This window comes from Lytechinus variegatus, chromosome 13, assembly GCF_018143015.1.
Source record: "Lytechinus variegatus isolate NC3 chromosome 13, Lvar_3.0, whole genome shotgun sequence".
Classification (NCBI taxonomy): Eukaryota; Metazoa; Echinodermata; class Echinoidea; order Temnopleuroida; family Toxopneustidae; genus Lytechinus; species Lytechinus variegatus.
This window is the reverse complement of record NC_054752.1, coordinates 8,010,660-8,077,733: the sequence shown is the minus strand read 5'-3', so window position 1 is coordinate 8,077,733 and position 67,074 is coordinate 8,010,660. Positions and strand designations below refer to the sequence as shown.

At 36.9% G+C, this 67,074-nt stretch overlaps 5 protein-coding genes across 5 annotated transcripts in view; 3 read left to right on the top strand and 2 right to left on the bottom strand.

Annotated features, from left to right (window-relative positions):
- Positions 1-3,330: 3,330 nt before the first annotated feature.
- On the bottom strand, positions 3,331-5,242 carry LOC121426618. The gene is made up of 2 exons (XM_041622976.1): positions 5,051-5,242; positions 3,331-3,855 (listed from the first exon to the last, which is right to left on the bottom strand). Exons 1-2 carry the CDS (start codon positions 5,240-5,242, stop codon positions 3,331-3,333), a joined length of 717 nt encoding a protein of 238 aa, XP_041478910.1.
- A 5,066-nt stretch (positions 5,243-10,308) lies between these two features.
- Positions 10,309-24,139, bottom strand: LOC121426545 (3-oxoacyl-[acyl-carrier-protein] reductase FabG-like). Its single transcript, XM_041622890.1, has 9 exons — positions 23,798-24,139; positions 21,035-21,174; positions 20,114-20,206; positions 19,503-19,644; positions 15,298-15,338; positions 14,063-14,132; positions 13,188-13,224; positions 12,503-12,566; positions 10,309-11,301 (listed from the first exon to the last, which is right to left on the bottom strand). The coding sequence occupies exons 1-9, from the start codon at positions 23,832-23,834 to the stop codon at positions 11,152-11,154; spliced, it is 774 nt and encodes a 257-aa protein (XP_041478824.1). The 5' UTR covers positions 23,835-24,139; the 3' UTR covers positions 10,309-11,151.
- Positions 24,140-25,936: 1,797 nt separating this feature from the next.
- On the top strand, positions 25,937-33,723 carry LOC121426962 (3-oxoacyl-[acyl-carrier-protein] reductase FabG-like). Its single transcript, XM_041623378.1, has 9 exons — positions 25,937-26,280; positions 26,940-27,079; positions 27,835-27,927; positions 28,704-28,845; positions 29,605-29,645; positions 30,518-30,587; positions 31,032-31,068; positions 31,767-31,830; positions 33,546-33,723. Exons 1-9 carry the CDS (start codon positions 26,244-26,246, stop codon positions 33,693-33,695), a joined length of 774 nt encoding a protein of 257 aa, XP_041479312.1. The 5' UTR covers positions 25,937-26,243; the 3' UTR covers positions 33,696-33,723.
- Positions 33,724-43,568: 9,845 nt separating this feature from the next.
- LOC121426598 (3-oxoacyl-[acyl-carrier-protein] reductase FabG-like) lies at positions 43,569-63,028 on the top strand. Its single transcript, XM_041622954.1, has 9 exons — positions 43,569-43,726; positions 49,366-49,505; positions 52,215-52,307; positions 53,067-53,208; positions 56,883-56,923; positions 58,849-58,918; positions 59,797-59,833; positions 60,942-61,005; positions 62,794-63,028. The coding sequence occupies exons 1-9, from the start codon at positions 43,690-43,692 to the stop codon at positions 62,941-62,943; spliced, it is 774 nt and encodes a 257-aa protein (XP_041478888.1). The 5' UTR covers positions 43,569-43,689; the 3' UTR covers positions 62,944-63,028.
- Positions 63,029-66,576: 3,548 nt separating this feature from the next.
- The window catches only part of LOC121426134 (coenzyme Q-binding protein COQ10 homolog B, mitochondrial-like), a 9,982-nt gene continuing 9,484 nt past the window's right edge, over positions 66,577-67,074 (top strand). The window contains exon 1 of the mRNA XM_041622302.1: positions 66,577-67,064. Within this exon, the coding sequence (XP_041478236.1) occupies positions 66,973-67,064 (92 nt within the window). The 5' untranslated portion in view covers positions 66,577-66,972. The remainder of the gene's footprint in view (positions 67,065-67,074) is intronic.

The following is a 67,074-nucleotide window of genomic DNA, read 5'->3' as shown; positions in this document are numbered from 1 at the left end:
GATTCATGAAACTTGGACATAATAATAATCAAGTATCACTGAACATCCTGTGCAAGTTTCAGGTCACATGATCAAGGTCAAAGGTCATCTAGGGTCAATGAACTTTGGCCAAAGTGGGGGTATTTGTTGAATTACCATCATAACTTTGAAAGTATATTGGTCTAGTTTATAAAACTTGGACATAATAATAATCAAGTATCACTGAACATCCTGTGCGAGTTTCAGGTCACATGATCAAGGGTCTTGTAAGGTCAATGAACTTTGGCCACATTGGAGGTATTTGTTGATTTGTCGTATCTCTGTAAGTGTATTGGTCTAGTTCATAAAACATGGACATAAGAGTAAAGTATCACTGAACATCTTGTACGAGTTATTGTAGTTTTCAAAGTCAGCACTGCTGCTATATTGAATCGCATGATGCAGGTGAGACTGCCAGAGGCATTCCACTTGTTTTTTTAAGCACTGTATATGTTGGAAATCCTTAACTGCCAATATTTGGAAACCCAAAATCTGGACAACCACCGGCCGGGGGTCCAGGGTGCCGCCTAGGCCCCGGGCGGAGTTCCAGGGGCAGTGCCCCCTGAAGCTGTTAGATTTTAGCAACTTTAAAGGCCAAGGGAACACAATTTTCATACTTGAAATGAATGTATTGAAGGTTGCAAAATCTTTTGAAATACACTGTGGTGTAATCAAAGTGGGCTTGTACATTTCACAAGAACTGGATAAAGCTTCACTGCATCCATGTCCGTACTACCGTCCATTGCGAGGCTAAATGGTTGTGATTTCATTCGACTCGCTAGATGTTTGCTGTCTTCCTCCGCTAATGCTCTCACTATGTGTGATGTCTTCGTCCTCACACACGATTACTGTCTGGCAATGTTTGAATCAGGAAACATTTTTCTAAATAATTTTCCAGAATGGTCGGCGGCGGCTTTTGGTATGTTGTGTTCAACAAGATAATCTGTGAAGGCAACCTCTGCCTGAATTACTGGCACATTCAAGTCATCTTTCTTTATAAAGGATGTAATTTTCTGAGACATACTCACTGCCTTGTCCTCTGCTGTTGCATTTCTACGATGTTTTTCTGTTTGTATGTGCCGTTTGATATCAGTTTCTCCTCCATGTCCTAAATTTACATCAGTTCTACAAACCTTGCAATAGGCAAAACTTTCACCACTTGTAGATACAGCGAGGCATGGAAAGCTGGTTTTATGATCTTCGGTGAACTTCACCAATCGCCTCGCCATTTTCCTACTGATATTGACAAATGATTGATGTTGCAGATGTGTCAGTGACATTGGATTCTGCTAGGAATCTGTGATTAGAAACAGCAAAAAGAAAAGTAGTGATTAGACCAAGGCACAGCATAAACATTTCTTAACATTTTGCAGTTTAAATCCGAGTAGTTCTCACTCCAGCCGCTCATAAAGTTACCTTGTAGATTCATTAGATTTAGTAGATTTCTTCTGTCTCTTTCTGAATTGCTGATATTTTGTCTGCAGTCGAGATACCTGTGTTGGGGTTCAAGCTCTTCCCCCTCTTCATTGCTGGTGCAGTTGACATCTGAGCTCTCATGATGGAGCACATCTGCTACCTCACCACCTTCATTGATCTTCATCTCTGCATGTATAGACACAAGACAAAACATGGAAGAACTTTACAGATTATTATTTAGTAGAACATCTTTTCCATGATTCTTTTATCAGTTATAGTTACACAAGATATATGTGAGATAAATCCCAAGGTAAAGGTATGTGAATGATTTATACCAGGAATAAAAAAAATTCAACATGCCTTTCAATTTCTTTTTCAATTCATTGGCGAAGGATGCAGACTTGCCATTCAGAGGCACATCTACGTCAACCCAAGTAAAGCCATGTTGCGGGTCAAGTACTGCAGCATCAAGCTGGATCTTATCTCCAAATGGCTCATCATTGATGTCAGGTGCCCCTGATTTTTTCCCTGTTGCGGTGTAAATCCCTCAGAAATAGTGAGACAGCCCATCCTGCAGTGCCGTTTTTATTTTTCTAGTATATCTACATGTAGCTCTGTTTTTCATCTTTTTGAGATGGGAAGATAAATCTAAGATGGTTGACACTACCGAGCTGATTGTGTCTGCGAATGTACCTGTACAGTTAAACAAAGAATAAAATCCATGCGACCCTGTCACAAAAAGTAAACCTGAAATCCATATTTGAAACATGTATTAATGATGCCAAATTTTTTTATTTTTTTATAGGACTATTCATCTATTACAATGCTCATCTTTTGTAAAAAAAATTCTTATATCTTGTTTTATATCCAATTTTCCTGGCATCTTATTGTTGCATTTTTGGTGGCTGATTATCATTGCTTTTAGTGTTATATAAATTTGTAGTTTATTTATAAGGGAATTAATGAAAATGGTAAATTTTGAAGAATGTTCACCTTGTGTGGCACCAGTGGCTTCAGACAATGGCTCAAGCACTTGACTAACTCGTTCAGCTGGCCCCATTCAGGAACTGGAAATGCGATGGAGCTAAATTCTGCCCCACAAACATCTTTAATGAGTGTCTTAAAGTCATACGCCTTGATCGTCTTCAACAAATGAAAGGTACTATTCCACCTAGTAGCATTAGCTGTTGGAAGGGATCTATGAATTGTGATTGCATCTTTAAAAGGGTCCTTAATTTTTCTTCGATAATTTTCCTTCATCATGTATTGCTTTCAACAATTCTGCCTGTATAATGCAATTAAAGTGATTGATTTAGGACTTATTGTCAAATATTTCTTACCACAGCCAATGAGCTGCCATATATAAATTATTGCCATTCAAAGTTATAAGCAAAATATGGGAAAGATCAGCAGAAGAAAGAGCGCCGGGAATATCCTAGGTCGAAATATTGAGGAGGCCAGACCTGACTTTTTTAGCATGTCCTCACTCCAAGGCGCTTCAAGAAGTCGTCCGGACCGTTGACAATACGTTTCTTGTGAGGATCGCTCTTCAGAGTGCAGTGCACCTTACCATCAATCGTCCATACCTTTTCAGTGGACTCATCTTGCTTCACAGCCTGAAGCAGCTTGGCTCGTCCGGTTGACAGATGCTCCATTATCATGATGTCCTTGTGATGAATCGAGTCTTTTAACTTTCGCTTATTGCAAAGATGCCGAGTGCGGAGGTCACAACATACAAAACATGCAACAATAGGCCTTGTTTTATTGGGCTGAGGCCTCCTCACACGATGTTTCTTGCTGATGTCTGCCTCAGAAATGGCAACCCCTGCACTGGCAGCAACATTAATGACAATGGTATTTGTAGTTTTGCCATCATTTCTGGGACTCCCTGCATGATTACATGAAGGGGGCCACAAACCCAAGTGGGTCATAAAGTGAACTTGTGGCTGAAAGAATGGCTCGACTTGTGTGAGGTTCGTCCTTTGTCGAAACCGTTAATTGGAGTGCATCAGTCTCTACATCCCACAGGACTCCCAGTGTCCTCTCTGTAGGCACGTGGTCATGATCTAAACCTAGATCTTCAATAGATGCAACACATTCTGATGGAGGCAAGCCTGACAAGACGTCCATGTTGTTACTGATCCATTTAGTCAGCCTGAAGCCACCACGCTGCAAAAGCTCTCTCAACTGAGATACATGTACCACTCTTGTGCCATCGTCTTTGGAAGCAGCAGACTTGAGACAGTCATCGACATAGAAGTTGTCTCTGACTGTCCGACAAACATCAGGATTGAAGGAATCTTTGTTGTAGTCAGCTGTCCTACTGAGGGCAAATGTTGCACAGCTAGGAGAGGACGTGGCACTAAACAAATGCACCAGCATTTGATATTCCTTTGGTTTCTTGGATAAATCACCATCTGGCTACCAAAGAAACCTAAGGGCATCAACATCCGAGGGTGTCACCTTGAACTGACGGAACATGCACTCGATGTCAGCAACCAGTGCTATCTTCTGGTGGAATCTCATGAGCACACCTATTAACTTGTTTGTGAGGTCTGGACAACTTAGCAACTGATTATTCAAGAAGTTTCTTTGAAACTTTTCTTCACAATCAAACACAACCCTCACTTTTTCAGGTTTCATAGGGTGTGTCACATGATGGTGTGGCAGATAACAAGTTGAAGTTTTGCTCAGAGTTGTTCCTAATAACTTGATTAGCCATCAGGGGTATTGACTAGTACTAACACTTAAATGAATTACAACATATAGGCTGTAGGTATACTCTGTAAGGCCAATGAAACTCAATGTCTAGTTTCCCATCCCATTTTTTTTTGAGGAACCGATTTCATTAATCAGTCTTTCCAGAATACTTTTATTTGTTAATTTGGACATTTTCGGCAATACACTCAATAAATATGTAATATCTCAACATATACACTGTTTATATCTTCATTTGAGTTATGTTTGAAATGGCCTGTTTCATAATTTGCATTCTCATTTACATGATCTAAGTTTTCCTTTGCGAGGATCCCCCTAACATCGAGTTTCAACAGCCTAAAATACTTCTACCTGCAAAGGCTTAGTCTATATCAACTATACCTGGTCTTAAGACTACACTTTCGCAATGTGGCTATAATTCACACTCATTAACTCAAAAGCTGTGTGCAACTAGACTATGAATTCCTGTGCAACATGCACTCCAATATCATACAAAATTACAGGCTGCTGTAACTCTAGGGCTAGACCAATGTTACAGTGGTATTTGGTCCTAGGCTTCCGCACTAACGTTAGTGATCAATGCACGTTCCTTGTACCTATTGATCACTCAATTTATTAAACAGGTCCTCGTAATATTGGACTACTAGTAAATTCTTTTAGTTCTTGGTCCTAGCATGCTGAGGCCATGGAGCTTGCAGGTTTGGTGTCACCGAATATTCCTAACAGCGGCTTGTGGTCTGTGACAATTGTAAATCGTCTTCCGTACAGGTACTTGTGAAATTTCTTTACACCAAAAATGACAGAGTCCTTCTTTTTCATATTGGGCGTAATTTGCTTCACTTCTGGTGAGCATACGCGATGCAAATGAAATTGGCTGCTCTAGACCGTCTGTTCCTACATGGCTGAGGACTACACCTAGACCATAGGGACTTGCATCACATTGCAACAACAAAGGCTTACGTGGGTCGCAGTGTGTCAACACTGTGTCACTCTGAACCAGTTCCTTTGACTTCTGGAAGGCTCTTTCTTGGTCTCCTCCCCACTTCAGATTTGGATCTGTTTTGTTCCGGTCTCCCTGCTTCTTTGGCATTGAAGCATACTCTGCCTTCAATAGTGTTATAAGTGGGGCGATCTCTTTGGTCAAATTTGGTATGAACTTCCGATAATCGCCCAGAAATCCTAGGTATGCCTGCAGCCGACTCTGGTTCTGTAGTCTTGGAGTCTTCTTTATGGCTTCTATCTTGTCTTGGAGTGGGCTCCATGCTGCTCCAGCTTGTGGCCAAGGAACTCCATCGAGTCCATCATGAACTCACACTTTTCCCTTTTCAGTCGAAGTCCATTACTCTCTAGGCAATGCAGTACAGCTTGCAAGTTGGCAATGTGTTCTTCATCTGTCTTCCCACTAAGTATAATATCATCTAGGTACTGGTGATACATTGGTATGTCAGCTAAGAGTGACTCCATTGCTCTTTGGAAGAGCGCAGGGGTTGTGTTGAAACCAAAGGGTAGGCCTAGCCATCGAAATTCGGGAACAAACTGACAGTTAATGTAGGCATGAGTTCAAAACTCACTCGTCGCCAGAGTAAAGATGCAAGACATCTTAATAAATGATACTTTAGTCCATGTTTACCGAGTCACGTTGTTCCTTTATTCGTGTCTAAAACGTACAGTGAGTCTAGCTGATCACTCTCTGCATAATCACATAGCATAGACTATGGTGTCTTCGAATCACAACATTACAGTTGCCAAATTTTGCTATGTTTTCGGGTTCATCCAGCCGAAAAATAACAAAATCAAAGTCAACTTTTGCTCAACTTAATATGTATGTTGACTTTATTGCTCCTTCATTGTAAAGTCACTGTGTCTTGTGCAATGTCCTCTTACTTATGCATGTATTGACATACACTGCATGCTTCATCATAATCCAGTTTCATACATGTTGCTAGTCTGTACATGCAGACCTTATGACACATTTGTTATTTTTTCTTACAAACCTTCACATATAACAGTCTCCAAAAACAAAATCCTGAAGTTGTAGCCAGACTACACCTTGTTGAAGTCCAAAAACTGCCCTGTGATATCTATGACTATTATTAAAACATTTGACATATATAAAACGTACAATCGCAGGACAAATTAAATCACAACATGGAGAGCCAAGTGAAGCTTACATACAAAACGTAATCAACATTGAAGTCGTAACCAAGGTTACCATCATAACTTAAAAGTTTATGGACCTAGTTCATGAACTTGGACATTAGGGTAATAGTGTATCACTGAACATTTTGCCTTTGTTTCAGGTCACATGACCAAGGTCAAAGGTCATTTAATGTCAACAAAGTTTGGCCAGTTGGGGTACTTGAATTTCCCTAACTTTGAATGTTTATAGATCTTGTTCATGAAACTTGGATACAAGAGTAATCAATTATCGAACATCTAGCACAAATTTCAGGTCACATGATTAAGATTAAAGGTCATATTTAGTGTAAATCAACATGTTGGGTTAGTTGTTGATATGCCATAACTTCAAAAGTGTATGGATCTAGTTCATGAAACTTCGACAAGAGTGATCAAGTATCGCTGAACATCCAGTGTAAGTTTTGGGTCACACGACCAAGGTCAAAACTCATATTTAGGGTCAACAAACTTTGGTCATGTTGGAGGTATTTTTTTAATTTCCATCAAATTTGAAAGTATATGGATCTAGTTTATGAAAATTGAACATCCTGCATATAGTTTCAGGTCACATGATCAAGGTCAAAGGTTATTTAAGGTCCATTAACTTTGGCCATGTTAGAGGTATTTGTTGAAGTGCCATCATAACTTATGAAGTTCATGAATCTAGTTCATGAAAAGATTAATCAAGTATCACTGATCATTTGAGTTCACATGATCAAGGTCAAAGCTCATCTAGGGTCAATGAACATAGTATTCTCATCGTCCTATGAATGGTATTTTTTTGTGAATAATTATTCAATAGTTTTCGAAGTCAGCACTGCTGGTGTATTAAATCATGTAATGCAGGCGAGACTGCCAAAGGCGTTCCACTTTTTTATGCAATATTTCGGTAGAGCATGATAAAAGTTCTCAACAACCCAAATTTGGTAGGAATCAGTCCATTGGGGCCCCACAAGATATGACCGCATGAATACATGATTAGCTATCCTGAAAACATTATTAGTTTGGCTCTAAATGTCAGGAAGCAGGCAAGTTATACATTGACTCCAACATGGACCGATTCTCACCAAATTTGGGTTGTGGAGGTATTTTGTTATGCTTCACCGAAATATGGTATCGAAAAGATGAAATGCCACAAAAATATTTAGTGATGTTGTTACTTTGGTATTTGATAAAGTTGATTTGTACAATTTATTGCATAAAATAGAATAGAAACATTGTGGTGTAGTGGTTATGACTCTTAGATGCCTTGTATCCAGAGGGTCGAGTGTTCAAATCCCACCTTGGCCTAGCAACCTCTGGCAAGGCATCGAATCCAACCTATGCCAGACTCCACCTAAGTGTTAAATGGGTACCTAGTCATATGCGAAAGCCGATTGTACTGTGCCTAGCAATTGGGTTGTTTGGCAAGTCTTGTTGGAATGCTCCCTAGGAAGTGGAGAAAGGCATACATTGTGTATGGGCAAGTTAGTCTCTGGTGATCAGAGTTGAAAAATATTTTTAAGTGCTGAGAATAGAGATATTATTCTGATGTATTATGTGTTAAATGAAATTATAATACTACTATCGATGTAAACCTTGCAATGCGATCAATTTAGAATCAGCCATATGTTCAACCATTATTACATATGTTTTTTAAGTGCTTCGAGGATAGAGATATTGTTCTGATGTATAAAGTGTTATATGAAATCATAATACTATCGATGTAAACCTTGCAATGCGATCAATTTAGAATCAGCCATATGTTCAACCATTATTACATATGTTTTTTAAGTGCTTCGAGGATAGAGATATTGTTCTGATGTATAAAGTGCTATATAAAAGCATAATACTACTACTATCAATGTACCCCTTTCATGCCATCAATTGTAAAATCAACCATTATTATTAGTGTTGTGGGGCCTTTAGTGTATATAAAAACCAATTTGTATTTATTAAAGTCTATTTGCAATGGATGAAGTCTTTTTTTATATATATATATTTCAAGTAATGTATGTGATGCAGTATTCATCAGGAGGAATTGCTGGAGTGTCAATGAAGTAGAAAAAAAGTTGCAATCAAATGCAATGCCAAATGCAACTTGATTTTCAACCGGTTGGAACTTTACATTACTAACTCGCGTTAATTTTGCCTTTCAGTTTGCATTTTTATACATCTTTTTCAGGACCAGACCAGTCCCTGGATATCTGAATAGCTTGTACAGTTAATCAGGTGGTTTATTAGGACTGGAATAGACTGTGTGGTTAAAGAAAGGGGAAGTACAGAATATTTAGAAAGAAAATACATGGTACGGGGTCTGTTGCATTCCTTTGATTGGTTGAAAGTCAAGTTGGGTATGATTTTAGAGTTGCGTTTAATTGCAACTCTTTCTGTAACGGTCCTTGTTTTCAGACTACTTTTTTTACCTTACCCAATTTCAAAAGGAATTTTCGTCTAGCTTTTCCAATTCATCTCCCAATATGATACAGGATCCTTCTCTGGCTGTAACCAAATTATTAAACATCAATATTCACGACAATTAGTCATCTTTATCATTTGATTATTTTAGTACACTCCTCACAACACAGTACAGAAAGCAAAAATATCTGGAAAAAAAGATCAAATTGAAAGTACTGTTCAATTTAATTGGTTTCTGTATTCACCATGTAAACCATTTTTATTTCAAAACTGTTTAAAAAAATATATTGACCTGTAATATTTTACATTAAAGTACTTTCTATTATATTATTTGCATTAATTAGTTGAATTATTCTGTGTGTGACAGGAAGGCTTTAGTGCTTTGCCTAATAATCATCAATTTCTTGTTTAGGGCAGGCAACCTAACACGAAGATTTATGAAAATATTCATCATATTTCATGTCCAATGTTTTGCAAAATTTGATGAGAAATGTTATATCTGCTTAATTTTTCAATTTCAATGAAAACACAGTTCCAAAGATAAATACAATACCTAAATGTTCAGCATACTGGTATTCAATATAAATATTCAGGAATGTTTTTCTTCGAGAGACATCTTCCTAGAATTTCTTAGCAAGATAAGCAGGTGCATGAAGGTTTTATCGCAAAAGAATCTACACCAGTCTAGTGGGGTGTTGCAAGAAACTTATGATCAATTACAAGTCAATTTTTGGTCCCTAAAGCAATCATATGTCTTGCAGTTAATTGCAAATTAGTGATTGATTGCTAATCTGCTCCTTGAAACAAGAAATTTAATCTTATTTGCTATAACTAATGTTGATCTATCAGTTGTAAAATTGCAACAGAATATTTGCGATTGATCGCAAATATTTTCTTGCAACACCCCCTAGGACTCTTAAACACATGGTACGACATGTAGGTGCAGCAAAGGTTTACAACCAAAATACTTATTTCAGTGATGACATTTACAAAATACGAATACAAAAATCACCAGCCTTGAATTACAAAACTAACCAGCAAAATAGCATTGCCTGCATATATATCAAGAGGTAGGGAGGTGACTGAGCAGTATGGTGACCTAATGATCTAAGGTGCTTGTTTGAACACCGGTGGCCCATTGCATAAAAGTTACTATTATGGTAGGTTTGTCATCCAATGGTAACTGCCATGGCAACAATGCTCAATAGCCTATCAAAATCAAGGATTCCATGAAAGTTACCAGTGGATGGCAGAGTTAGTATAATAGTAACTTTTCTTCAATGAGGCCCTGAGAACCATTTCATGAAAATTGTCAGCACTGACAAGTTGTCTTTCCCCGACAGTTACCATAGAAACAGTCAGAGGACAGTGCCTCTCAGCCAATCAAATCCAAGGATTTTACCGAAATTTACAGCCCTGTGATTTAGTCAGTGTTAGTTACTGTCATGAAATGCCCCCTGTGATGTAGTTGCATGAGGTCAGTAGTTCAGATTCACGGGGGGGGGCGCTAGAGAAAACCTGCGGCCGAAGTCGAGGCCAGCCTTGACTACATCCCTGCTATACACATGAAAGTTGTAAAAATGTTCTAATTTTACCAGAATTGAATTGCCCATATAGAATGACCTTAATCTAATTTTCATAAATCTTAGTGTTATGTTGGCCTGCCCTGAACAAGAAATTGCAGTAAACCAGTGGGTGGTTGATTGAAAATAAATGTCAAATTATTTCAGAAATGTCTTGAATACACAATTTTTCATGAATGTCCACAATTAATTGAAATATCATTGACTCTAAGTAGTTTAAGAGTAGACTCCTTGATAATACATAATTTACCTGAGCTGTACCAACAAATCAATTGAATTCAGATAAAAACACTATCATTATTGACCATTCCCTGAGAGAAGAATTTGGTGATGCTCTGATTTTAAAATAATCCTTTGATTTATACAGAATACACTGGCCCGTACAAATCTTACGATTATAATGAAACATGTGCACCAAACACATCTTCAACTTGGTTTTGAAAAATATCACAAATATAACTAACAATATAAGTTAATGTGTTTAATATAGATAACAATTAAATTCATGGCAATGGGGGGGAGGGGTGCTCAAATTAATTCTGATGAAGATGTGCCTCACAAAATCCTGAAATGGGGGTCTAAGAAACTGACTACAAGGGTAACTTAAAGGGTCTTTGAAACTATAAATATACCAGGCAGTTTGAAAATCAGTGTCTACGGAACCAGATCACGGTACTGTATAGGGCCCTGTATGGCCACTGAAGCATTGAAATACCGATATGATGTACAGGTACATTATCTGAATAAGTTCTCTTCATCCAAGGCTGCGTAAATGCAAAAAGGTGCATATCAGAACTGTCTTAATGAAAAATAAACTGGTTTGGTACAAGACCACAGGATTCTAACGTGCACAGGCAACATGTCTGCCGCCATCTATTGACAGGGTTTCTCCTGTGATGAAGGAGGCAGCATCAGAAGCAAGAAACTTGATGGCCTTGGCGACCTCCGACGATTGTCCTACCCTTCCCATGGGGTGTAGCTTGCCCAAAACCTGTATAAGGAACAATATTCAATTCTATTAATTTATTACTCTTCATATTATTATTATAATTATTATCATTATTATTATATTATTTGTTGAGCATTTCAAATACATAAAGAATAAAGTTTCATAGTACATATTTGAACAATTTAAGGAGAAGAACAATTAGTGTCTTGTTGCATGATAAAGAATAAAACGACCTGGATGAGAGAGGCTGCCTGGGTAAAGAAAATGCTAACTCACAAACCATAACCTGCAGGCCTTCCTCTCCAAACCTTCCTAATTCCATCCAGGTCTGAATAAAAGCATTAAAATGAAGATATGGAGTAAATATGATACTGCAAACGGGTAAAACAATTGTCCAACTTACACCCATTTTGAAATTGTTACTACAAATGGTATTTAAAGAGAAATTCCAGTAGTTGCAGTAAACACTGATTTCATGAGAAAGTCTGTAAAACAAGGCTTAATTGTCAGTATATCATCGAGGATCTAGATCTGGTACAATTACATTAACTGAACGTTGTGAAATCTTGAAATCTACGCTGAAAAATGTTCACACCGAAGATCCCCAACACAGATAACCACGTGCGCTTATGATAAGCGCACGTGGGACAGTAGCTTAGAGCGTCGGGCCCGACGCTCTACCCGAATCCTGTGCTTGTTTGCTGATTTCTCAGCAATTACACAATTTCTTCCAGAATCCTTTGGCACATACATTTTATTTATACAAACAGACACTTTGGTGGTCATTTCATCGGATTCTGTACGAACTCATTTTGATATCGTTACCAAAACTAGCATTTACCTTTAACTCTGTAACATGTTGTTGACAAGGGACCTTGGTATGTTACAAGCTACTGTTATAAGCTACTTTATTGGAGAGCAAATTTGCAGATCAATATTTATGAATCTGGGGCTCTGAGTCACATAGTGTATCAATCATCCACTATCTATTTTGCCAAAAGAATGCAGAAAACAAGGTTTCAAAGGATACTTCATGTGCTACAAATATAATTCCAACCCTTACAATTAACTTCCTCTCTCTGTTCACTGACCTTTAAAAAATGGTACATTTCACAAAACAGCTGGTCAATGATTTCACACTGAAAAGTTTTTATAAGCTACTGAAATCTTTGAATCTGATTAGCTCAGAACAAAGTCGTCAATGAAATTCAATGCTTCATGAAATGTCCCTTCTATAACTCACCTCATCAATATGATCTGCTGGTACTCCAAATCCAGTTAAAATGGGTGTCTCGATTGCTCCTGGGCTGTACATATAAGAAAAAATAGAAATAAGTAAAATAATGATAATGTAAAAGGCAGAATCTGTGCTCTTTTAACATAAACCTTCATCTTGTCAGTTTCTCTGTAACTTAGAATTATGTTGAAATAGGTGGTGCTAGTAAATACAGAATTCAAAGCCATTTCATTTATTACTTTTTATAGAAAGTAATTGAAATTGTAATAGACAAAAGTAATTGGCAATTGTAAAAAATGTAATTTAATGGAAAAGTAATTGTAATTGAACATTTCCTCAATTACGTAATTGTAATTGAAGAAAGTAAATTGACCCTACCCTGCCAAATACCCATTTTCTATGCCTGGGTGGAGAGAGGCAAATGTGAATAAACACCATAACAAAGGACACAAGGCTACAGTAGGATTTGAACTCTGGATCTCATGGTTCAATGTTTGACACACATTGCACTGAGCTATTATATCACTAAGAATAAATGCATGATTCATCTTGATTAACAAAATCAAACGTACATGAGGAAAAAATGATAGTTCGGACCCTTGGAAACATCATAAAGAGACAAAATGACTAGTCTCTGAAATCTTAATTTCAAATTATTGAATTGAACATTGGTATCACCCTTGATACTTACTTGACAGCATTAACTCGGACACCTTTGGAAGCCAAATCTAAGAAGGAAAATAAGGCATAAAAACAAAATAAGGACCTTACTGATGTGCGATGTGTCATTCACAGACCGTCTCAAAATGTAAAACCTTGTCGTATAATCCCCCCCCCCCCCCGTTAAGAAGAAATAATAAGAAATGGGAGCTTGAGTTGAGACATAAAATCAGAACAATTGATACCGGGTATGTCTCAAGAAAAAAAAAAAACTGGAAAAACATATTTCTCAGTTTACTAAAGTCCCCTTTTCCCCATATGAATATTTGTTTTGATTTTCATGTAACTAGCAATTCTTTGCTTATGAGTACTTACTTCGAGGAGGTAAATTTATTAGAGCATATGAACATTAGGTGAATATGGTGTACATCTGAACGACCAAAAATATTTATGGTGGTCTTACAAACCTATTGTCATGCATATGTATTTGCAAACCCAGCAGGGTTTGGCACAATATTATTTCACCAGCCAGATAATTTGTGCACAGGACCAGGCAGTCCGAGCCTTGTGTCAAATCTGGCTGGAACCACCACTGTGTAAAACATAGTTCATTTCAATTAATTTTACTTCTGAATTTTTCTAACATAATTTACTAGTACAATTACATGAAAATTCATTATCAATACATAGTTGATACATTGAAAAGCACAATAAGAAAATATCATAAACAAATTACACCTGTTCACATTTAAAAATATATTTTCTCTTTGTTTATTGACAATAAAAAGAAGCAATGTAAAAATAAAGCACGCCAAGACCTTGAAATTGATGAAGGTCTTGAAGCAAAGGGGCTCCAGAGAAAAAAAAAGTTAAAGTGCAATGGTATTCTACAAAGGGAACACTTACCCAGAGCACAGCAACGTGTGAATTGATCAGTGACAGCCCGTGTAATGTTGTATGAAAGCGACTTTGGGGACTGCAATTTAAAGTTAAGAGAAATTAAGAATCAGAAAAAGTCATACGTGGGACGGTAATCGGTGTATGCAACGGTATTACAGTTGAGACGTTCATCAATCACTTTGGAGAAAAGCCAAAGGTTCAAAGCCACATCTTCAGGCAAGAATACTGCATGTATATATAGTAATTATATAAACAATGGGGAATGTTAAGCGGGATCTGGCCCCCGTCTTACAAAGAGTTGCGATTGATCCGATCAATCACAACTATGGACGGCCAGCAATGTCAACATTTATCATTCATGTTTGTTCAAAATATTCTACAACTATGATGTAATTTGTTTACAAATTTTCGGCATTACTCCTATTTGTTTCAGATCGGTATGCTCGATCTGTAATGAAAATCATAAGTCAGAAAAAAAAGCCTCTTCATTTACTATCTATTGTCCACGGCGGATGGCATTCGGATACTGAGTCAGAAAGAAGAGGATCGAGGGTATTCGAATTCCAGTTCATCGTGGCTTAGCCATGAACCAGAATAGCCTGGTGGTTAAGTCGCTGTCCGGAAAGCAGTAGATGGCAGGTTCAAATCCCACTGGTTCCAATTTTTTCTGACTTATGATTTTCCTTCAATTAAAGCCTCTTCATTTACTAACTATGATGTTTATTCATGCATTCATTGTTTTCTTGAAAATTCACTGTGCTTCTCTTTGTTTACAAAGGATAATGTGCAAATATCCTGTAGAAAAAACTATGACACTGATGGATTTCCATAGAGTTACGATTGATTGAATCAATCGCAACTCTTTGTCAGGCAAGGCCCAGAACAGGGCTATCAGGGTCCAGAAATATACATCCAGGTGAAACAAATGACAAGAGCCCAACATCTTAATTAACTGAGAGTACATTTTCCTTTCAATCTATTTATTTATTTTAGCTTTCTTGCAATCCTATTGAAATCCAAATGCAAACCAATCAAATAGGCCTACGTTGAATTATAGGGAAAATATATCAAGCAAAGTCATGTTTTCATTTCCTATGTCCATAAATAATTGTCTCCGGGAGACTGAGGTCGGCTATAATACACACTTATGTGTGGGTAACTTTTTTAAACAACATCATAAAAGTCGATTCTGGATACGATACTGTTTGAAATACGAAGTTCACATTTAGTTCAATACCCACCACTCTTTTTCCAGCCAAACTTGACATGTTTACCACACAACCTGAAAGATAAAGGGGTGATATAATGTTATGTTGTGTTGGGATCTGTAATTATTGAAGGGAAGCGAAATAAGGAAACTTTGGAGAAAGTTATACAGTTCAAATCACTAGGTATTTAATCATCAATATTCAGCTACAGTTCGAAGTACATGAAGATTCAGAGTATATCAGGAGACGATGAATATGAAATAATTTAGAAGTATTAGATTGAGATTCGAAGTGAAGTTAAATTAATACTGGATGGACGTCTAAGTCTTGAAGTCAGTCAGTCAGGATCAGTGTGGGTCTCGTATTCCATTGTTGGTATTCTATCTCTAATAATCAAGTCTTATTTTTATCATTTGTTTTGGGGGTGTAACTATTTAAGGTGCGAGTGATCTAAACTTGTTCTGATTGGTCTACAATTAACTGTCTATCAAACTTTCTCTGGTATAAGGGGTGTGGTGATGCTCTGTGCAAGTGACTGGTGCTGGAAGTGGGAGTCATACTTCTTCCATGAAGTTAGCTGATGTCACTGAGGGTTGGTCTTTTTATGGTCAAGGCTTAGCAGTTAAATGATATTGGGGGTTTGGGATTCTTATACCGTTTTCATACTGAAGGCGAAGTGGAGTTACTCCGGAATAACTCCGGATTGAGTTTATACGCTTGTACTGCGGACCAACTTTAAATACCCTTTCATATTGGCAAGCACCGCAGCGGTGTCTCCGCGGTCGTTGCCATGGTTTCCAAGCGAGTTCGCGCCATATGTGTGGCGAGATCACAGCGATAAGCGCATACCGCATTTCCGGTGCAGAGTAACTCCGTTTGTAACCCTCTTCTCGAAGTGGGTTGAGTACTCCGCTTTGAATCCGGATCGAACTAATCTCAGAGTTTTCATATTGCCCTCCAAAGTGGAGTAACTCCTCCTGGACTCCGGACTAACTCCACTTCGGCTCTCACTATGAAAGGGGTATACGATGACATTGGGGGAGTTTGTAAACAAGTGAAGGTGAATGACTGAAAGGATAACAGGAAGTTAAATACATACTACATAACAATTGTGTTGTTAGCAAAACCAATAGTAAGGAACTTATATTTTGGACTATGGACAACCATAAATCAGTTGCAGTTTATGTCTATTGCAAACCATGTACAAAAGATAGAATCAATTATAAATATCAATGTTACCCCCCCCCCCACTGTTATTTGAGATTGAAAAACCATGGCCAGGTCTGGCCGCTTCCTGGCATGATCTGCATCAGTGTTGGTTAGGAACACGCACAGCCTCGATGTTGTTGAGATCATCAAGCCCAGGTTAATGCTCTATCCCGTGTCTTTCTATTAGAAAACATGTTCCCTAGCAGCTGCCCCCGACTTGGGACGCGCGGCGGTGGGTTGAGCGCTTTGGTCCCGCGAACCCTCCCTCTCCAGCTGCTGGAACTGTCAGGACATCTTTTTGTTTCAGTATGATTGGTCATGTCTGATAAGGCTAGGTATCACCAGTAATATTATATACCACCAGCGTGCCAAGTCAATGCCCCTACTTTACCAGGCAGTCACCAAGACTGGCAACTGTAAGGTAGGATCTGCATTATATTGCATAAACGAATGCAGCCTCCATTCAAGGCATGACTGGTCACAGGGAGTATATACCTAGCCTTCATGGCAATTTTGGTTGGGTTGGGCCTCCTCCTGGTTTTCTCCTATCGGAGGGATATATGGTCTTGTGATCAGCTCCCAACTTCCGAAGGTCTTGTTGTTTCTTCACAGCCATAAAGTATATATAGCCAGTAGTGCCACTCTTGACACAGCATACAGCGCAACCTTGATTTCCTTTTTTGTCAGGCCAAGGAACTTCAGGCAGGTTCTCAGTGATTGGCTGGTAAAACCTCTAGATCCCAATCAACTGGGAAGTAGACAAGTCCCCATCCTGCTTCTTTTCCTTCTCTGATAAGATCCTCATATTTGCACTTCTTTCTGAGGATTGCTTGAGCCATGTTATCCTCTGCTGGGACTGTCAGTTCTACAACTATTCCTACCTTCATTGAAGGTGAATAAATTATTATATCTGGCCTACTTGACGTGGTGACTATTTCTGGAGGGAAGGCCATTGGTATTTTGTCTTCATCCCATACCACCTTCCAGTCCCTGCAGTTCTGGATTTGATCTTTTATTAGCATGAAAACTCAATACAATAGGGACAACCTTTTGCTACTGTAGCACCCTTTTGGTACTACATAATAGTAGTTAAAGTGATGAAACCCTTTGAAGTACAACCCCCCCCTTGTAGGGATATTGAACGAGATGGTCAGAGCAGAGAGTTTTTATGACCTCCTGTACATACTGAGAGAGAGTGAGCGAAAGAGAGAGCCAATGGTCAGTTCTGGCTAGCGTGAGTAAGGGTCAGGTGGTCCTTATTCCCAGAAAATAATGACGTGAATGTCATGAATGACGTAGAAGTATTTGGGGGAAAAGTTGATGGGCTGTTCCATCTCTGCTACCCTAAAGGGGTCAGCAATTATTGTTTACTGGTTTTTTGTGTTAAAAGAGATGACTTAGGATCAAAAAGTATTATCAGTCATAAATATACACACCCCTTCCCCAAAATAATGGTATCATCGAAAATACCTTTATATAGAAGTTCTGGAGACATCCTCTTCATAACTTTCGAGATGGAGAGGAAACATCCACCGTATAGTTACTATCAAGTAACTTCTTCTTTTTCCTGATTCTCAGGTAAGATCCGAAGTCAACCTACCATATTTCAGTTTATAAGATTATTTAATAACTGATCTCAGATTATTTTTGAATGTTAAGTTACTTTTCCAAAATTGTCTGTTACACATTTGACTTATTATCAATCTTCGATTGAATAATATTTTAAAGTTTAGTTTGATATATCTGATGATAGATACTATTCTATAATCTACTTCTTATTGAATGTTTGAATTTCTTATGATTGTTACTAACCATCTATGATTATTGTTCATGGTATTAATAAAAGCATTTGTTATTTATGATTGTCTAGCAGCGCGAACATGGTGCGAGTGTTATATAGTTGAGCCTTTTGAACTTTGCGAATTACAAATTTTAAGCAAGTCGCGAATCCAAAACAACTAAACGGTATTATTCTGGTCAAGCGGATAGGCTGAGTTCCCTATCTTGCCGCGTTAATATCGTGCGGACTCTAATGTATCTGATTAAAGACTTTCCTGAATATCATTGTGCTAAACCATTCTATTTTATTGTTTTGATATTATGTTACTGCAAAACCATTTACTAATCCTAGTTGATATGAAAATATTTGAGATGAAGTTTGATATTTAATATTAGAAATATTTAATCATGTTTTGATTAAATTGATTCACAACTTTCGAGATGGAGAGGAAACATCCACCATAAAGTTACTATCATGTAACTTCTCTTTTTCCTGATTCTCACGTAACTGGTCATCTGACCATGAACAGCTTCTACATTCTATATATTTCTGCACTGAGACCCTTAATGTTATAGTTCTCAATGTCATTATGTTAGTCTTAATATGTCAGTAGTTGTTTAACAACTGTTAAGTTATGTCCAGTAAATTAGGTTATGAGGTATAATTTGAACTATATGTTCATATTCTTTAGAATAACTATGTAACTAGGAGTTACTCAATTTTTTTGTCACTGTAAATATCATGTATATAATAATGTTAATCTAGCTTAGAATTAAAGGAACATATTAGTTTATTCTATTGAGTATTATGATTTACATTAATTAATAGCATAGTGTGAATGTTGTTGATTGATGGTGTTTGATTTTGTGATGTGTGATTATTACATATTAATAATAATTATAACATAATAGTGTTTAATTTAAGTTCTACCTCTGTAGATGGATAGGGTGGGGAATCTTCGTTTAAAAACCCTTCCGCTGCACTGTTCTGTTATTTGTTAAGTAAAAGATCCTCCCCCACCCTAAACAATTCCGTGCTACACTACCACTCAACTTGATAAGGATAATTAGGGTTATGAATTCTGTACCAAACTGTAGCTTTTGAAGCAACGAGATGATGAACTGCTAAGTTGGTGAACTGTACGGCAGTTGATCTTAAGCAGATCATCAACATTCTGCATTACTCAGCTTGATAAGGAAAATTTCCTAGGAGTACATGTATGAGTTCTGTACATACTGTAATTCCTTACCTTTCGAAGCAATGAGATGAGGAACTGCTAGGTTGGTGAGCTGAACAGCAGACCTTACGTTGATCTTCAGTAGCTCATCAAAATTTTGCATTATGTCATCGCTCATGAGTAAATCAAGCCTGGCTTGACCTGCGTTATTCACCTGGACAATGGCAGCAAGAAGGGCAAAAGAAAAAGAAATAAGATAAAGAGAGAAAAGGAAAACCAGACAGTGATCGCCTGATCGGAACTGGGAAACTTAGAATTAGAATTAAACAATAATAGATAAAGTATTCAATAAAACCTAAACTGCTAAAGTGTACATGGCTTTTATGCAACAATTAGAAATTATCAGAAATCAATGATGTTTTCTATTTACAGATTTCCCGTTTTCCCTATTTGACCAAAATGAAAATTCATCGTTAAAAAAAACCCTCTTCTGTTCTTTAATAGGGGAGCGATTCATGACAGAAATAGTGATTTTGGAAGAATACTGTAATAAGCCACTAAAATTGCTGCATGTGATTAGCTTTGAGCAGATGTGTTGGTGAAATTCACTGACAATTTGTTTCATGAAACATTTCCCAGGTAAACAAGGACAAAGAGACAGTGCATTGGTAGTGAAAACTCACCAAGACATCTAATTTCCCAAAGTGTGTGATAGTTGAGTCCATGATCCTCTTCACGTCATCTTCTACACACATATCAGCCTTAATGGTAAGAACCTGTTCAAATACAAAATAAAAACCACAAGTAATATATTTCTTTCTCAAAGTTGTCATTAAGTCTGCAGGCACAGACCCTGACTGGAACTTTGATCAACAAGTGTGTCTCCATGCAAAGACTAGCACATACAGAACTTGCTGTTCCAATACAGAGTGAGAGAGCCTTCAGTACACAAGACATGAGTAGGCTGCACATTCAGACCCTTAAACTGGAGTGAAGGGTTTGCCCTGCAGACTAGTTGTCATTGCCTAGTGCTGATGTACTGGCCAGGCTGCAGCCAGGGTTATAATGACAATTATTGCCTTACTACTCTGTAGTGTAGATATGAGCGCTTTAAAATTGCATTATTATTATGATTTTGAATATCATAATATTCAACATTACTTTGTAGTAATCATTAAAAGAAAATTGTGAACTGTAAAAAAAAATATATTGCAAAATCCTTGTAATACAAGCGCAGCCAAATTTTTAATCATTCTCCTTTCTAGCAAGTTGGCAATGAGCATTATTTTGATCAACACGCAGAAAGGTCATTACATCATCAGAGAAGTGTCTTCTTTCAACTATCTATGGTGCCTATAACTTTGATATCATTTTCATATGCGCAATACAAACATAGTCTTTAAATAATGTTTTATTAAGAGGTATATTTATATGTACAAATTCTTTCACACTCAATTCAATAATTTCAATTACAACCTAGTAAATATTCTTAAGCAACTTACAAAAGAAAGTTTTATTCAATTCATTTTCATTAAACCTATATTCCAAAAGAGATATCACAATTGTGTGTATTAAAATGAACAATGGCTAATGCAAGCACACACCTTTTCCTTTGAAAGGCCCTTTGCCAAACAGTCATGGGCAGTCTTCTCTAGCCTCTCTTCATTTCGACCCACTAAAGCCAGACTGGCCCCTGACGAAGCAAATTCAATGGCAGTCTCAGCTCCAATTCCTGAGCTAGCTCCTGTAAAGAAAATGAACAAATAAGGAATTCGTTAGGATCCCTGTTTAAAGATATAACCTATTTATTCATTCAGTTTAATTCTATTCATTTCATTTATTTTCCACTTACTATTTTTCATATTTACAATGGATTTTGCTTGTGAACTTATTTCCAAGCAAATGTAAAAAGGGGAGAGTAAGAAGATAATGACAAAATTTGTGGCAATCACTCTTTAAAAATTTGTCAAAGAAAAGGAATAATTTTTCACTCCAAAAAGTTAAAATTTTTCAACCTAACTTCCAAAAGGGAGAGCAAAAGAGGTGGCAGCTAAGTATAGGACTAGTAGCTGACTACAGCTTTGATCCACGCCTGCATACTAGTACTACATATAGAGCAGGATTTGAATTAAAGTTTTTGACATGGTACCGGACATGGAAATAAGGCAGTAAAGATTTTGTTTAACCTGTTGAACATGATCGATAGACCCTAGGCCAAGTAGGCATAGGTGAAATATCTGCTGTTTCGCAGAAATTTCTGAATATTTTCTGATTTGTTTTTTAGTCGTCCTGCTAAGTATCGATGAAGGGGATGCTGCGGAGCCAGATGAACTCTCAGCAGAGCATATATATGTCCCTCACCGAAATAGACTGATTTTTCAGTCTAGGGCTTCATATGCGTTATTTTGGTTTCAATCCCACCGCTGCCACCATAAAATTGCAATTTGGCCTGCAAAGTATACCCCCAGGCCTGGGTATTGTAAGGACTGCACACCCTACTGCACAACACAGAAAGGGTTGATGTTTTTCATTGAAGAGCAATATACACTGTATAAAAAGGGCATTAAAAGGTTATCAAAATTCCTAAAATAAATTTTACAGTATTTGAGGCACTATTCAGGGTAAAAAAATAGCTCATTCAATCTCTGATCGACCTACTAGTTTCATTGGTATTTCTTTATGGGACTACGATGTGTTTCAATTGAGATAAAGTTTTTGTTTTTTTAAGTTGGAAAATGTCTAAATACTCCTCCAATTAATAGATTTCAGCTGTCTACATTTAGGGAAAGCATGAAAAAATAGTTTACGGAAATTACATGTAGGATATTCTTAGATCAAAGAATGGTCATTATGGTCCATTTCGAACTCTAAAAAAGGCCGACTGTGATCATACTCAGAAGACAGAAGTACTATGTCTATGACTATGAGCATGTTGCACGTACCCACAGTTTAATGACACAAAATAGCCCTCAATGCAGCAGCCAAATCATGAAATAACTGACCTTTCTGTGTAGATCTAAAAAATGAATTGAAAGAATAAGAGTCGAATGCTTTCACCCGGGGGGGCCACTTACATTGACGAGTGGATACCATGCGCGACCAAAAAAACACGTAAAAAGGATGTCTTTTTCACGATAGGGCACGTTACGTACGTAACGTGATAAGGGTGTCAAAAACACAAAAATAATGATAAAAGGGTATCTATTTCACTAGGAAACTTACGTGTTTAGGGTCGAATTTGAGGGGATGATAAAACAAAATTAAAATGTTTTATAAAGGATGTCCTTTTTGCCCCAACACTTCGTGTTTAGAGTCCGATTTGCGCGAGGTGTAGAAGGTTGGGTCGTACTAAACCAAATAAGGTAAAGCCGACGGCCGAAGGACCCATAACAATAAAGCATTCCTGTCCTTGTTTAGGGGGTCATTTCAGAGAATATTTTCCAAGAGTATCGTTTTGTTTACAATACTTGTTAAGGGTAGGGTTTTACACGCCAATACTTGTTAAGGGGTGCATTTTCAGAATATGGAAATTACCCCGGGGGGGCACTCGACCAAAAAAGTGGTAGGGGTGTGCCGCGGGAGAGACAAAAAACGGGGGCCTTGGAGCGGGCTTATTGTAAAAAGGAGGGTCCTCGGAACGGGCTTCGGAACTACAATTTTGTGAAAACGGGGGTCCCTGGAACGGATCGTCAGCGTGTGAGTACGTGCGTATGCATCCCTATGGAACGGGCAAGCGTGCATGATGTAGCTAGCGCAGCCTCCGCCGGGTGCGCTCTCGCAGAGACGATGGTTGGACAGCGCTCTGCGGCCGCTTTTCACCAAACTTGCAGCAGATCAATGCGACCGGTTTACGGCGTAACGAAAAATATGCGAAGCCTTGGAGCGGATTTCTTTCTTCTTTTTTCTCGTTAAGAACAAAATGCTATGCCTTGGAGCGGCTTTCTTTGTTTTTTTTCTCAATAACACAAAAATGCTATGCCTTGGAACGGAAATTTGGGTGTGAAAATGGGGGTCCCCTCCGCGGCACATACCCACTATGCATTATATACTGAGTGCCCCCCCCCGGGGAAATTACGTGTTTAGGGTGCTTTTCGAGACCCCATGGTCGCGCATGGTATCCACTCGTGAATGGAAGTGGCCCCCCCGGTGCTTTCACCAACACTGACTATAACGTAAAAGTGCTGTGGAGCGGCGACTTACATTACAAACCATATATACTACACCAAACTATGCAGCTGTTGTAGTGCACGGGATCAGCTGGTTCGACTTGTTAAAGTTTTTATCATGGATTTTACTCTGTTCACCAAATCTACCAAAACTCGCATCGTGCCTCATTCTTGTGACAAGAAGAATAAAACAAAACTAACCTGTGATTAAGACAACTTTACCGACGAATTCCTCCATTGCCAGAGTAGCTTTCCGATTTCAAAATCTTGTCCCAAAGAAAAATCTTTCACTTGTGCAATGTAGGCCTACTGCGTTTTCCTCCTGAATTCAAACCGCAGCGCTGCCAGCGAATCGCGCCCCTGGAAGCGACCCTGGATACGACCAGCTCATCCCCGGCGCGGGCCGAGTGAAACGATAGGCATGATGCAACATGGGGCGGATGCATTTGATGGGATTCGTTGAATTTATCGTCTGATACACAATAATTAAAAACATTGTCGTCTGACTCTGTTAACTTTCCTTTGTTTTGATTGGCTGAGATTCGCCCATAGAGGTGGATCCAACTCTTCGGATTCGCCTGAAGTTTCAGAGGGCACAACCACTTCAAGTGCGTGGGGGTATTTAAAAAGTCGTGAGCGCGACCGAAATTATTTTCTCTTATCTAAATTGTGATTGAAATATAATCAGGCATATTGAAAAAAATTGGTATTATATTTCAATTTTATTTCTTTTCATTTTTTTATTTCTTTTTTAATTGGTCGTAGAGCCCGGGCGTAGAGCTAATTGGGGCATACCTACACGTATTCCTCGGACCCCGACCCACTCTCCCCACAGACTATGAGGTAAGGGGCACCGTTGCCCCCACCCAAAAAAAAAATTACAACCGATTGAAAAAAATATATATATACAAACCATGAAATATTTTATGACTTGACTATATATATTCTTGTTGCCACACTGCAAAGACACCGATGTTCATTTGCCACTCTCGACCCAGGTGTAGTAAATGGGTACCCGGTAGGAAGGAATTCCTTGAATGCTCATGCGCCCGATCAGGGGTAATAGTATGCAGCGCTTAGAAACATTTGTATTAAGCGCTATATAAATATTGCATATTATTATTATTATCATTATTCATTTAACACCAGTCCGATGTCTATCGGAAAACACCGGAGCGGTGTTGAAATAACACCAGCTCGGCTTTTATCTAGGTTAACAACAGATAGGCATTTAAACAGCACTAATCAGTGTTAAACCAATATCGGTTTGATCGGTGTTTCAACACTTTCCTGGTGCTTTCCGATATAGATACTGTTCTGGTGTTAATGACTTTGTCAGCTATTTGTGTATGTTTTGCTAAACTGTTCAAAGGGTTCTAAGGTGATAAAAGTTTTTCACATGCAAGGCTCAGTATATTCAAGCTAGATGAATCTAAAATGGGACACGTCCGAGAAAGGGGGGGGGGGACATTACGATTGTTGTGAAAGATTTAGTTCTATATAGGGGCAAACACGTTAAGCTCAATATAGGTGACGTCATTTTTTATGAATTACATAATTGGAGTTTAACCACCCAGAACCCTCTCGAATTTTCTTTCTCCCTTTTTCTTCAATTCCTCCTTATTTCTATTATGAATTTTCTCTGGCTTTCGAGTCTACTTGAAAAATCAGAGGGGCCGCGCCCCAGCTGCTCCTTGGGCCACCGCCATTATATATTCAAAATACACTGATTAGAAAGACCTTATATTTGTCTATTTGTCATATTGTGTTTACTTGACCCCGATTCGACCTCCTCCTGGAAATAAAAATATTAAATAAATAAAAAAATGAGTAGACAGCGGCGAGTAGGACTATACGTCTGCAGTCTATAAATTACCGTACATGTACATCCAAAGTGTAGTATATTGACCGAAGGTTAATTGCTACGGAAATACTGCAATCTCTCAGTTTGAAAAGATTCATATTGCCATGATAATATGATATATATTGCCTCAATAGTAATAATATATACAATATCAAGTTCTAACGTCAGGTTTTTTTTTGTTTTTTCCACAAAGGGGCGGATGGGGGTATTATTAAAGATGGGGCAAACAAAAGATATTCTTTGGATCTAGATTAGGGTTATGGCTCAGCTTAAAATAAAACAAATCAGGTGATAAATTAAACCGAGTCTGTGATTGGCATAATACTTTAAAATTTGATCATTCATTGCCCTCTCCCCCTCCCTCACCAACCATATAACTTTTGAGCCAACCTTCAAGCTCCTTAAAAATTTGTATCGTATGGAGTACACGATGTTGTCTGCATCTGTACGTTACACACAAAGTTTGAAGTTTCACTCACAGTAATTAGGTGATACTACATTTTTTAAATATGAAACAATGAAAAGCAAGAAAAGGGGTTTTCGCTCCCAATTTTAAGGGGATTCGTATCAAATCTGTTTTTTTAGCATACATCTATTCCTCACGGTGTAAAATCTTGAGGTGCTTCTCACCCAGCACCCCCGGGGGCTTCCCAGCTGACTATGGACTTCGGATTGGACTTTGGTCTCCGCTGAAAGTAAAGAAAACACAACATTAAAGTTAAGCTGATCCTCTGACACTGACGTATATACAATAATATCCATGAGTAAAGAGTGGATGACAAAATGGGAGAATTCGAAGGCAAAGTGGTGTTAATAACTGGTAAGTATTATATACCCGATTGGTTTTATGTCCGAAAGGCCGGAAAGGTTGTTAGTCCGGACACGACGAAAATTTCAGGAACTTTTGATCAATATTTCTTTAATCGATTGAAAGTAATATCAGACAGTGTGCCGATTACAAAGCCTGAATATTAACATATATTTTTTTACTGTTTAATACATGACTCTTAGATAATATACAGAGCAAAAGATGATGCTTTATGTCCGGGTATTGGACACCATCCCCCGACTCCCCCTTTTTCTCGGACACAATTTAAGCTTTACCGTGAAGACCAAATCATTTAGCGGTGAAATTAAGTTGCTGCTGAATCCAGACCTAGGATGGATAATAATTATGCGATGATCAATTCATGGCAGTGGTTCCACGGCGGAGCCTAGACGCCTGACGAAAATACATATTTAAAAAAAAGATCGCAGCGCTAACTGATATTGAATTAGATCTAGTGATATATTAAACAAAAATATGAAAAATTAAGAATGAATTAAAATCTAATATCTGACCAAACAAACGAACGTATTCATTGATTTACTAAGTATTTTTTTAATCTTACCTTATTTTTAAAAAATTACATAAACAAAACTGGCTGTTTTCACTAATCAAGAGTTTGTATTTTGTGAATTTTTATATATTCTTCACAGGGGCCAGCTCAGGGATTGGAGCTGAGACTGCCCTTGAATTTGCTTCGTCGGGAGCCAGTCTCGTGTTAGTGGGTCGAGATGAAGAAAGGCTCGAGAAATATGCACAGGACTGCTTGGCTAAGGGCCTTACAAAGGAAAAGGTAAAAATTAGTTTAAAGGCGGGAGGTGAGGGGGTGATTGTATATATTAGTGGAGTTCCTAAAAAAAAGAATAAATGCAATTTTACACAACTTCTTGAGCAGTTGTCCAGAATAATATTTCAGAAAAGGTTAATTTGAAACCACTTTTTGTTTTACTATGGACTTGGTTTGTTTTGTGTTGACGGACAAGAAAATTTGCATCAGATAACACCATTGATATGTTTGCAGTGGATAGCAAAAATTTTTGAGGTATAATTTTTGAGATCAAAAGTTGATATGAATACATTTTCTATGAGGAATATCTGAACAAATAAATCGATGAAAAAAAACATTAAAAAGACACATTTTTGTTTGATGGGGGAGTTTTCAAGTCAATTTACACCTAACCAATAACTTTATCATCAAATTTATTGAGAGCCAGGATTTACTATCCATTATACATGGTTGTACTTTGGGTTTCTTGTATATGAGGCGTTAGACTAGGGAGCCATCACAATTTTTTAATGATTTTTATGTGTAAACCTTTGGCTACCAAGCTGCAAATCTTATCCAGAAGATACACATGATTTTATCAATTATTAAAGAAAAGTGATTTCCATTAATTTGTTTCGATATCTGCTTCGAATACCTTTATAATTTCTTGCTGAGGGAAAACAGGCCATGGCTTGGAATCGAACCCACGTCCTTCAGATTGAAAGGCAGGAAATTGAAATATTAAAATATATTATTATTATTAATATGTTCCATTTTGACAGGTTCTCACTATCAAGGCTGATATGTGTGTAGAAGATGACGTGAAGAGGATCATGGAATCAACTATCACACACTTTGGGAGATTAGATGTCTTGGTGAGGCTATATTCTCAAATACTTAAGAACAAATTTATTGCTTTACATTCCGTTGTCAAACATGCATTTGTCACTTTCCGTTATGCTTTATTTGTTCACGCAAAAGTGAGATGCTACTCTGAATTATAGTTGTTCGAGTTTTAGGATTTTTTAAAAAATCAGTCATGACAGCTTGCTTGAAGGTAAATGGCAAGTTTCGTCAAGCCCGTATGCATGGGCGGAAATCCCAGGGGGGACAGGGGGACATGTCCCCCCTACTCAAAATAGTAGGGGGGACACAATATCAAATGTCCCCCATACCTTTTTGGGTCTTTGGTGATGCTAAGAAATATATCACTCAAAATGGGAATAAAACGCGCGTTTTCGGACGAGATTACCTTTTTTTTTTGCTTGTCAAATATATTTTCGTCGAAATAACCTTAAGTTTTAGGTAATAGCCTTTTTTTTTTGCTTGTCAAATTTTCCAGACCCTTGTCCCCCCCCCCCTACCTTTTGTGAGAGATTTCCGCCCCTGCCCGTATGACTGCATGGTAAGACTCAATACCAACTACGCTAGGAATTTAATAGTGTGCATTTCCTTTCGTCTTTGCTTTAATCCTTTTTCCTAATCATTGGACCCGTTTGATAAACTTATTACAATTTAACACAACAGTTATAAGAGCTAATAAAATCATTCGATTTGATCGGTTGATGACAAACTTGTTATAGAAATTGTGCAATTTTTATTGTAAGAAATCTTTCTTAAACGGATACCCTGGTCCTTTTTTTTTATTAAGGTCAATAATGCAGGAGCTTGCGTGTTATCATCCCTATCCAGTGAGAATCTGATGGAGACTTATGATCACATGATCAAACTCAACGTCAGGTCCGTTCTCCAGATTACCAACCTAGCAGCTCCTCACTTGATCGAGTCTAAAGGTATGTCTCTTCTTAAATTGATTGGAACTTAACTGTAATTACAGGTATGTCTTCTTCATTTATATAATTATTTTTTTAATCGAATTAATTATTTGTTATTCATTAATTTATTTGTTCATTCATTAATCTGTCTAATGAGATTATGGAATATATTCAACTTGGTGATAATTCATTGATGCGCAAGACAAACTTGGATGTTGTATCTCCGTATATTTTACAGACGCTTCTGACGAAGTCTTAATAAAAAGACGAAAGCTAAAGCTAATAATGGTGTCCTGCATGCGTCATCTGTTGAGTTGGCCTCGCCTCATCTCATTATGTTTCATATTCACAACTCAACAGCGTTTGGTAGAAGTAAACTTATCATCATACGATATATAGATATATAAATGTGAGAAATTATCCATGTCCAACAGCTGTGGCAACTCTTTTATTCAAATAATGTGTGAAAGAAATGGATGAAGAGAACAATGGTAGGCGGAGCTTAAATCAAGGTTCCCCAGAACTATCTATACCATTTTGGAAAAATTGGTGATGCCGAAAAAATGTCTCTGCCGGGAATCGAACCCAAATTGAATATATATATATATATATATATATTCATGCCACAAACAGTTTGTTTTTAATGTAAATTTTTGTCTTGTTATTTAAAAATGTATTATGCGAATTATGAATGCAGAAGAAAACAATAAAATAAAATCAATATCATGGTAAACTTTTTGTAAACTTTACATCTTTTCCTTTTAAATTTTGATTCAGGGTGTGTAGTGAATGTTTCCAGTATCTGTGGAAAGCGAGTGGTAGGTATCTTTTAGTACTAAATAAGTCTAGAATTATATGTATGTGTGAATACCTCAAGTGGAAATCCTGAACATTGAAATTATTGCATGCTTTACAGAAAGTAAAGTAAATTTATATTTTTCCCTTCGTAGGTTACTGTTTAAATTTCAGCTACCGATTCAAGCTACAAAAATTATTGGAAGCTTAGTTCTTGTAGTATAGTCATAATTATCGAGACTGTAAAAGCGACTGAATATCATAAAGCTATCAGGTGATTCCTGTCTTGGCCTATATATCACATTCACAATTCTCTCTCCTTTTTCTTTTTTTTCCTTGTCGATTTTTTTGGGGGGCGGGCACTAATAATAACAGTTAACACCTTTAAGCGTTTATCACGCATTGCACCCGTGTCTTTGTGAACTCCAAAGCAAAAAAAAAACAGAAAACAAAATATTGCTGAGTTTACTTTGATTCTTCGATTTTTTTTAATTTTTGAGGTTTTTCGAATAAGTAAATCAGAATGTTTCTAATGTATTATTGTTTTAAGTGAATTTCAAAAGTTTTTCATTGAAACCGGAGCAGCATGAGCAATTGAACATTTGACGTATTTATTCATTTATTTATTTATTCATTTATTTATTTATTCATTTATTTATTTATTCATTTATTTATTCATTCATTCATTTATTTATTTATTTTAGATTCCAACTTTTAGTTCTCAATTTTTCAGATGTAGGTAGGGGAAAACGTTCTGGATGTGTGCAGTCTCGAATATGTATTGTGAAGAGGGATAAAATGAGGATTAAGTCCGCAATTGTTTATTCCACCATGCAAACCTTCAAACACCATCTGATTGAAGATTTTTATACTACTTTATCATGTTTATTTTCAGGTGCCCGGTATGTTGGCTTACAACATTTCAAAAGCTGCTATTGACCAGTTTACAAGATGTACTGCCTTAGGTATGTCATTTGTATTAACAATGAAACCATATCTGGGGCCCGTTTCATAAAGAGTTACAATTGTTGTAACTTTGCCATCATGACAACCACCAGGGTAACCTTGATTTTGATTGGCTGCAGCTGAGCCCTGTTGCCATGGTAGTTGCCATAATGGCAAAGTCACAATAGTTGTAACTCTTTATGAAACGGGCCCCTGTATATACTATAAACAATACATGACAAAATGGAATAGTCGTCCTTATACAACTCTTCGGAAATATATCCATCAACTTTTTCATTCTTTATCAAATTTCTTTGAAATTTCACCATTCCTTTTCATTTGGCATTTTTCTTTTACCACACATAGTTATTATGGATTCTCCTATTTTGTAGATCCAATACCATTGACCACCACTGAATTTCTTACTAAAGGTTTTTTTTTCTCCCCCCCCCCCCCGCCCCCAGATTTGGCTGCCAAAGGTGTACGAGTAAATGCAGTCAAGTAAGTATTCACGTCACTAAAGCCCCTTTCACACTTGGTGGTGCGACTGCTTACAACCGTTGCGATAGTGTGCAACATATATTGTGACCAAATGATCGCAAACGATCGCACGAACAATTGTGAAAGCCCCTTAAAGGCTCTAGCTTTCACACATTTCAATGCAAGTTATGCGGATGCATGGGGTAGTGCAAGTATTTTCCAGCACGCAACAATAGTAAAGGCAGACAAGGATTTTTGTTTTTGTCCTCCCTTCTTGGCGCATGCTACTTATACAGACTATTTGCGTGTTTTGTGTTACGGGCAACATAGGACATACGGACCGTCTGCGAGGCACCTGCGTTGTAACTGCGTGTTACCTGCGAGATGCGAAGCTAGGATGAACGCAGCCAATCCTCAAGCAACCAGCAACGGGCAGTAACGCATCCTCAACAATTTATTCGCTCGGCACACCCGCAAAAATTACCAGTTATACATATGCAGTACATGTATAATAAGACCGCTACTGAAGTCTTCGCGAGATTGCGTAATTTGCCATTTCGACAAGTCGAATTGGGAGTGACATCATTGTCCATTATTTGATTTTTTTTTAAGTTGTGCTTATTGTATCCGACCATATTGTGTATCTTTTTCTGAAAGTGGTGGACATATAGATTTCGACCGACTATACAGTCGACAAATAATCTATTCATTATTTGCAGCCCTGGTGCTATCATGACTCCCCTTCAGACAGTTTTTGGAATGTCAGCTGAGGACAACCATGAGGTAAGATTTGAACTTGATAGTTAATGTACCAAATCAGTTTTTTTCTATTTTCGGCTCATGTGTGCACTGCAGGTAATCGGGGCCCGTTTCATAAACATGATAAAGGACTTGCAACTGTTGTACCTTTACCATAGTGACAACTACCATGGTAACAGGACTCAGTAGTCAATCATAATCGGGGTTACCATGGTAGTTGCCGCAATTGCAAAGTTACAATAGTTGGAAGTCCTTTATGAAACGGGCCTCTGGATTCCGCATTACAGAGTTGCGACTGATCCAAAAGCCAAAGAGGTTCAAAGCCACATCTTTAGGCAAGAATACTGCATGTGTATATAGTAATTATATAAACAATGGGGAATGTAAAGCAGGATCTGGCCCCCGTCTTACAAAGTGTTGCGATTGATTCGATCAACAGCTACTGGCCAGAAACGTCAACATCTAACATATTTGTTTGTTTGTTTAAAATGTTATCTGATAAATGAGATCAATATTCATACATTCTCGTTTTCTTAAAAGTCAGTGTGATTCGTTGTGTTTACTAAGGACATTGTTCAAATTTCTGGGAAAAATATCGTGGCAATGATAGATATCCATAAAATTGAGATCAATTGGATCAATCGTAACCCTTTGTAAGACGGGGCCCTGATGAAATATCGGGGTCACACTGTCAAGGGGCACAAAGGATCACAACTCGCCATAACTTTATTGATGCAGTAGTTTAATCATAATTTAATCAGATCAATTAATTCTTTGCAAATCAAATGAGATTATGAATACAAGTGAAGTGTGTGATATACATATTTGAATGTAAATATACAATTTGACGGCGATAATGTTTTGTTTTAGTTGTTATTTATTGAATTAATTCAATACGTCAATATAATATCACATTTTTTCTTTTCGAGTAACATATAATACAACTGAAATATACATAGTTGTTTCATCATTCACTTGACTTGATAAAAAAAGTAACCGTAAGAACATACACATAAGTAAATATCATTGATTACAATATTTTACATGCATCGAATTCATTTGTAATATGAAACTCATATACTACCTTGTACAGAATGAAATGAATTAAGTAGAAATATATTAACCCTAAGGACAAGAAACCCCACACCAAACACATAAATTTCCAAACAGCTTCAATAAAACAAACACCCAAACATAAAAACCAACCTATAAAAGAAAAAAAAAGAATAACAAAACAAAACTACAAAAATTAGAATAAAAAAATGACAATGATAAGAATAATCATAATAATGATAACAATACTATTGATAATAATACTAAAAGTAATAATAGTATTGATAATAACAAATAATAATAGTAATAATAAAAATAATAATGGTAATGGTAATAATAATAATGATAATGGTAATAATAATTATAATAATGATAATAATTATGATTATAATTATGATAATGATAATAATAATAATAATAAAAATGATAATAATAATAATGATAATAATATTGATAATAATAATGATAATGATAATAATAATCATGATGATGACAACGATCATGATCGGCTGAGCAAAGGATTATCCTTTTGTTCATAATGGGGGACATCTATCGTTTCGTCCCCCCCCCCATACCGCTCCACCGCCCATGACAACGATGATTATCAAATCATCATAATCATATGAACACATTCATGTATTATACTGTGTTATGTTATACTATACTTTTCAATGTTCATTTTTCAGCGAGCCCGTAAAGTTCACCCAATGGGTCGAGCGGGAGAAGTGAACGAAGTGGCACCCGCAATCAAGTTCCTCGCTTCCAACGCAGCATCCTTCATCACTGGAGAAACCCTGTCCATAGATGGCGGCAGACACGTTTCATGCGCTCGATAATAATTTAAAACAATAATAATAATAAAAACATATTATTTTAAACAGCAATAATAATGAAACTCTTCAAATATGAAAACATTCTTTAATACTGAATTGTTCAGAAAGCTGGACCAAAAAATAAAAGACGTAATAATTACTTGTTACTAAAGGCCAGTCTCGGCTCAAACTGGCATATAAATTGAATTTCTCATCTGAGAACTTGCTTAGAATTCAAAAGATATTTTCAGTAATTAGAGAAGAGTGGATAAAAAGTGATTTTATGTAGAAGATACCAAGAAATGAAATTGAATAGATGATATTTGGAAGTGTCCAGAATGTGTGATGTAATGCCCAAACGAATAAATGCTCATTTCATTGAGAAAAATCATGATTGCTGATGTATTTCATGATATAGATGAGCACTCCGAATATGATCTGGCTTGGGGGAGTATTTTTTTTAGACTGACCTGTGCAATGCTCATGGCCCGAGAAAGCGGGGTGCTGCTTGTATTATTCTCCATTGGCATCACCCCTAGAATTCTATTAGGTGTGAGAAATTGATAAATGTAACACAAAAATGCCCCCCCCCCCGTTTTTTTTTCTTGTCAAATTTACATCAGCACCCCCAGTTAAAATATCGTTGCCAGGGCTCTGCCCAACCCCCGTGTATTTTCCCCTGATCTCTAATCCTATATAAGGAGGGCACAACCTTGCCATAGGCACCATCAGCTCATGATAGATTCGGCATGAGTTCAAGAACCAGTAGATAAAGTAAATGGATATTTCTTTATTCGAATCAAATTATTCACAGAATGTTCTAGATGGGATGTACTTCATTTTAAAGTTTATATTTACCTGGCCAATTTAAATGTATATCTAAATACTAATTTACTACACCTTCTTTAAGTTGTCCTGTAATTACATTTCTAATCACACTATATTTGATTGTTCTTATACATATCAATTTTAATATGCTTTTTCTAAATGAATTATTATTTGTATTAATATAATAATCTATGTATATGTTTTTATTCTTGGTGTGTTAACAAACAAGTCCAGGTCGGGGAGGAAAGCCTGTGGGCTACAGTAATTTATTTAACTTTTTCCTTTTCCAGGCAACCTGGACTTGTTCTGTAAACATTCCTTTTCACTGTCTTTGTAATTGTATATTCTCTTGTAAATTGATTGTAAAATGCATGTTTTTGTTGAAATTCCGAATAAAACAATAAGAATAATGATAATAAATTTATAGTCCAGGGGCCTATTGAAGAAAGAGTTACTTGAAAAAAATTAAACAAATAATTCGCAAGTCACTAACCGTGCCTCCCATTGGTTTAAACTCAATTTTTTTATAAGTTACGCTTGATTGTAAATCTTTCTGGCCCCAGATACCGAAGGGGTCACGTGCCTCGATATTTCAACCAATTAGGAGCCAGTGTGAGGTTAGGGCCGCGCCCATGTCGTCTTCTCCGTGTTTCTCACTATTTTTAATTCACTTTAACAATCTTTCCATTTTCACGATTTTTGTGGACCGAAAATATAAAAAGAAAATACAAGAGTGAAGCCGTGATTGGACTGCGTATATTCAACGCAATAAAAAAAAGGGATAAAGAAGGCTCATAGCTCTGTGATTAATTAATCATATCGCATGAAATGCAAGCCAGTTGTATGAAAAAAATGCTAAACATGCTATGATTATAATATATATATAGCCTATATATATATATATTAACAGTAGGATTTAGTAATTTTCACATTACATGTATACTCAATGAAAGTGCAAGTAACATTTTGCATGGGATACGATGTGTTCGTTCTATTTAAACAACAGCGGTGCAGTTTTAGCATTACGGTTTTTAAAAAGAGCACACAAACAAATAATTCTTGTTGTGGTCGTATGCTGATTGTAATATTGACAACACTCCAAATCTGAAGAACAGAAAGTGATTGTAAACAAATCATTGTGGTTTTTAAAAAGAGCACACAAACAAATAATTCTTGTTGTGGCCGTATGCTCCTTGTAATACTGACAACACTCCAAATCTGGAGAACAGACAGTGAGTGTAAACAAGCAGGCGCGTACGCAGGATTTTTGAAAGGGGGGGGGGTTTCGAGCTGATTTTTTTTTAAATCTCCCGCCCAGTCTCTAAAAAGTAACGAGCGGGGGGGAGGTGGTGATTTTTTTTTCTTTTTTTTTCAGCGCTGCAAATAAGACAATAACATTTAAGTGGGGATGGGGTATGTAACAGTGCGGTCATGACCCGCGAGCGAGCAGAAATGTTCTCGTTTTTGCGTTGAAAACATAACCTTTTTTGTCAATAGTTTGTTGGTATCATAGTCGATGCTACATGTCCTTCGGATCGTAGCACTCATGATATGGCCTTGATCAGAACACTAGAAACTTGAGAAATGTCATGAATAATTACGATCGAGCGGAGCGAGCGAGCCGAAATGTTTGCGTTTTTCCGTCAAAACATACGATTCTTCTCAATAGCTTGTAGGTAATGATTACATATTAGTTGATGATACATGTCCTTCTGCTCGTAAGTCTCATGATATGGCCTTGATCAAGAGACTAGAAACTTAAGAAATTTCATAAATGATTACGAGCGAGCCGAAATTTTCGCGTTTTCCCGTCAAAACATACATTTCTTGTCAATAGTTTGTTAGTAAATCAAGTATTAGTCGATGCTACATGTCCTTCTATTCGTTACACTCATAATACGGCCTTGAACAGGAGACTAGATACTCATGGAATTTCATAAATTATTACGAGCGAGCGGAGCGAGCTAACCGACATTTTAGCGTTTTCCGTCATTTTGGTTTTCATATTGGTAAAACATATTTTGTAAGAAAACGTATGTCTTTGTCTTGGTTCACTTGTATTCATAAGTATACATCATGATAATCATGTATGGCCTTGTTAATGGCGATACCGTGATCATGTCGGCGACATGCGGAAATAAAAGATATAATAAAATGGAGCGAGCGAAGCGAGCGGAAATTTTTTCTGTGTTTTTCGTCGGAAACATGAGATTCTGTTCATTATTGCTGTCATATACATTATTGGGTATAGGGGAACTGTCCGTAACCAGACCAAGGAGTTATCAGGCGCTTGCCCGATAACTCCTTGACCAGACCGACCTCTGGGGAGACAAGAAAAAAAAAAGGGGGTTGAACCCCCTAACCCCCCCCCCCCTTGCGTACGCGCCTGTAAACAAGTCATTGTGAAAACATTCAGTTAAATCCACTGTTTAATAAATATTAACAGTACAATGCATCCAAATTCAAAAGTTCATAGCGAAGTATTATATCATTGGTGTCTCAGTTAACAATCAGAGCAAAGAGTCGTTGGAATTGTTCAATTTTCCCTAGATTGAGAATAGCGATTGAGTAATTGCAGAAGACATGGTAAAGCAAGGCACTTTTCCATCAAGTAAAGTCCAAGAAGCAATTCGGTAGTGTGCTTATCTCTTGCCACAGGCACACTTGTCTCATTTTAGAGCAATGTATTGTGACAATGTCCATGATATTTTTTTAAAAGGTTATAAAAAATTAAAGATGGCCGTCATTATTGCACATTTTTAATGGTCATCTGCAATGGAAACGTCATTAACTAGACACTTTAAGCATATCTTTTAATGGTTCGTTGGTGTGATCTATTTCATGTTAATTCCCCCCCCCCTTTCAGATCGAAATATCAAAATTTATGGGATTGCGCTCCCATGATTTATCTATATAGGAAGAGAATCCTTTATCATGATTACGGAGGAAGTTATTTTCCCGCCCTTCCTTATTTGCGATATAAAATTTACATGATCGGTGTCAAGTGTTTACAGCATTGGTAATGGTTAAACAACATTTTAAAAGAACGAGATAACCTCCGAGGCACAGGCGTAAATCCGTGACGTCATGCTGTTAAGGGGGGGGGGGTGGAACAATAGATCCCCCATCCCCAGAACAATAGGTGTGTAATTAGGAGATAGGAACAAATCAATTCATATTTCTTTTTAATATGAAGGGAATCTGTGGTTGCTATACTTTTTTCTGTTTGTTTTGTTTGCGTTATTCGTTCAACCATGGACCTAATTGCATGCACAGATGCATATGCATTGTGGATGTAGTATCTCATGCACGAGGGCTAATTGGCGCCGTCTTACAAATGGAAAGCCACCAACATTAACAACTATAATGTATGTTTATTCAAAATATTTTCTAATGATTATGCATATTCATGCATTCATTGTTTTCTTGAAAATTTACCATGCTTCTCTTTGTTTACAAAGGACATTGTGCCATAATTTCCTGTGGATAAAAATATGACACCGATGGATTTCCATAGAGTTCCGATTGATTGGATCAATCGCAAGTATTTGTAAGACGGGGCCCAGGTCCCTAATCACACTCCTCCCTTAGACGGTGAGACAAAAGATCAATCATTTTGGGGTGGGACTACATCTTTTGAAAGAGCCTTATAGCTCCTTCTGGAGTGAACCCTGCATGCTTTTTTTAAGACATATTCATCGACCATAAGGAGCTATTATAATCCACTCTCAAAAGATTTTAATCCCACTCCAAAATGACTGGTCCATTGTCTCACTCTAGTGACCAGAGTAACTCTTTTGCATTTAGAGTTTATGTAGTTAGCAGGGGCTGAAATCTCCCCCAAAAAGGTAGGGGGACAAGGAGCTGGAAAATTTGACAAGCAAGTAACAAAAAGTTTGTCACCCCAAATTTAAGGTGCCGGGTAAAAATGGCAGAGGTAAAAATGGCAAAGGTAAAAATGGCAGAGGTAAAAATGGCAGAGGTAATAATGGCAGAGGTAAAAATGGCAGAGGTAAAAATGGCAGAGGTAAAAATGGCAGAGGTAAAAATGGCAAAGGTAAAAATGGCAGAGGTAAAAATGGCAGAGGTAAAAATGGCAAAGGTAAAAATGGCAAAGGTAAAAATGGCAGAGGTAATAATGGCAGAGGCAAAAATGACAGAGGTAAAGATCATGACATGCTAGATCAGCAAGGACAAAAATAGAGCCTTTCCAGTTAATATCAGTCATAATTATTGACCTTGAATGGACTTCTATCGACAAAATAAGTATTATGAACTGATGAGATTTTTTTTTTTGGATTTTTTTTCATCACTTTAGGTCTATACTTTATATCGTTGATATTATTAAACATTTTCATGCCAAAATAATTTCCATAGTGAGTGAAAGGATTTATCTTGGCCAGTTCGTATGGTGGAACAGCACTTAATCACACATACCAAACGAATTGAAATGTAAACACCAATGTGCGCTATCATTAACATACTGAAATAGACGAGTTCGAGATTTCTTTGAACCACTTGCATAACTTTGATAACAGAAAAATAACAAAACGTTCTGTAATAAAAGTAATTTTACATATTTCAACATCATAACCGATCCGAATAAATATTGATGTGATACGTATTTTAGTTTAATGTAAATTATGTAATAATAACAACTAGTGCTCATTTTTCAGAGTAATACCTCATTGCAGTTAGTCCAAGTGGATATCAGGTTCCTTAACTAGTTTCTATGGTAACAGGTACCGCATGAATTTTGAAATGTGTAGCGAATCAGGGATTTAAATTTCTAGGTATTTCTTAGGTACCATTCTATCGACCTGTTTTAAAGGGGAAATTCACCCTGACAAATGGTTTACTGTAAAAATAGCAGAAAAAATATTTTGGTGAAGGTTTGCAGAAAACCCATCAAAGATTAAGAAAGTTAGGCTATTAGAAGCTTGAGTTTTTGATCTGTGACGTCATATACCAGTAACTACCCCGTATTTTATGCACCAAAATGTCTACTTTTCAATTTCTTAATCAGTGGTTCATGGTTGCTAAAAAAAATCTTTCAGGAGCGGATGCAAATTATTTGTATGTTAATATACTTAAGGTACAATTAAAACCATTTTCATTTTTTTTTTTTAGAAAATGACATTTCATTGATATTTTTTTATTACACCATATATGGGGAAAACTGCTCGCAGATGACGTCCCCATTAACATCTATAATTTAGTAGCTTTTTAAATCATTGATGGATTCCCTAAAACCCTCACCAATATCATTTTAATAAACTTTATGTCAGTGTGAATTTCCCCTGTAATGGATTAAGTACAATATTTGGGATCCAAAGTGTTCTTCAAATTTGAATATTAGAAGAGCGATTTGACATGAGAAGGTCGTGTATGTAAGTCCAGGAAAAAAATACCAACTCAAGTGTTATCATTTTTACCTCTGCCATTTTTACCTTTGCCATTTTTACCTCTGCCATTTTTACCTCTGCCATTTTTACCTCTGCCATTTTTACCTCTGCCATTTTTACCTCTGCCATTTTTACCTTTGCCATTTTTACCTCTATACCATTTTTACCTCTGCCATTTTTACCTCTGCCATTTTTACCTTTGCCATTTTACCTCTGCCATTTTTACCTTTGCCATTTTTACCTCTGCCATTTTTACCTCTGCCATTTTTACCTCTGCCATTTTTACACCGAGCCAAATTTAAGGTCATTTAGACGAAAATTTAGAAAATGTATTTAACAAGCAAAAAAAGGGTTATCAACCAAAAGGAAGGTCAACTCGTCCCAAAATGTTTTATTTTGATTTTGACTGATGTATTTCTTACCATCATAAAAGACCACAAATAGTAGGGGCATTTTATATTGTGTCCCCCTACTATTTTGAGTAGAGTCGTTGTAATTGTTCAATTTTCCCTAGATTGAGAATAGCGAATTGAGCAATTGCAGTAGACATGGTATAAAGCAAGGCACTTTTCCATCAAGTAAAGTCCAAGAAGCAATTCGGTAGTGTGCTTATCTCTTGCCACAGGCACACTTGTCTCATTTTAGAGCAATGTATTGTGACAATGTCCATGGTATTTTTTTAAAAGGTTATAAAAAATTAAAGATGGCCGTCATTATTGCACATTTTTAATGGTCATCTGCAATGAAAACGTCATTAACTAGACACTTTAAGTAATGTATTTTTTAATGGTTCGTTGATGTGATCTGTTTCTTGTTAATTCCCCCCCCCCCTTCAGATCGAAATATCAAAATTTATGGGATTGCGCTCCCATAATTTATATAGGAAGAGAATCCTTTATCATGATTACGGAGGAAAATGTAGATAGCTATTTTCCCGCCCTTCCTTATTTGCGATAAAAAATTTACATGATCGGTGTCAAGTGTTTACAGCATTGGTAATGGTTAAACAACATTTTAAAAGAACTATATAACCTCCGAGGCACAGGCGTAAATCCGTGACGTCATGCTGTTCATCGGGGGGGGGGGGCGGAACAATAGACCCCCCTCCCCAGAACAATAGGTGTGTACTTAGGAGATAGGAACAAATCAATTCATATTTCTTTTTAATATGAAGGGAATTTGTGGTTGCGATACCTTTTCTCTGTTTGTTTTGTTTGCGTTATTTTGTTCAACAGAGACGTACCAGGGCCCTGTCTTACAAAGAGTTACGATTCATCTGATCAATCTCCAGTATATGGAAATCCATCAATGTTACAACTTTTCTTTAGGAAATTTGGTCATTGCCTTTGAAAACAAAAAGAAGCATACTGAATTGTCAAGACAACAATAAATGTAAGAATGTACATTTCTACAAAATATTTTGACAAAGACATGTAATATTATAGATGTTGACGTTGCGGGCTTAATTTCCATAGTTGCGATTGATCGGATCAATCGCAACTTTTTGTAAGATGGGGCCCAGATCATGGATGCACTCTCTAATACATTATAGGGCTCTGTCTTTCTATAGTTGCGATTGATTGGATCAATCGCATCTCTTTGTAAGCCAGGAACATCAACATCTATTATGCATGTTTTATTCAAAATATTTTCTAATGATTATGCATATTCATGCATTCATTGTTTTCTTGAAAATTTACCATGCTTCTCTTTGTTTACAAAGGACATTGTGCCATAATTTCCTGTGGATAAAAATATGACACCGATGGATTTCCATAGAGTTACGATTGATTGTGGATCAATTGCAAGTATTTGTAAGACGGGGCCCAGGTCCCAAATCACACTCCTCCCATAGACGGTGAGACAAGGGATCAATCATTTTGGGGTGGGACTACATCTTTTGAAAGAGCCTTATAGCTCCTTCTGGAGTGAACCCTGCATGCTTTTTTTAGACATATCCATCGACCATAAGGGGCTCTTATAATCCACTCTCAAAATATTTAAATCTCACTTCAAAATGACTGGTCCATTGTCTCACTCGAGTGAACAGAGCAACTCTTTTGCATTTAGAGTGTATGTTAGCAGGGGCGGAAATCTCTCCCAAAAGGTAAGGGGGACAAGGGGCTGGAAAATTTGACAAGCAAGAAAAACAAAGGTTATCACCCCAAATTTGAGGTCATTTCGACGAAAATTTAGAAAATGTATTTAACAAGCAAAAAAAAAGGTTATCAACCAAAAGTAAGGTCAACTCGTCCTAAAATGTTTTATTTTGATTTTGACTGATGTATTTCTTACCATCATAAAAGACCACAAATAGTAGGGGGCATTTTATATTGTGTCCCCCTCAAGGTCTTTGGTCCCCCTACTATTTTGAGTAGGACACGTCCCCCTGCCCCCCCCCCCGGGATTTCCGCCCATGTATGTTAGTAAAGGTGTGCGTGAGGGTGGGTGCGTGTGTGGTTGCATGTGGTCGGAGGAGGGAGGGGTAGTAAGCACGACTGCGAGAGTGACTGGGGAGTCGGGTGGTGATTGTGTAATTTCATCAACGTTAAAATATCTCATCTATCTTTTTTTTCATGTACAATATTCGAAAAAGAAATTTGGTTTGATATTTCCAAATTGTATGCATTTTTAGTCCTCTATCAAGAAGATATGATTTGGTTAGTTTATGATTATGACTTATCCGATCTCATATTGTTTTCATGAAAATTGTAAAGATATCTATTCTATAAAGGAAAAATAAAGGAGAAATAAAGGGAAATAAAGTCATCTTTAAAAAAAGCTTCCAAGTCTATTTTTAGGCTTTTTCTTTTCTTTCTTTTTTTTAAATTGTTTATAAATATAGTGTATTTATTCATATTTAATTTGTGATAGCTCTGAAATTTGTAGCATTGCTAATAATGATATAAATATTTGTTGTCATATACAAGATCTCGATTTATACGTTTTGCTATTGTAAGCTGATTAATTTGAAGATGAGGAAATAAGAAGTGATTTAAAAAAATGAGAAATAATTTGTAAAGGCATTCAACGTACCGTCTACGCCGGCCGTCTCAAAGCCGGGCTCAAAGCATGGAGCTATATTGCTCAAAGGATGATGATGATTCCACTTGCATAGCCAAAAGGCCTATTACCATCTTGCCTTTATAGGAATATAATTCCAAACCAGTTTCAATCCAGTACTACTGGATGAACATGGTGAAAGTAATCGTTTTTTTTACTGTATTGTATTATCATCATCAAGAAAATTGCTGTAGGTGTTACACCACCTGAGTTCAAACTCAGATGCTATACTAGAAAAAGAAAGATGATTTTACGTTTCCCTTAAGACACACACCCATGGTGCACAAGTGAGAATTGAACAAATGAAAAAAATATCAAACTGGTTTATGAATCCCAGCATGCACGTGCACGGGGCAGATGAATTGCATGCGCGGATTGTAGGGGCGGTGGAGAAAATTTGAGGGGGGGGGTATAAGGAAAGGGGGCTCTTCCTGTTTTGAAAAAGGCGCTACCCACTGCCCAACCACACACTGACCCGCCCATTTTACAGGGGCCCGAACCCCTGTACATGTACCCCTTCGACGCAACTTTTTGCTACTTTTGCATCAGACCCCCCCAAAAAAAATTAAAAAAAAGTGTTGACTCCCTCTACGTTTTGGGACTTGAAATTATTCTGCTCACTGACCCGATTCCTGAATGCTGCTGCTGCATGCAAAAAACAAGAAATTCAGCTCAATATACGACGTCGACGTATAATGCACGAGTGAAGTGTGGATGATAAAATGGCAGAATTTGACGGCAAAGTGGTGCTAATAACTGGTAAGTACTAATGTTGGGTAGGAAACGATTCCCCGACACCACTGCCTGGCGCGGCTATCGGAGCTGAGGCGGAGGGGCACGGGTGTACAACCCGATCATTTGCTGGTGAGATCCTGTTTTACGGTAAGCTTCAGTCTCCAGTCAAGGGGCCGATTACACGAAAGGGTCTTTCCAAGGACCGTCTTTCGTGTTGCCCATCTTATAATGGTGCGCTGTATGCGGGATATTTCTGGAATGTATGATAAACACATTAAATTATATTTGTTAGCTCGCATTTAAATCGATTTGTGTCCAATTTCATGATGATATTGATAGGCCTATATGATTTTATATCATTTTTATCAACAGATTTTTGTTAAATAAAAAGTATGTTTGCAGGTGATTTATTTAAAATGCATTTCACATGGCACATTATATAATGCAGAGCTACCAAGTCTCACGCATTATGCGTGAGACTCAAGCATTTTGGACTCTTGTTCATCCCCTCAAATCTCTGTCTCACGCAACTATCAGTCACGGCCTATTCCCATTATAACTTGTACACAATGTCTGATCTCACTCAGATTCACAGAAAATCTCATGCATAGCTGGTCTTAGAACTTGGCATCTAAATGAGTGGCGACATGAAAGACGGTCCTTGCAGAGACCCTTTCGTGGAACTGGCCCCTGTCTCTGTGCAATGCCTTGGCTATTCCGGTGAACTATATATTTATAGCTCCAGTCAGCTCACTGAATGGTCCGCACCCACTCGTTCAATGAACAAGGTTATGATATATGTGACCTCTGCTCTGCTTAATAGACCAGTTCTTAGTTACTTGTCTTAAGGAACACTTTTGGTCTAAGGACCTTTCATTTCTTTCATCATGATAGGCAGATTTCAAAGCAAGATATTACGTAAGCTTGCCTTACATAGCAGGATGAAGAAATTGAATAGACCAGGTGACTAGAATAGCACACCAATGAACACTTTATGAAGGCATTTGTTGCATTCCTACTTTGAATGCATATCATAGCATGTCGCACAATGTACTTGGCAAACTGTAAAATACCAGTCGTTTGTGGACACATTGTTTTTTTTTGTGGATGTATTAAAATGAAAACCACAATTCAAAAGAATATATGAATAATCAAGACATCAAAGTCGGTGCTTATCTCATTAGATTTTAAACCACCATGTCACTTTTATAGTACAAATGACCTTCCACTGATCATGCATAGAATCTTTTGATCATGCACAGAAAGGAACTACGAACTGGCTTATAGGCCTCCCTGTGTCAGTTTGTGCACTCATGCAACATGTTCAATGAACTGGTTAGGGCCTCTATAGATTAGAATATACAAATCTAACCTCAAACAAGTGTTCTCTTTATAGCTAAGGGCAAAGCTGTGAATGTATTGGCAATGGCAATGTGTGGCACCGGCAGTGGCAGAACTCTTGCTTATAGTCTGACTTGGGACAAGTGCTTGATATTTTAAGTTAGTTTCCATCCAACTATTCATCATGTTTCATGGCATTATCATGGTTTATTAAAGTCAACTATATAACCTCCGAGGCACAGGTTTAGATCTGTGACATCATTCTGTTCAGGAGGAGGGGGGGTGGTGGGGGGCGGAACAATAGATCTCCCCAGAACAGTATTTGTGTACTTAAGAAATAGGAACAAATCAATTCATTTTTTTTTATACGAAAGGAATTTGTGTTTGCTATACCTTTTCTCTGTTTGTTTCGTTTGCATTATTTGTGTCAGTTTGTTGCACTCATTCAACATGCTCAATGAACTGGTTAGGCTTCTATAGAATATACAAATCTAACCTCAAACAAGTGTTCTCTTTATGCCTAGATCAGGGCAAGGCTGTGAATGTGTTGGCAATGGCAATGTGTGGCACTGGCAGTGGCAGGACTCTTGCTTCTAGTCTTGTTCTGACTTGGGGGAAAAGTGCTTGATTTTTTAACACTGTTAGTTTCCATACAACTATTCATCACTTGTTCACTGCAACCATCCTGCCTGTAGGGAATGTACAGGTAGGACTATGGTATGCCAATGCTGTACATAGCGCACTCTTTAGAAAAATCATTAACCCTTTGAACCCGGAATTATTAGGGGGGGCCGTGACCTATATCCTGAATTACTTGCACATAAATGACATATCGACCACAACCACAATCCCCCATGATTCGAGACCCAATGGCATCTTCCTCCCCACTAGTACCTGGACCGAGCCGGCTGAAGTTGTTTAGCTTCTCGTAGACCCAGTCTACAAACAGAAATATCAAATTTAGTGTCTGTTTTGGCTCAAAATCACTGTTTTCACCAAAGTCAGATATACCAATTGCTTCCCCATAGTAAGCATGTGACTCGTCGCGTATTACACCGTGTGTTATCACACATACAACATGAGCAACCACAAAAAAGTGGCATATTTTGGCCATTATTTAAGCTAAATCCTTCTCAAATCATTGCCGACATTGACTGAAATTATCGAATGAATACTCCTACATGTACTACAAAGATGACGTAATTTTAAAAGATCACCTGACATGTAGAATCCATGTTTTTGAAGTCACAATACCGGCCTATCGGGTAATTGCGCATTTACTGGCAGGCCGGTATTCCGGCCTATCGGGTTCAAAATATCACTTTTGTGACCAAAATTACTAATTTCCATATAGTTGCAATTAATTTTTCACAGTAACTTGGCAATAATTTTTGTATTCACCAGAGCGCTCAAAACTATATAATTTTTGGCATATTTTTGTTTATGCCCTCTATTGGTGGAAAGTAATATGGCAAGAAAATTTTCATTAATTAAGAAAAATAATGTAAAGAATTAAGTTTACATAAGAGCCAAGTTAAATGATCAATAGCTGTAATGGAAACTGACAGTGTAAGAAAATCAAGCATTTTTCCCAAAGAAAAAGAGAAAATTAGCCAAACATTGACACCCTTATTTTGCCACACATGAAGATATCACTGAGAACAATGTTATATCATAACTTTGTTCATTGAATGAATGCTATTCATCATGATTCATGGCATTATCCTGGTTTAAGTCACCAGTCCATTCACTGCCGTTTATTTTGTCAGTGTTGGTGGTGAATTCTTTCCACTCAGAACTTTGTCCTTTTAACCTACACAACGAGTGCAGTGCACATACACCGACACACATGTGAAGAGAGGTGACAAATTTCATGATAAGACCTTCGTCATATAACTTTGCTCTTAGTCTTAATTCAATTCTTTTTATTAGTTTTTCTAAATAAAAAATACAGATTGAAAAATGAAAATTTTCTTGAAATTTCAACTTCCACCAATAGAGGGCGTACAAAAAAATTTGCCCCAAGTTAAATTTTCGTAAGCGCTCTGGTGAATACAAAAATGATACCCAAGTTACTTATGAAAAATACATAGCAACTGTAAGGAAATATGTATTTTATGTTACTTAAGACAGTGGTATTATTAATGAATTCTTTAAATGTGTGTTGTGACTGTTGTAATATAGTAAGTAATTGTATTACCGAACATGCGCATCATACACTTCAGAAAATGATTTTTTTTTAATGTTCAAAATTTTGCAACATCCTTCCAAAGGGAATTTGAATAGAAAGATGATGAAAAATGGTTAACTTTCCCTGTAAAAGTTCTAGCCCTAAATCATGGGCTATAGAACCTCATTTCCGACATTTATACATCATTCAACATCTGCCGCCCTCTATATACATGTATGCATTTGATAGCTGACCGGGTAGCTACTAACAAAGAGGGCAAGATGGCTACATAAAATTAAATCCCATCTTCTCATAATAAATTTTTGTTTTTTATTTTCATATTTTATAAAAATGTTATCAGTTTTTGTTTCACCTGCATAGCAGAGTGAGACTATACATGTAGGCGCCGCTTTTCCGACGGCGGCGGTGGCATCAACATCAAATCTTAACCTGAGGTTATGTCATCATAACTTAGAAAATATATGGACCTAGTTCATGAAAATAAAGTTTATTCAATTATCACTGAACATCCTGCGTGAGTTTTATGTCACGGGTCCATGAACTTTGGCCGAATTGGGGGTATCTGTTGAATTCCCATCATAACTTTGACAGTTTATGGATCTGATTCATGAAACATGGACATAATAGTAATCAAGCATCACTGAACATTTTGTGCAAGTTTCAGCTGTCATGATTAAGGTCAAAGGTCATTTAGGGTCAATGAACTTTGGCCGAATTGGGGGTATCTGTTGAATTACCATCATAACTTTGAAAGTTTATTGGTCTAGTTCGTTAAACTTGGACATTAGAGAAATCAAGTATCACTGAACATCCTGTGCGCATTTCAGGTCACATGACCAAGGTCAAAGGTCAATGAACTTTGGCCGAATTGGGTGTATCTGTTGAATTACCATCATAACTTTGAAAGTTTATGGATCTGATTCATGAATCTTGGACAAAAGAGTAATCAAGTATCACTGAACATCCTGTGCGAGTTTCAAGTCACATGATCAAGGTCAAAGGTCATGTAAGGTCAATGAACTTTGGCCATGTTGGGTTTTTTTGTTGCATAACCATATCTCCATAAATTTATTGGTCTAGTTCATAAAAAGTGGACATAAGAGTAACCATGTATCACTGAACATCTTGTGCGAGTTAGAGTAGTTTTCAAAGTCAGCACTGCTGCTATATTGAACCGCGTGATGCAGGTGAGACGGCCAGAGGCATTCCACTTGTTAATGTATAAATGTCAGAAATTAAGTTCAGGCCCATTTGTATAAATTATAACAGCGAAAGTAGCAATCTTGGAGGGCGAAAATTTCAATTTTACCCTTCTACGCACATGATATTGCCACAATCCCTGGCTCAGTGGAGAGTAAGCTAACTTTAGTGAATGATTTGTTCTCTCTAGGAGCCTCCTGGCTATGTCTGGGGAAATGAGGGTGGCAAAGTTTGGCTTATTTTCTCTTTTTCTTGGGGACAAAAAGTCAAATGCTTTGTTGTTGTTTTTTACACTGTCAGTCTCCAATTTTAGCACAATTATTCATCATTTAACTTGGCTCTGACATGTCTGAACACTCTGAAGTAAATTGAATTATTTTAGGCCTAACTAATACATGTACTATAATCTGGTGGGTGTATCATAAAGCTGTTTGTAAGTTAAGAGCAACTTTAAGAACAACTGGTGATCCTTTCTTGTGGAAAATGGTATATTCATTGGCGATGGGTAAGCGCGTAAGAAAGGTTCACCAGTCGTTCTTAAAGTCACTCTTAACTTACGAACAGCTTTATGAAACAGCCCCCAGATCTCCTGTGCATAGCTCCCTGAATCACTGCCCTCAGAACTCACTAGTTGATTTGTATGTACTCACAATAAAGATGGAAATAGCAAACCGGTGCTTGCGACTACCGGTAAATAAGATGCTGCTTTACAAAGAGAACAGTGGTTCCAACTTCCAATTCACAATAATTCTGATTATTTTAACTGGAAATAATGACAAATACTCATCATGAAAACATATGCAGATAGAAAATGTCACAATCATGGTAATATTTGACAGTTTCCCCATGATTGATTAATAAACAATAAGAATTCTAAACCCAACAATGACTGTTTTTTTTAATGAAGAATTTGATTTGATTTTCTATACAGGGGCCAGCTCAGGGATTGGAGCTGAGACTGCCATTGAATTTGCTGCGTCAGGAGCCAGTCTGGCATTAGTGGGTCGAGATGAAGAAAGGCTAGAGAAATCTGCACAGGCTTGCTTGGCAAAAGGCCTTACAAAGGATAAGGTGAAAATGTTGTGCTTTTTGCCATTTGTTTTTTTAACTTGCCCCATTTTGTGCTACATCACCCAGCTGTGTTTAATAGTTCACCCATCAGTACAAAAAATTCAACACTTAAACAAGTATTTGTCTATCCTAAGAATCTTATACTTTTTCTGAAAATTATCTGTTATGCTAGACAAGAAAATTTACCTAAAAATTGGTTGGCTACATCAAAGTGGTCACATCAGATGACATTGTCAATAAGGCTACAGTGGTTAGACAAAACCTTTGAGGGAAATTTTCTAGTGTGTTAAGATCAAAAGTTTAATGTCTAAATACTTTCTTTTTCTAGGATGAAAATTTGAACAGATACATTGATGAAGAAATTTGAAAGGCATATATTTTTGAACGATGGAGAGCTTTCAAGCCATCATGAACATTGGCAATAGTTAACGGTCAACTTCCCCCCCCCAGAAAAATGTCGATTTGAATAAACCGAGTAAAATCAAAATGGCATAACGCTGAAAATATCATCAAAATCGGATGTAAAATCAGAAAGTTTATGGCTTTTTAAAGTTTCGCTTATTTTTCACGAAACAGTTATATATGCACAACTCAGTGGCATGCAAATGAGACGGTCGATGTCCCTCTCTCACTATTTCTTTTGTTTTATATTGTTTGAATGAAATAATATTTCATTTTTTACGGATTTGACAATAAGGATCAACCTGACTGAACTGTATTAAACAATGCTGATTCCACATGTTCAGAGAACATGTCTTTGTTTCAATTAACAATGAGGAGAAAGGTAGAATATTTCATACAATAAAATACAAAAGAAATAGTGAGTGGATGACGTCATCAGTCTCCTTATTTGCATACAAACCAGGATGTGCCTATAACTGGGCAAGTCCAAGAATTCGCGCGCGTTACGTATGGGACATTTCAGAGGCTTCAATGACCTGAAAAATAGTGTTATTTGACTTTGATTAGATTGAATACCCTCATGATGGTAAACATCTAGGAGAAGAATAATCATGGAAAAAATGGTGGCACATGACCTCGACCTTGACCTTTTAGAGAGAAAAGATGGGCCGTTACGTATGGGACGCAGAAAAAAAGACAATTTTTAAAACAATTTTTTCAAGTTGAGAATTCTCTGAAAGTATTTCATTTGACAACTTGTAACTTAGTGTGATAGAAGTCACAATACTCTAGTATATCTAAGGCAAGTTTCATGTCATAAGCCAAATCCCTCTAATTACAGACTCTAATTAAACAAATTAATGACATGTTACGTATGGGACAGTTACGTATCGGACATTTTGTCCCCATAGAGAATGTACACAATTTCCCCCATAATTCAACAAATTGAAATAATTTGAAATATGGAAATAACAAAAGAGTTTCTATCTTTTAAAATGTTCTATTGAGACATATTTGATATGACTGAAAAGGAAATTAGCCATTTCAACATTTTTTTTCCTTGTTTTTCATGGTTTCATGAATTTCTTATGTATTTCTATTGTTTTTTATTTTATTCATATTTTTCCATTTTCACAATTTTTTCACTTCAATTGTTTTCATTAATCAGTATTCATAACAAATCAGTCTTTAAAAACTAAAGAAAAGGTAAATAATCACTTTTTTAGAGCACTCTTGAATTTTTTTTCTCCATTCACTTTGTACACAAATCTCCCCATTGACATTGTGTGTAAATGTCCCATACGTAACATGTTGTCCCATACGTAACAATTTTTTAATTAACTTTTAATTAAAAAGTAAACTCTATTTTTGAAACTTTTTGGGGTATAACATTTTCATACTTTATAAATCAGAACTTCCCAGAGATGCAACAATGCAAGTATTGTATTATGAGAAATAACTTAAAAAAACATCCTCAAAATGTTACGTATGGGACATTCCATCCTTGGACAAGACCTAATTTGCATAATTAATTAGATGACATCACATTTTTTCCCCCAAAAGTAATAAGATGTTAGGGGGTCCATGTCCCACCTATGACTAAATCTCACAAGTTTTGTTTTTATTTTCTATGAGTTTTTATAATTGTCCCATACGTAACGCCCATTTTACCAATTATGCAAATTAGGTGCCCCAAATTAGCATAAATATGCATATTATCAGATTTTTCTTAATTAAATTTTAAAATTTAACATTTGGGCTTTCTTACCCCACCAAAGATAACTTCTTAAATTAAAGATGAATTTTTGCCTTCTAGGGTGACCTTTTCTTGGACTTGCCCAACTGTAAACGTGAAATTAAGCGAAACTTTAAAATGTCATAACTTTCTTGTTTCACATTTAATTTTGATGAAATTTTCAGTGTTATGCTCGTTCGATCTTTCTTTTTTATTTAAATCAACTTTTTGCTGGGATGGACTTGTCCTTCAAGTTGATCATCGTTCCCCCTATATTTTGAAAGCATTTTCTCTGCCTGCTTCATGGTGATTGTATGCCTAGTTCTTCTTTTTTTGCGGGCAGGGGGTTCTTCTGTCAGGTTCTCTAACAATGCTAGGAAATGTGAAGAGGTTTTCATGTGTGAACGCTAGGCTGCCAAAGTGCATGACTTATCCTGAAGATACCAACGTGTGTATCACTTTATGCGATCAAAAGAAAAAAAAATCAGTTATTTTCAATTCTTTGCAATGACAATGGGAATGCTTTTCTTTTTTTTTCAAGGAAAACTCTTTATATGTGTTCCATTTTACAGGTTCTTACCATTAAGGCTGATATGTGTGTAGAAGATGACGTGAAGAGGATCATGGAATCAACTATCACACACTTTGGGAAATTGGATGTCTTGGTGAGTTTAATCTCAAATATTCATGATAGTAAACACCAATTGCGATTGATTCAGTTGTCTTTTATGTCACTGTCCATTTATTCACATTGAGATGTGATGCAAATATGAATTATACATGTAGTTTTGTGAGGGTTTTTTTTTTTTGAGAATCGGTCATGTTAGATTACTTGAACCTCAATGGAGCAAGCTGCCTCAACTCACAACTCAGTAAGACTGCATGGTAATACTCCATTTCAATATAGTTTGCTGTACATACAAACCCTTCACTTGAGATGAGAGGTCTGAAGAGGCAGCCTACAATGAGTACTAAGTCATCACCTTTAACATTCAAATCGTTCAGCACAAAGAAATGAATACAAACATTAAAGGAAGAGCGCCCAGGGGCCCTTAACAAAAAGCTTTAATAGCAATGATCGTAGAACATTTTTCTACGATTAATTCCATTGGCCACAATGTGCAATCAATCGTAAAAATCAAGCTCCGATTAGTTGCTAACCTTTCAATCGTAAAAATCAAGCTCCGATTAATTGCGAACCTTTCTCTTACGTCCCCAGGACATATCTGAGTAATGAGATCAAGGTGTATAGTGAAGGCTCTCTCGCCTGATGTGCTAGTCTTATGTGAAGACCTACTTGTTGATCAATTTCAAATAGGGTCTGTGCCTGCAGACTAATATCAATATGCTAATATTTTTATATTGTACATTTACTTTTTTCTTTGTTGAATCTTTTGCCCTATCCTTGTCTTTTCTGAATTAAGGTCAATAACGCAGGGCGTGGTTCCCCATCATCCCTATCCAGTGAGAATCTGATGGAAAATTATGATCACATGATCAAACTCAACGTCAGGTCCGTTCTACAGATCACCAACCTGGCAGCTCCTCACCTGATCGAATCTAAAGGTATGTCTATTCTTTAAAGGAAATTAAAAAACCCAGAAGAGAAGCGGTGTTATTGGAAAGAGTATAATGAGAGGAACCATTTAAAACAAGTTTTATCGAATTCGGTATAAGCTAGTTATGGACATTTAAACTGTCTTGTACTTTCTATGGGTATCCTCAAATTGGCCACCATGCTTCATTTGTGGACAACTCTCCATTTGTTTTGTACAAAAATTTCCAGATTTTCCCTATTTTTCAAATTGTTAAATTGCTTCTTGCCTCCTATGCATAACATATGTCATGGGAAAGTATGATTCACACCACATATGTCAATGTCAGGAGGAAATAATGTGAAATATGTAAAATAAAGGGGAAAGTCTGAAAATTTATGTACAAAATAAATGGAGTTGTCAATAAAATCAGCCATTTTGAAGCATGATTGCCAATTTGATGATCCCAATAGAAAGGACAAACAGACTGTACAAACTTCCATAGTTCGCTTATTCTATAAACCTTGTATTCTGATATCCTTTAATTCTTTCTATTGACAATAACTAAGTTACCAGATTCGGCTCACGTCGTTTATTTGTGTGACCCAGTAACTTCTGGTAGCTTGAAGGTAAGAATAGAGAGTGTTTGGAGCAGTGGATGAGAACAGGGTAGCTGTCATCTGATCATGCGAGTCAACGTCGTCTTCTGCCCTTGTTCACTACAGATAGGAATATTTTAGATTTCACTTGACTTCTACGTATGTCCACTTGATACAGTGTGATAACTCATACACAAATAGTGAATAGGCATGAGTGCGATGATGCGCGATTTCGCATGAGGTGAAAGAAAGATGCTCTATTCAACTCAGCTAACTTCTCATTGAATAGAGTGTCTCATTCTTTCATCTCTTGAGAAATTGCATGAATAAGGATATTCGCTCTTTGTGTTGTACAATTCCTTGGAGTTTAGCAAAAATATTAAAAATAAAAACAAGAGTTTTTCTCTGCTGTAATTTATAAAAAGGGAGCAAAAATATTGAAAGCTAAAAGCAAAATCCCACAAGCACACGTGCACATTTAGAAAGAAGGCCAGCTACTAGTATATACGTATTTCACCTTCATTTTTTACTGAGTGCAAAGAATTGTGACGTCACCTCCTAAAGCCGTGCAATACTACATTTTGGATGGTATGTCGTGTGTGCACCGGTACTAATATTTGACATTGAGTCTCCCATTTGCTTGCGTACAACAAGCTACATGTAAGTAGGCGTTGTACAACGGGTCATGACACAAAGAATTGGATTGTATTGTGACGTCACCTAAAGCCGTGCAACGCCACATTTTAGATGGTACTTGTGTGTGTAACGGTACAATCGCTTGACATTCAGTCTCCCATTTGCTCGCATATAACAAGCTAAGTAGGCGTTGTACAACGGGTCGTGACACGCTGCCCAACCCGGATGATCTGGCGTACCATCACGTCACGACCCAGTCAGGTGATGCGAAGGTGCAACTTATGCACACCTGCTCTTTCACTTGATTTGATTCCTTTTTTATTCCTTTTTACATGAGTTAGGAGATATTGCGATATATATTTTGGAGTTCAGAAAAGCAATTTCAAATATGATAAACCTAAGGCATCGTACAACATACATTAATTTTGTGAAAAGTCACTGAAATCTTGCTGTGGTTTGTAACGGAAAGGTTGATCATCATGTTGGGCTTGAGCGGTTGAAATGACGTCACTCACGTGCACGTTGACTATGATTTAGGAGAACGACCGAATTGAGGTGGCAAGGTTCTCGATTCTGATAGTCAGCAAGGGTGAGAACATGATTCCAATGGCAGGCCTCAAAATGTCATCTTGTAGCAGTCGTCTATTACGACATGCAAATCTAAAAGTCACCAATAGTATACAGCAAGAAGTCTAACAATACAAGGAGCAGGTTTTAGCTTGATTCCTCCTCGGAATGTTAGAAGAGATAGAGATAGAGAGATAGATGGAGCGTTGTGGCCCAGTGGATTAGTCTCCAGACTTTGAAACAGAAGGTGGAGGGTTCAAATCCCAGCCATGGCGTAGTTTCCTTCAGCAAGAAATTCATCCACATTGTGCTGCTCTCAACCCAGGTGAGGTGAATGGGTACCTGGCAGGAATTTATTCCTTGAAATGCGTGTGCGCTGTAATCTAAGTAATTACGGCTGCCAAGCTACAGCTGGGGTAATAATATCCAAGTCCTTTGGAAGCGCATAGAGACATTATTCATAATGTGATATGCGCTATACAAGAACTGTAAATTATTATTATTATTATTAATAGCAGATGTGACTACCGGTAGTCAATGCAAGTACTAGTTCAGTACGCAAAGTGACACCATATGCCACATACAGGAACATTTTGTTCTTGTTAATAGCAAGAATCAGTTGTAACTTTAACCATAACCATTCCAGAAAATTAGTAGCTCAAGATCCACATGATTAATGCAGACATGCCAACCGTTCCCTTTTTAGAGAATTTGTTCCTCTATTTTGCTACGAATACACCAATACTTTTTTTTACGATTTGTTACTTTTAAAAAAAATTTCCGATCATGGAGTAAGTATTATACACAGCGTGTGACACTGGCACCGGTCCAACAGTCCCAGATCAGAAAAAAATCACTGTTGAGACAGTATTACTTGTTGCATGAAAGGAACAAGAAAATGTTTGCCTACGAGTACATGTTTAAAAGGGTGAATTATCAAGTTTTCAAGTAGAGTCATTTCAAATGTTTTTCACCGATCTCACTACAACAGGCTGGCGATTGTTACGTTGAGACAAATTTTTAAAATTTTCTCTTTTGTCAATTTCTTTTTTTCCTTCTAATCTAAGAATTCTTTTTTTTATGTTGTAGAAGGCTGACAGGGCCCCGTCTTACAAAGAGTCACGATTGATCCACTCAATCGTAACTCTATGGAAATCCACCAGGGTCATAATTTTTTCTGAAGGAAATTTGCATAATGTCTTTTGTAACCAATGAGACACACTGAATTTTCAAGAAAACAATGAATGCATGAATATACATCACAGCTAGATAATATTTTGAACAAACATGCATAATAGATGTTGACGTTGCTGGCCATCCATAGTTGCGATTGATTAGTCTGCTATGCAGACTCTGAATGGCTCGTGAGGTGGGATCTGCTAAACCAGCCTGAAAGGTCGAGTGAAGTGACCCATTTTCACATCTGCAGCCTCAGAAGACCTAGTCTGCTATGCAGACTCCTTGAATCAGCTGTTGTACACACTGCAGATGTGGGTCTACATTTGTAGACTAGTGATTGATCGGATCAATCGCAACTCTTTATAAGACGGGGGGCCCTGTCTGTTTTTATGTGAATCATTTTGTACCAACTGGTAACAGCAGCATTTATTATGCTTTTGTACCCAGCAGACCCCATCACACAAAGTTTTGTGATCAATTGTATCTTAAAATCATTCTTATAATCAATTGGTATGCTTTGTAGTGCATTGCCGGAATTAGTGGATGTTTTTACAGAATATTGTTTTACTTCATGCAATATTAGACTCTACATCTAATCAGTGACTGTCTAATTATGTATCTCCCTTGAGCCCACTTGTGCCTTCTTAATACGATGACCCCTGTTTATCTTGCACGAAGTTTCCTACTCCTTTTTAACTTTCATCTTTTCTTCATTTTGTTGCAGGATGCGTAGTGAATGTTTCTAGTGTCTGTGGCAAGCGAGTGGTAGGTACAGATGTACTTCGTGAGTAAAAAACAACTTGACACCTAAAAAAATCCCCATTTTAACTAAAAATGTCATGAATGCATAATCAATGTGTATGGCTGGAATGAGTATCTTCTCCCAAAAAATTGGATGCAATATTCATGTGGAAGTTTGTTATGCTTCATAGCTTGGATAATCAGTAGATATTCTATGCAGTGATGTAAATTTTGATTTGTGCCAAAGTAAGACATGACTGCAATGAATGAACCCCAGATGCCATAATGATGTCATAATCCTACATGAGTTAGTATTTTTTATTTGCAAATCCCTTGAAATTAACTTGACAATTGATGCTAAAAAGTGTTTATTAATCAATTATGATGTAAATTACCGATAGTGTTTTTAAAATGGATTTTAATGCATCCCCTTAGGATTATGACATCATTGACATCTGGATTCAATCATTGCAGTCATGCCTTACTTTGGCACAAATTACAAGAAACGTCACTGTAAAGGATGCCTCCTGATCATCCAAGCGTTAACACATACCACATAAATGTGGTATCAAATTATTTGGGAGAACATACTCTTTCAGGATAATAATTGTGTGTTCATGACATAATTTTACCTTAGATTGGGGATTTATGAAGTGTCAATTTTTTTGTTACTCACACGGTAGTATACATGTTGTGTGTGTGACCGTTAATATTACATAATGAAGCACTATGGCCTGAATTCACAAAAGTTTTTATGAGTCTGTGATTGTAAACCATGGTTTATGCAGATTTCATGCATTGATTACACTTTATTCAACATACTACAGAGTAAGCATTTGATAATAAATATGTGTTTTTACTCAGTGCACTATATTGATACTTGTTACTATTCAAGGTTTCAACATTAATGAGCTAATAGTTAGTGTAAAATAACTTAGTCAAGTCAGCATACTGTGGCAAAAACATGCAGTCATTTTTACACACTTTCTGAATTAAGTGTAACCAACGTATGAAATCTGCATTGAGCATTGTCTCGTACCAAAGATTCAAAAGCGCCTGTGTGAATTCTTTCTTGTGCAACATGAGGGTTCCAAATTTTCTTAATATTAATATAATGTAAAAAAAATAATTGAAATATTTTTTTTGTCATTCAGATACTCCCTATTGAGTATTTTACTCTACTAAGATCAGATGCCTTTCTTAAAAGAATTCAAATTTTTCATTTTTGTTAACATCCATGGTAACTGGACTCGACAGTTACCATTAGGCGAACGTATGACTGTTGTATCTTTTAGTAGGAATTCCACTGCATGGGTGCGACATATATGTGTCTTTTCAAAGCAGCTTACCCCACATTCCCCTAAACTTTGTCCATCATGACGATGTGTGAGGATCTGTAATGAAAAGCTGCAGGATGCTTGCAAAGTTCATCCAGGAAAGACTTGGCTAGAGCTGGCTTTTGACAAGGTGCCTGAGAGCAAAATTTCCATATACCAGTAGGTGCCTTGTCACAAGTCAAATCTGTGTCTTTGCGGGAGAATCTTGCACACGGCCTTTCATTGCCAATGCTCTCACTTCATAGTGGGCGAAATAATGGGAAACTATGAAGACACATCTGAGTAGTCGGGGGCAGATCAAGGATTTGAAAAAAGGGGGTGGCACATTTTCCCCGAGTACAAATTTGACCAAAAAAAAGTTTCTTCACTTTCATTTTCACATTACAAATTTTAATTGTGCCTCTCAAATGGGAGGGGAGGGGCACAGGCTGGCTGTGCCCCCTTGGATCCGCCAGTGTGGGTAGTGCCGTTATATTGACAAGGTATCTATTGCAAGTGTTTGTGAAGCAGCCTTCAGATTTCATTTTCATGTGAAATCTAATTTTGAGATAAATGTAGTGAGATACGAATTGATGGAAGATTGTGTACCCTATATGTTGCTTTATTTTTCAGATGGCCGGTATGTTGGCTTACAACATTGCAAAAGCTGCTATTGACCAGTTTACAAGATGTACTGCTTTAGGTAAGAGCCATATACAACAATGAAAAAATAGTCAGTGGGTGTTACATTTAGCTTCTTGTAAATTATGCACGACTTTAGGAATGACCGGTGGCCATTTCTTATGAGGTAAATCAACACCATTGAAAATTTGGTGTATATCATTTTCTACAAGAAATGGTCGCCAGTCGTTCGTAAGGTCATGTGTAACATAGAAACAGCTTTATGAAATGGCCCCTTGACTCTAAAGTAAAGTGTAAAGTTTTATTCATGGAAAAGGTGCGTAGGAGAAAACCATGAACTCCTGATAATCACAACTTAAGCTGCATATAATGTAAAGTGCTTAGAGACTTCTGACAAAGTTAAGTATTAAGCGCTATTTAAGCAAGTATAATTATTATTAAGCTGAATGACAGGTCCTGACATTTTTGGGAGTGGTTAAATCTGTGATCGTAGGACACATTCGATTTTTGCTCAGCATGTTATATAGCAAGGAAAATCAATTATTCTTTCTTATATGAAGAGGTCAATTTCAATAAATGATGTTTGGTATTAAACAAAGTGCCATTCTTGATTTCAAGAAATTTGATTAAATGATGGAAAGGCTTGCCAAACATATGCCAGCATATGTTTTCAAAATCGTCCAAGGTCCCATTTCATGAAGAGATGTTAAAACAGCAAATGCACAATTTCAAGACCAAACTTACTTTCAGCCAATCAGATTGGTGTATTACAGTAGCTTTTAACTGTTATTGCAAATTTATTATTATAACAAGTTTTATGATATTAGTCCCTGGTCTGTTAGCCCCAGCTGAATCTTGTGGGTTCCATCTATCACCATAGATTTCTAGCTTCTGCCACGAGGGTTACTTTTCTATTTTACTCGCCTTATTTCTTTTTAGATTTGGCTCCCAAAGGTGTGCGAGTAAATGCAGTCAAGTAAGTGTTTGATGTCTTAATATGTTTCTTTGACGGTTAAGCAAGTAATTCTTCACTCACAGTTTTTGTTTCAGCTGATCAGAAACAAGGATTTGCTTCAATTAATAACATCTACCAGTGGAAATCACTGATTACTTTTTCGTGGAGTTATTTTCCTTGTATTCGTTCATGTAGCTCTCAATATCGATGTATTTCAACACACTGACTCCTGAGGAGTGTTTCATGAAAAGTTTGTCGGTGATTTTCACTGACTGATTTTGTTCTCAGCCAATCGAATGCAAGGATTTTAATAGTGTAAGGTTGAGAAAAATTATAAGCTTAGAGTAGAAAATAAATGAAGTTCAAATCAGCAAACCAAATGGGAAATTAGTGAAACTGAAGTAGGGACGCAAATAAACAGAACTGCAACCGAAGGAACCTGGTTGTGCACGTTTTCATCTCTTGGCTACTTTGCCTCAGTTAAACTCGGTATCACATAATAATATACATAAATATCTAAATCAATTATAGCCAACCAATCAAAATCAACCTGGATGGAAGGATCAAACTAAAATGTAAGAACCCAAAGCATAAGATTAACCAATAAGGAATGAGAAGAGATGACAAAGATGTCTGGTGATTATGTAATAATGGAAGTAGAAACTAAGGAGTCAGGTGAGGAATGGAATGAGTGGAACACCTGAAGAAAGAATAGAGAAGGAATGAAGATGACAAAAGAGAATCAGAGGAAAGGCATTCAGAGTAGAATGAATGAATGAATGACAACTGAATATCATTAAACTCAAATAACCTAAGTTCAGACTGCAAGGGCAGTGCTGAAAAGAAATGCAAATGAACTAAATCTAGACAGAACAGAAATATAAAACAGCTGAAGAAAACACAAGTCAAAGGAAATAAACAAAATAGGAAAATGACAAAATAACCATCCTACAATAGCTTTTAACATTCTTTGGTGAAAATCACTGAAAATTTTTCCATGAAATGCTCTCCTGTGATTCCCTTTAGATTTGTTTTATCTTTGCAGGGGCTGCCCTGTTCAAATTGATAATAGGTAACGGATGATTTGTTTTGATTGGTATATTTTTCAATTTTTATTATTAATTTACAGCCCTGGTACGATTATGACTCCTGCTCAGACGGTGTATGGAATGTCTCTTGAGCAAATCCATGAGGTAAGTCTTAACCTGAAAACTTCCCGCTCCTCCTAACTTCTGATTTCCAAAGTTTCAGTTAAATATGTTCTCGTTTGGGTTGAAAGCTGGGATTACTTTTTCTTTTGCCATGGTTACATTCCCTCCTTCCACTTCTTTTCATCTAATGAGCATCCTCCTCAGACCAACCTTATATAGTGAGTTATTGTATTACCGACCGGCCTTGTATTACAGAATGCATGCATCCTACGCGTCATACGCTCAATACTTGATACTCGATGTAGTAATCCTTTTGGCAGCTTATACAGAAGCTATACAAAACTTTGCAACATCCTTCCAAAGGGAACCTAAATAGAAAGATGAGGAAAGATTGTCAAAAACACATTTTCAAGTCTTGCTCATCGGTGATTTTGCTGTTTTCTCAACTTTTCCCATAGAAAACACACTTTCGGTAATACAATACCTTTTTCAAGTGACCAAAATATTTCACATGCGAAGCGGGATCTGATTGGAAGTTAGTATTGTAAAAAGGAAAAACGATTTCAGCAAAATTTTTACATATTTATATCTTGTAGTAATTGTGTATTTATGGTGAAAGTTTGGTTAATTTTATAAGAATGATGTGTTTGATACGATTGAATTCATGAAAAGTAGTCGGTAATACGATCTACTACCATACTGTTTTCCTTCTTATCTTCTCCATGTAAACTTTAGTCTTCCCTTTCCTTTTATGCCATTCGCTTGTAGATTCCATGCTCTTTTTGTAGGTCTATCATCTTACTCCATTAAAGGGAAATGAAACTTTTGGAACAAGTAGGCTTGTGTAGAAACAGAAAAATCAAAGAATAAGAATAAAAAAAGTTTGAGAAAATTGGACAAATAATGAGAAAGTTATGAGCATTTGAATATTGCAATCACTAATGCTATGGAGATCCTCCCATTGGCAATGCGACAAGGATGTGTGATGTCACTGATGAACAAATTTCCCTTTGGTGGACTATAAAATACCCTCAAAATGTCTCTTTGCTTTTTCTTATGATGATACAAACTCTTTATCCATGATGTATTCTTAAAAAATATGTATTACATGCCCTCATGAAGAAAGAACACATGATCTATGGATAGATGTGATAAAAGAGGCAATTCAAGTGAAATATATACTAAAGTAATGGGGAGAGTTGTTCACAAGTGACATCACACATCTTTGTCGCATTGCCAAATTGCTATCTCCATAGCATTAGTGATCGCAATATTCAAATGCTCATAACTTTCTCATTATTTGTCTGATTTTTCTCAAACTTTTGTTGATCTGTTTCTTTGATTTTTCTTTTTTCACACAAGCTATCTTGTTCCAATGGTTTCATTCTCCTTTAACTTGGTAATTTAATCCATAGATCATATAAATGACATTAAGAAAACAAATCCTACCATTTAACATAGCTAAGCACATTAACTTTAACATACCAATAACCCCCCCCCCCCTCCCTCAACATTTTCGCGATATATCTGCAATGCGAAATTTGTTAATGGCGCCGTTCGTTGACTTCTTACTTTCAGGTTTTGCTCAACACTTGAAACCAAATGTGTTACACCCCGGTACACGGTTCAGAGATTATGCAACATTATCAGACCAAAAATTGCTTATTGAAGTCAATACAAAACAAGCTAAAATTCATTAGTGATTTCATTGACATTAGTAATTTAATTTGATGTTCTTTATGGCTAAAATAATGTCACAGACAAATTTTGTATTATTAGCACATTGTTATACTGTATGTTATACCATACTTTTCATTGTTCATTTTTCAGCGAGCTAGTAAGGTTCATCCAATGGGTCGAGCAGGGGAAGCGAGCGAAGTGGCACCCGCCATCAAGTTCCTCGCTTCTAACGCAGCATCCTTCATCACCGGAGAGACCCTGTCCATAGATGGCGGCAGACACGTTTCATGCGCACGATAATTTACTTTGTAAAGGCATTCAGCATCCATGTCTGCTCCTGCCATCCCACTTGCAAAGTGTATTCCGATGGAGCTTCCTTTATATTCAAAATATATTCTAGGAATATGATTCCTCCCCAGTGTCAATCCACTACTCCTTGGTGAAGGTCTTTTGTACTTGATTTGTATCAAGAAATTAGCTAAAATTTATTCTAAATTGATATTTTTATTGATGTACTCATATTATTCTACTTTTGATATATCAAAGTACTTTGTAGAAGGGAATATAGGAAAAGAAAGTTTGCATTGTCCATCATAATGATTGAAATGTGAAACATTTTCGGATTTACTATATATATATATTTTTTTTCATTTTAGTCAGTCATTTATCTTTGTTTGTTAAAACATAAGTGCCATGACCGTTGTATGACAATATATCCCCTATTTACTTATTGAAATGAATTATGTGCATAATTTTTCTGAGATTACTTCCTAAAGCCAGTAAGATAATCATGTGGTATTGTATTTAAAGGAAATTATAGCTTCAAGCAAATAGTGATTGTACAATGAACCACCGAATCAGATTCAACATTGTATGTTATAATAATGGTATTGGATTGTAGTAGAAAGTGTATTTACAGCTGTAGAAGTGCGATTTACCTCTGAGTAATTACATTGTTGGGCCATGAAAATTTAGCTCATTTTAGCAGAAAGAGTTCGTGCCATATTTGTCATTAGGACATAAACATCATTCAATTTATTTTGACAGTTACCAAATGTATAAGTAAGTTATGATGAACTTTCCATTCCTCATTGATATGTAGTTGGTTGTGAAATGTTTATTGCATTTCAAGTAGCGTAAGTAATCAGAGGACCTGTAGCTCAAAATCCCCTCTGAGGGACTTGTGGGTATTTTAAGAAACCTTTTACTTCCAAACTAGCATAACCCTCAAAATCAAGCTAAAGTCCTTTGGTTGAAAGCAAAGATTTTGTAATTTGTGAACCAATTTTCGGCATTACTCCTGTGTGTTTGAGATCGCATGCGCGATCTGTAATGAAAATCATAATTTAGAAAAATTGGAACCAGTGGAATTCGAACCTGTCGTCAGGTACTGCTTGCCGGGCAGCGACTCGACCACCAGGTTCAGGTTCTGGTTCACGGCTAAATCACGATGAACTGGAATACAAATACCCTCCTCTATCTTCTCTTTTCTGACTCATTGATATGCAAATGCCATCCGCCTTGGACAATAGATAGTAAATAAAGAGGCTTTAATAGGAGGTAACAATAATTTATGGACAAATTTTCGGCATTACTACTATGTGTTTGAGATCGCATGCTCGATCTGTAATGAAAATCAGAAGTCAGAAAAAAAGAAAGATTTTGTAGTTGTTTTGCATTCATTTGCAACTGAACGTTTTTGTTGTTGCAAAGCCACAATATGTGCATTTTGAGACTTATGCTTGTTTTTCAAATGAACTTACATTTCTTGCAATGTCTCATACAATGTATTTCATACTTTTTAACTTTGTTTGGTTACTGGATTTACAATCCATTGAGCCATGCTTCCTCGGAGAAATTCAGTTGTGGGAATATTTAATTTTTCTTATACATTTACTCTTATCTATTCATTTTTGTGATATAATCATGTGGTTGTGATCAATTTTGTTGTTATTGTTATTTCATTCTTCTCTTATGAGGGACGTCCAGTTATGTTTCGAATTCAGTGTTGTTTCTACTTGCAATCATCTTCTTTCAATCAGTTATAGCACACACTTGCTGAAATAAATGATTCAATATATGCAAATATTAATCATTTAGAATATGAATTGGAGATTGATATATCCAATAAAGTATAATTGAAATGCATTCATGTTTTCATTATTTCGTTTTCCCTTCTCTCTCTTTATGGTACTTTGAGAAACAAAATTACTTAGATTAATGGGTTTGAATATTGTAATAAACCTTTATATTATTGTATAAAATGTTGACATTCAATGTTTTGAATTATCTATGTCATCTATGTCTCAGACTGGTCGAAGCAGAATAATGTGTTGTTCACTCCTTTCTAGTCAAATTTCACTCCAGTCAAGTCAAACAGTTCAACTAGACATTAGTCGTACAACTTGATGGGGTTAGCTTACGAACTATGAAGTATTCATTTACCAAATTAATCATGAGACCAAATTACCACTATCACTTTTCCAAGAGAGATAGACGAAGCAGAAGATAGGTATCCAGAGAGATGAGGGGATGGTAGAGAAAGATGAATGGAGAAACAGTGAGAGAGATAGGGAGAGAATGATGGTAGAGTGAAAACAAAGATAAATATAGAAAGAAAGAAAAAGGGGAAAGAAAAATGAAGAACATCTAATATCTACTTCCAGAACTTTAGTAAGAATAAATTCATATAAAACACGTATGATAAAAGGTCATTCCATGAAACCGGGGGGGGGGGGCTTAGATTTTGTTTGGATGGGGGTGTGCGGCTGAAAGTTCAAAACCCATGCCCATATTTAATGTGTCATTTTGGCAGAAAGTTACCCATTATTAAGGATGTATTAAAATTTGGCAAGCAAAAAAGAGGGTTATCACCCAAAATTGGAGAATACGGACCCATGTCTAAAACCATTATCTAAAAACCGGGGCCTGGACCCATGTGTAAATGCAGTTACTAAAAATTGGGGCCATGTTTGGGGGATTTTCCAGCATATAAAACCATATCCCATGTTTAGGGATTTCTTACAAAAAATGCGACCCATCCCCATCATATGCTGTATTTGGTGATTACCTAGCTTCCCCCAGGCCATGAGAATACCACAAATAACTGAAGAAAATAGGAAAGGGAGGTGCCATATGGGGAACTATATGTCCTATAAGGCGAAGGAAACTTTGGAAAATTAAACATCCCGTCATGATACAGGAGTAGGGAAAGGAGAAAAGGTAGGCCTGTAATATTTTATAAAATAAGGTCAAGTTTCTGTTCTCATCGCTCTTCAGAGTCGGGGCCCTGACCACGGACGATTATTCTATTGTTACATGGGGTGAGGAGCATTGTCACAGCACCCCAGTAACAATAGATTATCTTCCGTGGCCAGGTCATGTTCAGAGTGCTTGTTTATAGTAAAAATTATCTTAATTAAAGCAAGATACATATTTGAAAAAGATAAAGATATATTCTCCTCAAAATGTTGTAATTTCACTATTGCGAGAATCATACATCCTTGACAATATCCAGTTTAGAGACTTATAGATGAATTATTGTCAGTGGAACGATCAATTTGCCCCCCCCCCCGCCCCCCTCCCTCCCCTTACGAGAGAGAGCGAACTTATGCCGCGACGTGACGATAGGACATGACGTAACAACTTTCTACAACGAAGACATCATCCGATGACGTAATGCGACCTTCGCTCGTGAATTCGATGACCTTACTTATGTGACCTAGTTTTCGTGCACTTACATCATTACCAATTTGATGCTGATAAATAAACAAATATGCAAGTCAAATTAGTAGTTTATTTAATATCTAACAATAAAAATATATATTTTCGACATTTATAAATATATTTGAATTTCTTCTTTTCTTTATATGTCAATTTTTTTTTAAATGCGTAGAAATCATTAACCACTTTTATCAAGTAATTTGATCGGCAGCTATTTTGCCGGTCGATTTCTAACCCTGCTAGCCAACAAGCAAGCTCTGCGGCAGCTGAGACTATTCAACGGGCCAGTTCCCCCGAAACCTCCAGCAACCGACCGTACCGGTATATTGATGTGAAAGCCGAACAGCGCCGGGTGTATGGCTTCCTTGACACAAGGTTGTTGCTTCGATTTGAGATGCAAGAAACTTACATAAGAGAAATCGAATGATGATGTGTTTGATTTATGCCATTTGGATCTGAATTCCACCAACGAAATGTAACATGACTCTCAAGATATTTTGAAAAAAGGTGAAAACAAAGACTACATTTTGCGTTTCGTTTCGGAACTTGTTCGTGACGTAGACGTTGTGTTCCCAGCGGCACCAGTCCAGCTTATCATTTCATAAAATGGCATTAAGAACAGTTTCCAGATTAATTTCACAAACGCAGAAGACTTCACTCCGATTATGGATGACAGAGGCTAAGCTTCTTCAAACAAGGTTAGACAAG

What these genes read in the sequence shown, in the direction of transcription:
- LOC121426618 (XM_041622976.1), bottom strand. Translation starts at nt 5,242, where the DNA reads ATGCCAAAGAAGCAGGGAGACCGGAACAAAACAGATCCAAATCTGAAG. An exon ending in TAGGTGTAGTCCTCAGCCAT is followed by an intron (nt 3,856 to 5,050) that starts GTAGGAACAGAC and finishes TTTCTTTGGTAG; the next exon opens with CCAGATGGTGATTTATCCAA.
- LOC121426545 (XM_041622890.1), bottom strand. Translation starts at nt 23,834, where the DNA reads ATGGAGGAATTCGTCGGTAAAGTTGTCTTAATCACAG. An exon ending in TTGGGAAATTAGATGTCTTG is followed by an intron (nt 19,645 to 20,113) that starts GTGAGTTTTCAC and finishes GCCATTGTCCAG; the next exon opens with GTGAATAACGCAGGTCAAGC. An exon ending in GTTTGGCTGGAAAAAGAGTG is followed by an intron (nt 14,133 to 15,297) that starts GTGGGTATTGAA and finishes TTTAAATTGCAG; the next exon opens with TCCCCAAAGTCGCTTTCATA.
- LOC121426962 (XM_041623378.1), top strand. Translation starts at nt 26,244, where the DNA reads ATGGGAGAATTCGAAGGCAAAGTGGTGTTAATAACTG. An exon ending in TTGGGAGATTAGATGTCTTG is followed by an intron (nt 27,928 to 28,703) that starts GTGAGGCTATAT and finishes TTTTTTATTAAG; the next exon opens with GTCAATAATGCAGGAGCTTG. An exon ending in CAGCTGAGGACAACCATGAG is followed by an intron (nt 31,831 to 33,545) that starts GTAAGATTTGAA and finishes TTCATTTTTCAG; the next exon opens with CGAGCCCGTAAAGTTCACCC.
- LOC121426598 (XM_041622954.1), top strand. Translation starts at nt 43,690, where the DNA reads ATGGCAGAATTTGACGGCAAAGTGGTGCTAATAACTG. An exon ending in CAAAGTGGTGCTAATAACTG is followed by an intron (nt 43,727 to 49,365) that starts GTAAGTACTAAT and finishes TTTTCTATACAG; the next exon opens with GGGCCAGCTCAGGGATTGGA. An exon ending in GTGCGAGTAAATGCAGTCAA is followed by an intron (nt 59,834 to 60,941) that starts GTAAGTGTTTGA and finishes ATTAATTTACAG; the next exon opens with CCCTGGTACGATTATGACTC.